Source organism: Procambarus clarkii, chromosome 51 (genome assembly GCF_040958095.1).
Source record: "Procambarus clarkii isolate CNS0578487 chromosome 51, FALCON_Pclarkii_2.0, whole genome shotgun sequence".
In the NCBI taxonomy this organism is placed as follows: Eukaryota; Metazoa; Arthropoda; class Malacostraca; order Decapoda; family Cambaridae; genus Procambarus; species Procambarus clarkii.
Window position 1 is genome coordinate 2,238,360 of NC_091200.1, and position 72,089 is coordinate 2,310,448.

Below are 72,089 nucleotides of genomic sequence, written 5' to 3' on the forward strand. Positions count from 1 at the left end.
TGTCCGCTCGGCCGACCGGCTCCCCAAATGTAAACATACAAATATTATGTAATCTCACAAACCCACTGTACCTTATTGTAAATTATTATTATTACTGAAGGCTTAGAACGTCATATCAGTGCCTCAGGCCGACCATTTTTGCGACTACTTCTAATACAACTTGACCACAAGTAAGCTGTAAGAAAGTGAAGAGCCTTGAGTGTGTCGTCTATGCTGATAGACGACAGAGCAGAGCTGCCTGCTCTGACTTAGGAAAGTTCTCAATATAAGTCATTTGATCTTTAACTCTAAGTAAATGTAGTAATAATCAGATTGAGAATAATACGACAAATTACATACGAGTACAACCTCCACTCTACCAAACAACCTACAGTATACGACCCTCCCTCAGCCAGTCATCCTACTGATTACGATCCCCATTCAGCCTACAGTATACTACTCATCAGCCAGTTATCGTACGGACTACAACCCACAGTGTTGCCAGGCGACCTGTTGCAACACAGGCCCGGCAGCGACCTGCGTGACTGACACGCATAATGGCAGGATTTAGAAAAAGAATGTGGAGAGGAGTCCTGCCCTCCCCTTCCCTTGGCAATGCCCCTTCCCCACCCCCTTGCCCTGATCCCCTCCCCTTGCTAGCCGTGTGCAGAGATAATGTGTTTTTTACCCTGATAGCGAGAGCCTTTCTGGGACGGCCTGCAAGTTTTTACTAATAGTTTTTTTTTGAGTAAAGGGGCGTTGAAGGAGATTTTGTATTGTTCGGTGAACTTAGAAAAGTTTAGATTTATGTTATTTGTAGGATTCCGAAGTGATTTTTAACGTCACAATATATCTATATATATATATATATATATATATATATATATATATATATATATATATATATATATATATATATATATATATATGTGCTTAAAGGTTATGGATCTCTTGAAAAACACAACAATGGGAAACATTGATGAATGTCACAGACGGGTTCGATCATTGTTGCAAGTCAAACACTTCTTCGAATTCCTCTGAAGTTGGACTAGTGCCCAAGACGCAACAGGCATTTCTCCTCTGAATCGCAACACTGAGGCGCTGGAACAAGAAACTTTTTGCTCTCTGGTCTTTTGTAGCGCTGATCAATTTGTCCCCCAATTCCTTCAGGAACTTCAATGCACATTTTCCCCACGAACCGAGGGTCTCCGAGCCGATCGGAACAAAGCTGTAGCAGTGTGCTAGACCTCTGTATTTAATAATTTTCTGCGATTCCCTGAAAGAAGCAGCACCACCGCTTTCACGTGTGCTGTAGTGGAGGTAGGTACTGGCCAGTGTGGCAGCGCACGTGTAGTCCCATACCACTTGCTTACCATCCTTCCAAGGTAGCAAGGTGACCCTATCAGGGCGCTTCTGAAGGTCGTTAGGTCTGGATAAGTGTGGTTCTCTTTGTGCCGGGCAGCGGGCTGTGGCGAGGCTCCTCTTGATGATGTCGTTGACTTCTTCATGTCTTGCAATTTTACCCTGTGATTTACGACATACCAGACCATGACGACCATATTGGTCTGCCATCGCAGTTCCGCAGATGCACCTATGTTCGGTGAGGATGGGGGCGGCAAGGCGAAGGGCAACTCCAATGCGGAGAGCGTCATGACTGAGGCGAGTTCCCAGGGCTGCATTGGGCACAGCAAATAAAAAATCCCCGGCGTGGGGTGCTGTTACCGCTAGGAGGCGGGCTTTGTTTTCAGCATCAGCGTTGTCAATCATTGCTGTGACAGTCTTTTCCATTATGGGGCTATCCCAGTGGGCCTGCTTGTGGTCTTTTGGGACTTGTGGTCGGGGTTGAGGGTGTACAATGGTGTCCCATTGTCTGGCTGCTTCGATGAACGTTTGATCATGAGTTCCCGCTGTCTCTCTCATACGCTCTGGTAGGATCTGCCCTACCAATTCGTTGGCTGCTGTACATGAGGATAAGAATGCTGGAAGTGCTACCTCAGTTGCCTTTCGTATGCCTATCCCTCCAAATCTCACTGGTAGTGTTGCTTGGTCCCACTGACTGTCATCTAAATCTAGGTTGAGCGCCTTCCTGAATATTGACCTGAGGAGCTCATCATATTGATTTAGAAGTGGGTTGCCAAAAGTTGGTGCACACCTTAAGAAGTATGTTAGCCTGGGCAAGGTAAGGCACTTTGTGAGAAGGTAGAGGGCATCGTGGGAGTCCAAGTCCCCAATTCTCTCTTCCATCCTCTTTAGGTCTCTAAACTTTTCGTCAAGGACTGCAGCAATGGCATTGTGGCCCAGAGGTGCTCCGAGTAGTGTGCTGTCGGTAGGTTTAACGACTGAGGCTTCTGGTAGAACTGATTTCACTGCTCTAATGATTACTTCACTAGATGCAATAATTTCGCACTTGGAGGGGCTAAGAACGAGACCCATGGACTCCCCCCGTGTCTTCACGAGCTGTAAGTCTTCTAGCAGGGAATCTTGTGTGCCTGCCAGAGTGCCATCATCCAGGAACCAGATGTTGAGCTCGCTGGACAGTCTGGTTGTAATTTCTCGAACCGCTATGCAAAAGAGGAACGGTGCAAGTGGGTCACCCTGTTGAATTCCCTCTGCTGAGGTGACTTCATGTTTGCCAAACAGGAGGGTTGAGTCTTTGCTGTAGCCTGCTGACACAAACGGGAGAATGCTTGGGCAATGTTCCTGGACTGCAGTGAGGATTGCTTCCCTTTTGACCGAGTTGAAAGCGTTTTTAAAATCTAATTTTACTACTGCCTGGTCTTCAGTAAGAGAGCTAATGTAGGCTCGTGCAGCATGAGCCGCTGCTTCACAGCCTTGGGGGACTCCAAACCCCAGCTGGTTGGGTTGCAGCATGGTGGCTGCTTCCGTTCGGATACTTCTGACAGCAGCCCTTGCAACTAGGCGGCGAAGGGTATTACCAACGGCAATGGGTCTGATCCCTCCCCCCTTCTTTTTGAGGGCACATAGGGATGCACCAAAGAAGAATGGTTTGATTTCATCAGGGATTAACCCGGCGAGGCAGTTGTTTACAAACGTTGTGATTTCTGTCAGGAGCGCTTCTGCAGCTGGGCCAAGAACAGGGTTCACCATTTCCTTCACATGTTGAGGTCTTACCCCTGTGTAGCCTCCAGAGGAGCCCGGGGGAAATGAAACGATAGCTTTATAAACCTCTGACTCCCGGAGGACGAGAGGTTCCTGGTTAGGGGCGAGCCTGACCTGTGGGGGAGGTCCACCTACGGCCCTGAGGGGGTGTTTTTCTCTCAGTGCTTGGGTTGTGGTGTCATCCCTGGGCAAAATTTTGTCCTCACTTGTGATCAACCTGAGTGCCCCGACTGTATTGCCCTCTTCAATTTTCTTGCTGACTTGGGTACCTAATTTTCTGTTGTCGCTGATTGTCGTACTTGGTCTGCCTCGGCGGTGTTTGGTGTGTTTGGGGAGGCGGACTAGGTTGTCAGCCCTCGGAAATTCCCTAATTGCTTTATTGACGGATGAGGCCAGTGTCTTGCCTCCTCTGTCTGGTACACCTAAGCATGCATTGCCAAAAAGTAACAGATTGTGCCAGGCTTTGATGGTATCAGGTGCATCAAGGTTATTTGACCCTCTGTTGACTTTTGCGATGATATATATATATATATATATATATATATATATATATATTTGATATATATATATTGATATATATATGATATATATATATATATATATATTTTGCGATGATATATATATATATATATATATATATATATATATATATATATATATATATATATATATATATATATATATATATATATGACAGTGTCAGACCACGAAGGAAGAATTGAAAAAGGAATTTCCATAAGTACTTTCGTATATAATAATACATCTTCAGAAGAAATTATTTACAAGTTCTGTTGTTGTTGTTTAAGATTCAACTACCGGAAACAAAAAGTTTCAAGTAGCACGGGCTATGGTGAGCCCGTAGTGGACTTACCTGGCACAGGAGCGGGGCTGTAATTCTGGGGCCCCGCTCCTGGCACGGGAGCGGGGCCCTAATTTATAAGTTCGCAGATTTGGACATATATAGGTAAGAGAGAGAGAGAGAGAGAGAGAGAGAGAGAGAGAGAGAGAGAGAGAGAGAGAGAGAGAGAGAGAGAGAGAGAGAGAGAGAGAGAGAGAGAGAGGTGAAGTGAGGTACAATGACAAATATATGAATGGGATTGGGGTGGATATAAGTAGGAGCTGCATCATATAGGCCAATAGGCCCATACGTGGATAATAATAACATAAGATAGTGGATATTAACAAGTATTAGTGAGACAAATGTGTATCAGTGATCCTACGCAAATTGCCCTTTAACTGATCAATCAAAAATGGATCTAAATTATGCGAAACACTGCAAATGTCTCCCAAATTGATTGGGAGTTGATTTTTTCAATAACGAATTGAAAAAGCACTTTCAATATGAACATAATTGAATCTGCTTTAATACAGATTAAAAAATCATGTAATATGAACATAGCGGTGGTTTGTATGATATATATATATATATATATATATATATATATATATATATATATATATATATATATATATATATATATATATATATATATATATATAATATATATTAACAGGAGTTTGATGAAAAACGTGAGTGACCTTTCACTTGCTCTAATGCCCTTGGGAGGTGGGAATATTTGGGGGGGTGGGTTAAATACCCCGAAATTTTCATCTCCTTTAAGGGTCTAAAAATATATATTTTTATAACATAATAACACACATTTTTTAACATAATAGGAACACAGCTGTGATCCAATTTGCCAATCGTTATCCGGCAAGAAGTTTACATTCACTTTCCTAACAATCAACCAAATATTTACATGTAAACGATGGTTACGGTTAGGCCTCGTGCAACTGTCCATGGTAATTGTGATTGTATAGTGAGTGTCATACGAGAAGAAAGGGGGTGGGGGGAGGGGATCGACTCCATGTCTGTCCTAAAGTTGGCCGGCTCCTATTTTGATAACCAACAACGCCTCTGAAGTCTAAAATGTGGAGTTGATTGTCCATAGAATGTTTTCGAACCGCGTTCTCGGGTTATCGAGGTTAATGCAACGTCGGTAAGACAGTTGGGGCTAGCCTTACCAAACTTTGCAGGGTGACTGGTCAGTGTTTGGGGATGGTCATAGGTGGGTTGGGGGGGTCGAAACTTTTGCCCCATCTTTTGCATGAAATAGCTCTCTATGCACTAGACAAATCTCACTACGATTCACTACCTAATCACCTTCCTTACTCTTCAAAACTTCTCTGCTTTTCACTATTGTAATCCTCTGGATTACACAGTCTTCATCACAATAACCATCTTCACTACACACTGTCTTCATTACTGCAATTATCTTCACTTGAAGGGTAGGGAAGGTGGTGAAGGATAGGGAAGGTGGTGAAGGATAGGGAAGGTGGTGAAGGGTAGGGAAGGTGGTGAAGGGTAGGGAAGGTGGTGAAGGGTAGGGAAGGTGGTGAAGGGTAGGGAAGGTGATGAAGGGTAGGGAAGGTGGTGAAGGGTAGGGAAGGTGATGAAGGGTAGGGAAGGTGATGAAGGGTAGGGAAGGGGGTGAAGGGTAGGGAAGGTGGTGAAGAGTAGGGAAGGTGGTGATGGGTAGGGAAGAGGGTGAAGGGTAGGGAAGGTGGTGAAGGGTAGGGAAGGTGGTGAAGGGTAGGGTAGGTGGTGAAGGGTAGGGAAGGTGGTGAAGGGCAGGGAAGGTGGTGAAGGGTAGGGAAGGTGGTGAAGGGTAGGGAAGGTGGTGAAAGGTAGGGAAGGTGGTGAAAGGTAGGGAAGGTGGTGAAGGGTAGGGAAGGTGGTGAAGGGTAGGGAAGGTGGTGAAGGGTAGGAAAGGGGGTGAAGGGTAGGGAAGGTTTTGAAGGGTAGGGAAGGTGGTGAAGGGTAGGGAAGGTGGTGAAGGGTAGGGAAGGTGGTGAAGGGTAGGGAAGGTGGTGAAGGGTAGGGTAGGTGGTGAAGGGTAGGGAAGGTGGTGAAAGGTAGGGAAGGTGGTGAAGGGTAGGGAAGGTGGTGAAGGGTAGGGAAGGTGGTGAAAGGTAGGGAAGGTGGTGAAAGGTAGGGAAGGTGGTGAAGGGTAGGGAAGGTGGTGAAGGGTAGGGAAGGTGGTGAAGGGTAGGGTAGGTGGTGAAGGGTAGGGAAGGTGGTGAAGGGCAGGGAAGGTGGTAAAGGGTAGGGAAGGTGGTGAAGGGTAGGGAAGGTGGTGAAGGGCAGGGAAGGTGGTGAAGGGTAGGGAAGGTGGTGAAGGGTAGGGAAGGTGGTGAAGGGTAGGGTAGGTGGTGAAGGGTAGGGAAGGTGGTGAAGGGTAGGGAAGGTGGTGAAGGGTAGGGAAGGTGGTGAAGGGTAGGGAAGGTTTTGAAGGGTAGGGAAGGTGGTGAAGGGTAGGGAAGGTGGTGAAGGGTAGGGAAGGTGGTGAAGGGCAGGGTTGCCAAAGAAGGATAACGCTGTGTAACAAATACATTTTTTGTTTCAGAATAGTATAAGTATTATTTCCAAATAGCACATTCCTCCAAAGTTCAAAAAATGGTTGTTATTCCACACAGACTTTGCTATTTGTGACCAGCGAAGTTATTATTTTAATTTACCCATTTCCTGAATAATCCAGCGAGAGAGAGATTTAATTCTGAGTAAACCAGGATTAACTTTTAGAATTTTCCAATAATATAAATGGCCCATCAGTACGGCTGGGAGGTCACTGCAGCTTTAAAAATGGTAGCATTCCTGATGGATCTGATTGGTTGCTGATTGGTTGGTTGTCTTTGCCTTTGGGACAGCAGAGGGCATCAAAGCCCACTACCGCAGACATGACTGGCCACAGCTGACACAGTTCTCTGTGGGGGACGAAGAACATTAAATGGAACCCACTGATGGACCTCCTGGAATGTGTTGATGTCACCGCTCCACATTAAATTGGGTCTTACGAAATAATTTGTCACAGCTTCTAATAGGGAGTCGACGGCCTTTATACGGACCTTCAGGACATCTTTCCTAAGCTGAGTCCGAAGTTCAAATCGGCGTCTCTTTCAGACCACAGATAAAGATCCAGGAGGGGAAGGCATTCCAGAAGAAGCTCACCAGGAAGGAGAGAGTGGAATGGAACAGCTTTGTCGCAAATTCGTCCCCTTTTGCTCATTGGAAATAGGTACATTTCAAAATATGACCGTCCTGGGTCACTATCCTGGGTTACTATCCTGGTCACTATTCTGGTCACTGTCCTCGTCACTATCATGGTCACTGTCCTCGTCACTATCCTGGTCACTGTCCTCGTCACTATCCTGGTTACTGTCCTCGTCACTATCATGGTCACTGTCCTCGTCACTATCCTGGTCACTGTCCTCGTCACTATCCTGGTCACTGTCCTCGTCACTATCATGGTCACTGTCCTCGTCACTATCCTGGTCACTGTCCTCGTCACAAAAGCAAATTCTTAGAGGAATAATAACCATTTTCTAAACTTTTTAGGGGGCAGTAAGTAATTAACTTACAAATTAGTAAAAACATTTAATACCCAGGAACCAAAATCGTGTTGCATTTTGTAATGAAGGTGAAGGAGAGGGAAGGAGGCGGAGATGATGGTGATGGTTGTACAAGGTGTACCCGGCGGTGCCCGGGTACTCAAGATGGTAACAGTGATGGTGATGATGAAACTCTCTCCTAAACTCTCATATATATGTATATATATATATATATATATATATATATATATATATATATATATATATATATATATATATATATATATATATATATATATATGAATTTTCAAACTTCCAGTATCATTTTTGGATGAATTTACTTTGTTCAAAGCTTAGTCTGACTGCTATTATTAATTCCAATGGTTAAGTCTGAAAAGAAAGAAATATCAATGGAGCTGTGAAAGCCTGCATATATATTTTTTGGGGGGGACACCATTATATATGTTAGGCTTATATAGAGGTCCCACCAAGGTCAAATTACTGACCCTCCCCAAGATGCAATCCCACAATAAGCTGACTAACTCCTGGATACACATTTACTGCTAGGTGAACAGAGACATTAGGTGATAGAAAAGGCCGGCCAACCATTTCTGTCCTGCCGGGGAGGAGGCTGTACCTCTCACCTCAATCACTGCGACGTGGTTGGTATTCTCTAAATTAGTTTACGAGCTCCAGACGTAGCTCGTAGTCGTAGCACAGTCGCCCACACTGACCCTCTTGGATAGAGAATGAGCTCGTAGATCTCTTAGGAGATCGCAAAATGCTTCGTAAATACGGGACACGCCGCCATGATGGAGGCAAGAGGTGGCGGTCTCGACAAGTGACTCACAAGTGCACGGTGAATCCTGCTCCAAACTTTATAAAGCGACCGAGGACGTTGAGTTTAAAAGTTAAAGAAACAAGTGGAGTCGATGGCATTCACTTCTTGCGGCTCCCAGCTGACCTGTGTCTGGGGCCAGCTGACCTGTGTCTGGGACCAGCTGACTTGTGTCTGGGACCAGCTGACCTGTGTCTGGGACCAGTTGACTTGTGTCTGGGGCCAGCTGACCTGTGTCTGGGACCAGCTGACCTGTGTCTGGGGCCAGCTGACCTGTGTCTGGGACCAGCTGACCTGTGTCTGGGGCCAGCTGACCTGTGTCTGGGGCCAGCTGACCTGTGTCTGGGACCAGCTGACCTGTGTCTGGGGCCAGCTGACCTGTGTCTGGGGCCAGCTGACCTGTGTCTGGGGCCAGCTGACCTGTGTCTGGGACCAGCTGACCTGTGTCTGGACCAGTTGACTTGTGTCGGGATCATCTGGTTCCTGTCTAGACCATCCGGCGTGTGTCTAGGCCAGCCACCCAGCCTATGTCTGGACCATCCGGCCTGTGCCTGGACCAACAGCTGAATCATCCGGTGATGAATTAAAATTTTGGTACATTAAAAAAATATAAAAACATCATCTTCATTTTCTTCTCAATATCTGAGAAACTATACTTCCGTCGCTTTGTGTTCGTTTATGACGAATATTTAAATATAAGTTAATTGTATTAAATGGTAAATTTATCCATTATTTAGTTATCCAATGTATGTCTCTTCTCTCTGTGTCGCTCTGTGTCTCTCTCTCATTGTCTCTCTCTGTGTCTCTCTCTCATTGTCTCTCTGTGTGTCTCTCTGTGTCTCTCTCTGTGTCTCTGTGTGTCTCTCTGCGTCTCGCTGTGTCTCTATGTGTCTCTATGTGTCTCTCTGTGTCTCACTGTGTCTTACCGTGGAGTACGGTGGAGTGCAGATGAACATTTGAAGGCACAGAATGAGGTGAACATGAAGGTCAGCCAGTAAGGATCTAAGCTGGTATGTCTGGCTTTTAAAAGTTAAGTATTATGAGTGGATTTTGTTTTTTTATTTTTGCATGATCTATGCAAAAATATGTTACAATTTAGCAGGAAAGTAAAATCCGATTCTTGCTAGAATGCAAATGCTAAATAATTCGTCGTGGTGGTTGCTTTGGTACCGTGACAGGTGACAGTCTTTTAATTAATGCCAATCCTGATCTTTCCACGTTGAGCACGTACCCGACAGCAATCACTTTTGTACCACAGATACAAAATTGGATGAGGCTAGCCACTAGCGTCTGGCCTCTAGCCTCGGACAGGTAGATATTTCATTTTATAGATGTAAATATATAAATTCTCATTTTTAGTGAATCACGCGTTGGTAAAAATATAAAGATACACGAAGAGAGAGACCTGGAACCATCTGGAACCATCCTGGACCGTATCAACACGGGACCTGATAATGGTCCACGATACAGTATTCATAATGTCTAGATTAATACTTTATTGGACATAATAAAGTTTGATTACAAAAAAATGTCCTCTACTGAGCCTCTGTGTGAGTGCTTAGTCTCAGTGTCTCTCTACTTAATTCTTAACCCCCTCCCTCTCTCTCTCTCCTCTATTCGTATCCTCTTCTTCCTCTCCACCTCCTTTCCTCTCCTCATCCTCCTCTCCTCTCTACCTCCTCTCTCAGCTGTATTATATTTTCCTTCCCCGATATCCAGGATGTATTCGGCTCATGTCAGCTCCATCGATCTGGTGGTTCTTTAACTCCTGGTCGCTGGAGGGAGGGAGGGAGGGAGGGACGGTGTGTGTGGGAGAGATGGAGGGAGGGCTGGTGTGTGTGGGAGAGATGGAGGGAGGGATGGTGTGTGTGGGAGAGATGGAGGGAGGGGTGATGTGTGTGGGAGGGTGTGTGTTGTATGAGAGAGAGGATGGGATGAAGGATAAGAGTGAGGGAGAGAATGAGATAGGAGAGAGGGAGTGAGGAGTGATGAAGAGAGAGAGGAAGGGAAGGATAAGGTAATGATGAACAGAGAAAGGGAGGGAGGGAGGGAAAGGGAGGGAAGAGTGACGACAGCTCCCTGTCACCCCCCCCCCCCAGCTCACCGTCACTCCTACGTTTTAAAATTACCGACGCTATCGCTGCAGGCGCCAAGGAACGGATGAATATACTATATTTACGTCTGTGTTGTGTCAACTAGGTCAACTAGATAGGTCGGCTTGTGGGGTCGGTCGGCTGGGGTCGGTCGGCTGGGGTCGGCTGGTGGGGTCGGCTGGTGGGGTCGGCTGGTGGTGTCGGCCGGCGGAGTCGGCTGGCGGAGCTGGAAAGGCTGGCAGTGGAAGTCCAAATACAATTAAGAAGACAATCAACATCACTTCGCAGAGTGTATGGTGTAAATCAGGGCGTCTTGATCATGGCTGGGGAGCCTCCCCTCCCTGTAATTAGGGACGGCAAGTGTGGGAGGGGAGAGATATGGGACGGATGAGTGACGGATGGAGGACTGGCCGATCGGGATAGGTAGGTGATTAGTGGGGGGAGGGGAGCGATTAGGCGATTATTTAGACTACTTCAAGACCTAAGTGACCCCCTCAGAGAGGAGAAAAGCCGGTACGACTACACTACTAGCAAGAGTCACGAGCACAAGGACCTGAGACAGGACAGAGGGCAGCTCGCTCCCCTAACCACTTGGACCACCGGGGCTCGAACGTCATCCTGCACGAAGCGAGACCGTCGCTGAACCGACTAGTCCAAGTATACTTTAGTCCCTGAACATATCTCCCAGTGCACATACTCCGAGCTGAGAGATATACTTCAGGAATTTGGGAAGCGCCACGACTCGCTGAATGAAGACAAACGTTTTGGGAATGTAAAAGTTGTTGAGTTATTGAACGTTCAGCTGGCAAAGTTGTTGCCACACTGGCAACTATATATATATATATATATATATATATATATATATATATATATATATATATATATATATATATATATATATATATATATATTGGTGTATACTGGCAGCAGGTTTTCTTTCAAACATGTTTCATTGAATATGACCGCATATTCTGTATTTATTATTTTCTGGTTTAGGGCTTCTATCCCTCTAACTATTTTCTTAGCATCAGGGCTTAATTGAAATAGGAGTTCTCCAAAACTCATTTTCGTACTTTTAAGGTGAAGAAAAGAAGTGATTTACTATAGAGTGTATTACACTTATTTGTATAATTTGCACGACGTTTCGAACCTCCATGGTTCATTCTCAAGTGAACAGATCTTACAATACTAGTTGATTTTATACCCGCATTAGGTCAGGTGATAATACAATGAAGGTGAAAACATGGGGGGATACATAAGGGATAAACATAGGGGCTGCAGAAGGCTTATTGGCCCATACGAGGCATCTCCTATCTAAACACAAAGATTAATCCAGTGTAATTGGCCTGTTATGTTGGACATTGTCTTCTGTGTTGGCATCGATATGTTCTTGTCTTGTCCTTACTCTCATGGTGGGTAGAGTAAATAGTTCCGTGATTTGGGTGTTCATGGTAGGTCGCTCTATTCTTATGTGAATTGCCTCAAGAATTTGTAATCTTCTTGAATCTTGGGTTTTGTCTATTATGCAAGTATTCTTGTTCAACATTTCTCTTGTTAGAGTAATGTCATGGGCTTGTCTCATGTGATTCCTAGGGGCACCAGATTGAAGATGGCATGTCAAACGCCTCGTCAGCTTGGTCGACGTCATACCTATGTACTTACATTGAAGGTTACATCCTTCGTGGGGGCAAGTGTACATGTATACAACGCTTGACTGCTGTAGAGGGTTCTCCGTCGGCTTCGGGCTGTTTTTGATAAGGAGTTCGGAAGTCTTCTTGGTTTTGTAGAATATTATCAGGTTTATGTTTTGGTTAGGAGTAGTGCTTTTTACTCCTTTACGGATTATTTCTTTCATTATTCTTTCCTCTTTTATATGTTCACTGTGCATGGTTGATTTGTAATATAATTTTATTGGGGGTGTTGTGGTTTCTGTTCTAGGTTCTGAATTATACCAACGGTCCAAGTGTCTTCTTATAGCAGCGTTTATTTCCGCGCTGCTATATCCGTTGTTCACCAATACCTGAGTTACTCTTTCAAACTCTCTACTCACGTTGCTCCATTCAGAGCAGTGGGTAAGCGCTCGACGAATATAAGCATTGAGAACACTGGCTTTGTATCTTTGGGGGCACTCACTTCTACCGTTCAGGCATAATCCTATGTTGGTGGGCTTGGTATATACGTTGGTACTTAAAGAGGTTCCTGTTTTTGTTATTAGTACATCCAAGAATGGCAGACTGTTATTTTCACTATTTTCATGTGTAAATCGGAGTACTGACTCTCTCTCTAGGTGTCTTTTTAGGTCAATTAGTTCATCTGAGTCTTTTACTATTACGAATATGTCATCTACATAACGGCAGTATACAGTTGGTTTTTGTCTGCTACTGAAGACCCTATCTTCGATGGTTCCCATATAAAAATTAGCAAATAAAACTCCTAAGGGGGAGCCCATTGCTACTCCGTCTATTTGTAAATACATGTCTCCTTGTGGACTGATGAAAGGGGCTTCCTTTGTACATGCTTCGAGAAGACTTTTCAAGTGTGGCTCAGGTATGTCTAATTTGGGGGTGCTCTCGTCTCTGTATACTCTGTCCAGTATCATTCCTATGGTTGTGTCGACTGGGACGTTGGTAAAAAGGGATTCAACGTCCAGGGAAGCGATGATTCCATCGGGCTGGGTAGATTTGATCAATTCTAGGAAATCTGCTGATGATTGTAGACTAAACTTACTTGGAGTGTATGGAGTTAGGAGTTCATTGAGTTTCTTTGCCAGGTGATAAGTTGGGGTTGGTATTTGGCTGATTATAGGGCGTATATATATATATATATATATATATATATATATATATATATATATATATATATATATATATATATATATATATATATATATATATATATATATATATGAGAATGTTGATATGTCTGTTTCACGCCACAATACCTGAACACTGACCTCAACAGCGACATCAACAACATGTAAACACGGAGACTGGTGTGGGTGTCTGTGGAGCCAAGAAGCAGGAGGTCGCAAGGCTGATAATTACACACACACCAGATGTCGCGTTGGTGAACACTTAGTAATTATTAATTTCCGCGTCCGGTGTCGGGGTCCTTCTGGGAATGGCCCCCCGGAGCACGGTTGAGCATCATTACCGAGACATTAACGGCGCCAAATTACCGATTGCAGCGGCAATAGCGTGTTCCCGGCCAACCGAATCCTTGTTATTGCAGTCTAAAAGAGCGGAATGCAGCCACCAATAATTGGGGGTATTACAACCAAGGTCGATCGTCCGTAAACGAGGCGCAGAAAAGCTTGCTTAGGATTTCCACTACTACAGAGGGTTTGGTCATCGGCAGGAAAAGGGTGCTTTGCTAACCTCCGAGAAGGACTTCATCGACGATGATGCTTCTGGGGGAAGGTGTTTGAGGTCTTTCAGCGACGAGGATGTCTCTGAGGGCAACCCGGCCTTAGAATAAGTCCATTCCATCCAGCGGTCGACCGCAAAGACGCATTCATCAATTTAAACAAACTGTTTATTCAAAATAGGAATTTTCTCAAATATAAATTATTATGTGTTATATGTATATTAGCATAATGTGTATATTTAGGCATCGGTTAGGTTAGGGGTTTAGGTTCTGATGGCGATTATTTGTATTTGTAGTACGTGGGTGAAGTATTTATAGAGTTGTGGTTCGAACAAAGGTCGTCAGTGAAGCAATTGCTCCGGAAGTGTTCAGACGTCATCAATTGTGAGTCGTGTGTAAACCGTTTTGCATTCATAAACAGGGGGTTTGGCGGGTCTCTGGAATGGACTATGGCCTTTGTTTATGAGGACGGGCTGAGTAAATGCTGAGCACAAAAGTGAAGTGAAACTCGACTCAGTCAAAACTGTTTCGAGAAGCAACAGCCTCAAGCTGTCGCCAGCTCTGCCTCCAACTGTGGTCAGGTCTTGCCAAGAGTGACCTCCAACTGTTGACAAAAATTTACAATGATTTTGTAAATTTTCTCTCACCTCTCACTCACCTACTCCCACCCTCCCTCTCACCACCCACTCGTCTCGTCGGCCCGGTCACTTTACCTCCACGAGTCCCGGTGTGAGTGTTCACAGGGCTCTCCTCCCCTGCCCCTCTCCCCCCCATGGCTTTCTTTCATTCTCCCCTACGAGAATTTGTTTCAGCCTTCCTTTTTGTCTGTCTGTGTTTCCGTGCGTTACTCCGTGGCCGAGTTACAGACTTATACCTGCCTGAGTGCGTCTGTATACGTGCCTCTCTACCTGTATACGGGGGAATACAATGTTCTTTAAACGCTCTCACAAACACAGGCACACACTGAGCGTGAGGCCCTCTGTGTTTGGCTAAAAATAAAAACGACTACGTTTCGTACAGCAATGTTGTGACAACTGTGTTTAGAATGACTTCTACCCCACATCTCTGTGCTTTGTGTGTTTGCCTGAGAGAGAGAGAGAGAGAGAGAGAGAGAGAGAGAGAGAGAGAGAGAGAGAGAGAGAGAGAGAGAGAGAGAGAGAGAGAGAGAGAGAGAGAGAGAGAGAGCGTTCCTCTGGTATTAATTGACAAAGACAAGACCTCTAGCGTTGGAGAAGTAAAGGGCGAACACCGTCCCTTATCTATTTGAGTCGTCTACTGAGAGGTGGTCGTCTGTAGAGGAATACAAAAGAGGAAGACGTAAGAGGGATACATTAGAGGGATACATAAGCTCCTCAGTGAAGTATTAACGATTCAACGCCTCCTCCTCCTTCTTAGGTGTAAATGATTCAACATTTCTTATATATTAATTACTGAAGGTCTCTACCTGGATTAAAGCCCTGGCTTATCATTTCTGTTGAACAACAAAAATGTTGCGTTATCTCGTGGCACAACGATAGCAACCATTCATCTCACCTCCGCTATCATCATAATCACCAACATGAATGGGAGGGTGGGATTGATTTACTGATAGGGTGGGGGATGGATGAGCGGGAAGGATTGATCGGCAAGTGATATATATATATATATATATATATATATATATATATATATATATATATATATATATATATATATATATATATATATATATATATATGCGAACAAGCCTGAATGGTCCCCAGGACAATATGCAACTGAAAACTCACACCCCAGAAGTGACTCGAACCCATACTCCCAGGAGCAGCGCAACTGGTATGTACAAGACGCCTTAATCCACTTGACCATCACGACCGGACATAATGAGGTGATAGCCGAGGCTATTTGAACCACCCCACCGCCGGCACTCGGATAGTAATCTTGGGCATAGCATTTTACCAAATCACCTCATGTGATTTGTGAGTGTTATATATATATATATATATATATATATATATATATATATATATATATATATATATATATATATATATATATATGTGTGTGTATGTGTGTGTGTGTATGTGTGTGTGTGTATGTGTGTGTGTGTATGTGTGTGTGTGTATGTGTGTGTGTGTATGTGTGTGTGTGTATGTGTGTGTGTGTATGTGTGTGTGTGTATGTGTGTGTGTGTGTGTGTGTGTGTGTGTGTGTGTGTGTGTGTGTGTGTGTGTGTGTGTGTGTGTGTGTGTGTGTGTGCGTGCGTGAAAGCTGCAGGAACACGCAAGCCATAGATAACTAAGAACTCTAAATGACCCGGCCAGGATTCCAACCACCGCTTTCTGAAGCCCATAAGCAATAGGATCGCCCCATTGCTGACCAAGAAGCTGCGACAGCACATGACACTGCCCGACTTAGAGCTGTAGCAGCTCCCCATGCAGGTAACTTCCTATTAGTAACCCCAATGTCAGCAACCGGCACCCGTCTCACACCGCAGGCTGTGAGACGAATTGCTGTGGCTCTCCGCCTCGCTGCCCCAATCCACACCGAATACAACTCCGAAGAGCCTGTCGGTCGCACAGACGGGATCACGGTGAACCCCTGGAAGAATGGTAGACAGTTGGTGTGGGACTCCACTTGCGTTTCAACTTTAGCCAATACCTATGTTGACTTCAGTGCTGCACAGGCAGGAGGTGCTGCCAATCACTAGGAAGCAGCCAAGTCACGTAAATACAGAGACCTTGATCACCACTACAATTTTGTCCCCATTGCCTCAGAGACACTTGGTGCCTGGGGTAAAAGTGCTGCCAGTTTTTTTTAAGGAGCTGGGGTCCAAGCTAATTGAAACACCTAGGGACCCTAGACCCGCCAGTTTTCTCTTTCAGCGCCTTAGTGTGGTGATCCAGAGAGGAAATGGTCACTGCATCTATGGTTCCTGACCGCCATCTGAGGAGCTGGAGGAGCTCTACAACCTGTGACAACCTGCAGGATCCGTGGTAGGTCAAGTTGAACTCCCGGTTGCAATTCTTTTACCATGTCGTAGCTCAGTCGATTAAGGCGCGTCTGGGATCCTCTCGGACGTAGGTTCGAACCCTCATCATGGCCCTTGTGGATTTGTTCATTTGTTTGCATAATTTTACCAACAGTGAGGCCACACCAACTCTTCAAATTCTGTACAACTGATTTTAATACTGAATCACTGTCTTGGCGTCAGACCTCGGCACTAAAGAGCACCTTAGTTGTGTTCTCCGAGCCTGGCGTGACACCCAAGACACCAGCTGCCACCATACTGATTGATTGATTAAGATTAAGCCAACCAGGAGGTGGCACGGGCATGAGTAGCCCGTAAGTCACCATACCCATAACTCGGGTATATGATACCACCACACCACCCTCTTCTCTCTCTCACAGAACCTTCTCACAGCTGCTGTGAGATATTTGCACTCAAAACTAGTTCTCTCTCACGCTGCTCACATGCTGGTTTGGACCTTCAGAGAGCAAGAGAGAAAGCTGATAGCTGACAAAGTGTAAAAAAAAAGGCATTATCTAAGAAATTATATTCAGTAACACAAGCATGAGTTCCATCACCACCATTATCAGAAATACCATCACCATGATAACCGTCATCACCACCACCACCACCACTCCTACCATGATAGCCACTAATCATCACCACCACCATCTAATATGTTAACTACCATAATCACCACAACTATCATACTCACCACCAGCATCACCATGACCACCACAACTACCATAATCATCACAACAACTACCATACTCACCACCACCACAGACCAGGTACAGAGCAAGGGGCACCACCTGCATCCCGCCGCACCACAGATGACCAACCACCACCGACGGCTCCGAGAGCTCAACAAGAGACCTCCCTCCACCATGACATACCGAGGGACAAAGTGCTCTGGGGGGGATATTATGTCGGTCAAGTCGCTACAGCTTAGGGCCGAGACTCTCTGTCCTCCCGTCATACCCCCCGTCGGCGAGGACAGTATAACCGTCTGTCACCCAAGCCGGCTGTCTTCCGGGTGTTTCGCGGCCCCTGGCTGCCATCTGGGAAGGAACGTTGATGTGACGGTGGGTCTTTACCGAACTATTTTATGCTGCGTGTCTGGGTAGTGTGGCGCGAGGCTGTATATATATATATATATATTTATATATACTGAAGGTGTTGTATTATATGTGTGTGGCAGAAGTATTGTATACAGCTTATCTTGTTCTGGTTCATATTGTCTAGAAAAATAGCGGGGGGTGGTGTGGTGAGTGTGGTGATGGTGGTGATGGTTCTGGTGATGGTGGTGGATGTGGTGGTGATGGTTCTGGTGGTGGGTATCGCGGAGGAGGTAGTGGATGTTGTACTTACTTATCAGTAACTACGTTTGACTGAAATCTAGTTTGAATTATTCTGACCTTCGAATTCCTTGTCGAATCTGGCCTTAAAGTTGTGGATGATGGCGGCTTTTAATTTCTTCTTTCAGTCCATTCTACTAATTAACCCCCAGTGCATGGTCATCTTCTCCTACTTTGTCGATTGCCTCCTCAGTATCTTTTATGTTGTGATCATATTCCCTATTTTTGTCTCGAATCTAGAATAGTGGGATTTTGTTCGCTTAACCTATCCTCGTAGCTAAACCCTCTTAGTTCTCGCACTAATCTTGTTGCAAACCTCTGCACTTTCCGCGTTTTTTGTGTTTTGCAAGATGCAGATTCCAGAAAGGTGCTGTGTATTCTGGTATTGGTGTAACATAGGCTGTATAGATTGTCTTGAAAGAGTGGTTTGGTGATAGTCGTGGTGGTGTGGTGTGTGTGATGGTGATGGGGGTGGTGGTGGTGGTGGTGGTGGTGTAGATAGTGGGTGCGGTGTGTGAGGTGGTGGTGCTGGAGGGTGTGGTGTGTGGGGTGGTGGTGTGTGTGGGGGTGGTGGTGTGTGTGGTGGTGGTGGGTGTGGTGTGTGGGGTGGTGGTGTGTGTGGTGGTGGTGTGTGTGGTGGAGTGGGTGGTGGTGGTGGTGATGGTTGTGGTGTGTGGTGGTGGTAGTGGTGGTGGTGGTGGTGATTGAGAGTAGCGGGTGTGACAGGAGAGGTGAGTGATGCGTCAGGCAGGAGGCGGGCTGCAGCTCCCCGAGAGGAAGGGCGAGTCCCCGGACATGGAAACCGGGATTGCACGTCATCCCCTCAACGACTCCAAGTACCACGGGGGAAATTGGCAAGTTGGCCGCCTCCGTCTGCTGCTGTTGCTTGGCTCAGACGCGGACCCTTCCTGCAAGACGCCTTGAGCACGGGCTCCAGTCCCACAGTTCCTTCCTGCATGATGCCCCAACACGGCTCTTTACTGGTATTGGCTGGACTGCCAATAACACATCTCTGTTCAACAGGAAGACCTTATTGACTGCCAGCACATCTCTGCACAGCAGGAACACCCTACTGACTGGCAGCACATCTCTGCACAGCAGGAACACCCTACTGACTGGCAGCACATCTCTGCACAGCAGGAACACCCTACTGACTGGCAGCACATCTCTGCACAGCAGGAACACCCTACTGACTGGCAGCACATCTCTGCACAACAGGAACACCCTACTGACTGGCAGCACATATCTGCACAGCAGGAACACCCTACTGACTGGCAGCACATCTCTGCACAGCAGGAACACCCTACTGACTGGCAGCACATCTCTGCACAGCAGGAACACCCTACTGACTGGCAGCACATCTCTGCACAGCAGGAACACCCTACTGACTGGCAGCACATCTCTGCACAACAGGAACACCCTACTGACTGGCAGCACATCTCTGCACAGCAGGAACACCCTACTGACTGGCAGCACATCTCTGCACAGCAGGAACACCCTACTGACTGGCAGCACATCTCTGCACAGCAGGAACACCCTACGCACCTCTACTTTGACGATCTCCTTGTTCGTGTTTGTTTACTTGCTTAGACGCCCTGCTTAGTTCTCCCTTGAGGTCTTCCAATCTCATTATTCAGTCCCATGTTGGACATGTAAACACGAGTCTTCTCAAGGTCAACCTATCCACTTTCTTTCTAATTGGCACTCTATTTTTTTCCGGTCCTTTGTTTATCCGTTTCTCTGCCTGGCTCTTTGTCATCCTAGCTCTCTCTCTTTCTCTGCCTAGCCTTCGATATCCAAATGGTCTCCTCTCCTCTCCTCTCCTCTCCTCTCCTCTCCTCTCCTCTCCTCTCCTCTCCTCTCCTCTTTTCTCACTGTCCTTTCGTTGCCTGTAGATATGTTTCATTTTCTGTCCTCTTTTTTGTGTGACCTTGTCTCTCCTTGTTGGCCTCTCTCACTGTTTCTGCCTGGCACTATCTTTCTCTGCCTGGTATATATGTATATGTATGTATATATGTATATGTATGTGTATGTATATATGTATATGTATATATGTGTACATGTATGTATGAGTATGTGTACATGTATATATAACATTAGTAATTGTGTGACTAGCGTCAAAAGATTGTTATTTGCTTAGCTAAACGAACTAGAGGGTTCAGTTCCTGAACCGATTATGTGTCTCTGTAACCCTTTACACCACCGCCCACGGGATGGGTATGGGGTGCATAATAAAGAAAGTAATTGAATTGCCTGGTACTATCTCTCCCTGCCTGGTCCCTCACAAGTCTTGTCCTCATCTACCTGCATGGTACCCGCGGTTATGGGATGGGTATTCTCCTCCACGGCCGGTCCCTTCCTATTAAATTTTCGAAAGTCCCTTTCTCCCATTTGCTTTCCACCTGCCCTTCTGTCCTGTTCCTTCCCTCTCTCTCTCTTCTCTCTCTCTCTCTTCTCTATCTCCTGTTCTTTCCTCTTCCCTCACGGTATCTTAAGGCAGTTCTCACCCCGTAGAGTATTTTCATTACTTCGCTTGCTGGCGCTGGTGAGGTGCGGGCGTCCCATCAGGGCACTCGGCGAGGTTGCCCGCTACCTGGAGCGTCTCTCCACTGCTTCTGCAGGATCATGGGTCAGTCACTACTAGCGTAGTTATGGTGCCCTTGTTCTCTCTCTCTCTCTCTCTCTCTCTCTCTCTCTCTCTCTCTCTCTCTCTCTCTCTCTCTCTCTCTCTCTCTCTCTCTCTCTCTCTCTTTCTCTCTCTTTCTCTCTCTTATCTCACACCAACACATACACACACACACACATATGGAAGACGGTATGGAAGATGGCTAATATGGTCCCATTATACAAAAAGGGTAACAGACAAGAGGCACTGAACTACAGGCCAGTGTCCTTGACTTGAATACCATGCAAGGTGATGAAGAAGATTGTGAGAAAAAATCCTGGTAACACATCTGGAGAGAAGAGACTTCGTGACAAATCGCCAACATGGGTTCAGGGAGGGTAAATTCTTGCCTTACTGGCTTAATAGAATTCTACGATCAGGTGACACAGATTAAGCAAGAAAGAGAGGGCTGGGCGGACTGCATTTTCTTGGACTGTCGGAAAGCCTTTGACACAGTACCCCATAAAAGGCTGGTACGTAAGCTAGAGAGACAGGCAGGAGTAACTGGTAGGGCGCTCCAGTGGATAAGGGAGTACCTAAGCAATAGGAAGCAGAGAGTTACAGTGAGGGGTGAGACCTCAGAATGGCGGGAAGTCACCAGTGGAGTCCAACAGGGCTCTGTACTCGGACCTATCCTGTTTCTGATATACGTAAACGATCTCCCGGAGGATATAGACTCATTCCTCTCAATGTTTGCTGACGACGCCAAAATTATGAGAAGGATTAAGACAGAGGAGGATTGCTTAAGGTTTCAAGAAGACCTAGACAAACTGAAGGAATGGTCGAACAAATGGTTGTTGAAGTTTAATTCAAGCAAATGTAATGTAATGAAGATAGGTGTAGGAAGCAGGAGACCAGATACAAGGTATCATTTGGGAGATTAAATTCTCCAAGAGTCAGAGAGAGAGAGAGAAAGACTTGGGGTTAATATCACGCCAGACCTGTCCCCTGAAGCCCATATCAAGAGGATAACATTAGCGGCATATGCCAGGTTGGCCAACATACGAACAGCATTTAGAAACTTGTGTAAGGAATCATTCAGAACTTTGTATACCACATATATTAGACCAATCCTGGAGTATGCAGCTCCAGCATGGAGTACATATCTAGTCAAGCATAAGACTAAACTGGAGAAGGTTCAAAGGTTTGCCACCAGACTAGTACCCGAGCTGAGAGGTATGAGCTACGAGGAGAGACTACGGGAGTTGAACCTCACATCGCTGGAAGACAGAAGAGTTAGGGAGGACATGATCACCACATACAGGATTCTCAAAGGAATTGATAGGGTAGATAAGGACATGCTATTTAACACAAGGGGCACACGCACTAGGGGACACAGGTGGAAACTGAGTGCCAAAATGAGCCACAGAGATATTAGAAAGAACTTTTTTAGTGTCAGAGTGGTTAACAAATGGAATGCATTAGGGAGTGATGTGGTGGAGGCTGACTCCATACACAGTTTCATGTGTATATATTATAGAGCCCAATAGGCTCAAGAACCTGTACACCTGATGATTGACAGTTGAGAGGCGAGACCAAAGAGCCAGAGCTCAATCCCCTCAAGCACAAATAGGTGAGTACACACACACACACACACACACACACACACACACACACACACACACACACACACACACACACACACACACACACACACACACACATAGAGGGCCTGTGGCTGAGTGGTCAGCGATCGGGATTCGTAGTTCTAGGGATAGGGGATCGCCACACTAAGGCGCTGAAAGAGAAAACTGGCGGCTCTAGGGTCCCTAGTTGTTTCAATTAGCTTGGACCCTCAGCTCCTTCAAAAAACTGGCAGCACTTTTACCCGGTGTGGGTGTGTATGTGAAAAAAAATAAGATTGACAGTTGAGAGGCGGGCAGAGCTCATCCCCCGCAATCACAACTAGGTGATTACGGGGGATCATCATCCAAGCTCTGTATTACAAACCAGTTTCATTGTCACCCGCAGCAGTCGGTCTGAAGAAACGCACAAACAGACTACTCTTACAGCATTTAGGAAAATGTGTCTTGTCTCTAAACGTAAACATTACCTGTTTACCAACGACAAAAAGGTGATTAGGAGAGTCAGAAGAGGAGAATACTGCGAGAGCTCAGAGGGAGACTAGTGCGCACCGCAGCGTTGATCAGAGTGGTAGCTGCTGGAGTTCAACCAAGGCAAATGCGTATTTCACATAATCACTTTAAAATTCAATATCAATGCCACATTACATATGCTAAATACTTTATTACATTGTGGAGGATAGATTGTCAACTTCAATCTGTTCAACGGAGTTTTTCAGACTTGACGCGTTCTTGCCTTCTTTTGATAATTACTTGGCGGGATAATGACTGCAATCTGTCGCCAGACGCCCACATCAGTGTCTTCAGCAGCATACGGAAGCTTAGCTGATGTAACCACTGTTTTACTATGCAGGCGAGGAGTCACAATAACGAGGTTGAAGTATGTTGACCAGACCAAACCCTAGAAGGTGAAGATATGACGATGTTTCGGTCCGTCCTGGACCATTCTCAAGTCGATTGTGAGAAAGGTCCAGGACGGACCGAAACGTCGTCGTCCCTTCACCTTCTAGTGTGTGGTCTGGTCAACACTGTTTTACTAATCTGAACAACGAGACGTTTAGAATTTCGCATACCCATTATGTCAGACCAACTCCGGAATATGAGTCATCATCTCGTTAAACACAATAGGAAAATGGAAAAAAGTTGAGAAGCATGTCTTAGACCTGAGAGATATCAGTAACGAGAGACTAATTAAGCCTCACGCCACTGGAAAAGAGGAAAAAATAGGAGAGATATAATAACCACAAAAAATACCCAAGGGAATATACAAGCCAGAAAAGCCCAATGAATATACCATGAACAGTATAAGGAGCAAACAAATGAAAATTAAATATCCAAATATACCACAGACACATTAGATATAAAGTTTTCAGTGTCAGTATTGTCATCAAATGGAATCCGGCGAGAAGGTAGACTGCACCACACACAGCTTTACATGTAAATATTGTAAAGACCAAGAGATTCTAGAACCTAATCGCCAGTTATTCAAAGATTGCGAGGCTGGACCCAAGAGCCATAGCTCACCCCTCACAAACACAAAAGGTGAGCACAGTTAGTTGAATACCAAGATGCATTCATCGCTCCTTCGTGCGAATCTTCTGTTCATGTGTTCAACCGGGAACAAGGAACATGACACGCTATCATGCGTGACACATTACATGTAGGAATGTATGTGTCATGACACGCTGTCATGCATGACACATTACATGTAGTCATGTATGTATCATGTCACGTTGTCATGCGTAGACTAAGACTAGCCTATAACCTCACCTTGTTGTCATAGACAGTGTTTAACAGCCTTATGACTAGACTGGTGACCTAGAGAGAAATAGAAACAAATAAACAGGACGAAAACATATATTCGACCAAGAAACTGAACAAATACACCAAACATTCTGCCCGAATATTGCTGTGTTTTGTGTTCCATTACGTTGGTGTTGGAAGCTTCCCTGCACAAGCATGGCTCACTGCCTCTGTGCATCGTAGCGTTCCCAGCAAGACTTTCCTCTAGAATTGCATCCTGCGCCGCTGTCGTGGCCGAGGAGGGCGGCAGGACGCAGAAGGCGTTGAGCGCCTTCAGCTGCTACAACGGAAGAGGAGCTGTCGCTAGCCCGGAAACGAAGAAAAGTACGAGTCTCGCTCTTCCTTTACAGGAATGTACCATTACAGGGGTCGGACCGGGCCTAGATGTGTGGGGTGGTGTCCTTCCCTTTAATGGCTGCTCACAGGAAGGAAGGGAGGGACAGAGGAGGGAGGGAGAGGGACAGACAAACGCATCAGAGACAGCACCAGCCCACCAGAGACAGCACCAGCCCACCAGAGACAGCACCAGCCCACCAGAGACAGCACCAACCCACCAGAGACAGCACCAGCCCACCAGAGACAGTACCAACCCACCAGAGACAGCACCAGCCCACCAGAGACAGTACCAACCCACCAGAGACAGCACCAGCCCACCAGAGACAGCACCAGCCCACCAGAGACAGCACCAGCCCACCAGAGACAGCACCAGCCCACCAGAGACAGCACCAGTCCACTAGAGACAGCACCAGCCCACCAGAGACAGCACCGGCCCACCAGAGACAGCACCAGCCCACCAGAGACAGCACCAGCCCACCAGAGACAGCACCAGCCCACCAGAGACAGTACCAGTCCACCAGAGACAGCACCAGCCCACCAGAGACAGCACCAGCCCACCAGAGACAGCACCAGCCCACCAGAGACAGCACCAGCCCACCAGAGACAGCACCAGCCCACCAGAGACAGTACCAGTCCACCAGAGACAGCACCAGCCCACCAGAGACAGCACCAGCCCACCAGAGACAGTACCAACCCACCAGAGACAGCACCAGCCCACCAGAGACAGTACCAACCCACCAGAGACAGCACCAGCCCACCAGAGACAGCACCAGCCCACCAGAGACAGCACCAGCCCACCAGAGACAGTACCAACCCACCAGAGACAGCACCAGCCCACCAGAGACAGCACCAGCCCACCAGAGACAGCACCAACCCACCAGAGACAGCACCAGCCCACCAGAGACAGCACCAGCCCACCAGAGACAGCACCAGCCCACCAGAGACAGCACCAGCCCACCAGAGACAGCACCAACCAACCAGAGACAGCACCAGCCCACCAGAGACAGCACCAGCCCACCAGAGACAGCACCAGCCCACCAGAGACAGCACCAGCCCACCAGAGACAGCACCAACCAACCACAGAGCCCTCTCAAAACCTACTCATCTCACTCCCTTCGTTACTAATACCGCTGTGTGGAGCACCCGTTACTAGGGGCTCACGCCACCTTACCAGTGGTGAACACCGGGGCAAATGGTGGCCATGATCACCTTGTGTTGGAAGCTGTGGGGATGACGTCTGCAAGAATAGCGAGATTGATTGTGGTGATGATGGTGGCTATTCGTGCAGTGACGCCCGCCCGTTAATGACGTCTCGTGGCTGTGGTTAGGAGTGATGGCTGAGAAGACATGGATAAGGATTTTGACTATAAAGCTGGGATGGGTGTGTCGGCGAGGGCTTTTTTTTTACGGGCTATTCATGCCCGTGCCACCTCTTGGGTGGCTTAATCTTCATCATATTCATCATCATCGTCGACGAGGCGCACAACAGCAATGGTCAGCACTGTTAATAACTATAAGTTAAGGTAAAGAGTGTTTAAACTTATGAGAGAGAGAGAGAGAGAGAGAGAGAGAGAGAGAGAGAGAGAGAGAGAGAGAGAGAGAGAGAGAGAGAGAGAGAGAGAGAGAGAGAGAGAGAGAGAGACAGAGAGACAGAGGGATTAGTCACTTGGATTAGCGACTGTGCCATGGGATTAGTCTCTCGTGATAGCTGTGATGGCTGTAGTAAATCCTCCAGCCATTGCCTTGTTACAACCCCACGTCCAATGGCACAGTACCCATTAACACCCACAAGAATTCATACATGTAAGAACGACCAATAACCCGCCACTCACTACACCTCTGGGCCGTCACACTGCAACATCATGAACAACCTAAATAATGAATTCAGGATTTTGTGAAGAATTTATTGCAATATTCTATATTCATTCTTATATTTTTTTGCATTTGAAAGATTATCAGATCCATAATGCAGGTGGGACGTCTCGAGCGACGCTCCGAGCTACACCTCCTGGGGCCAAATTCACGAAAGTGTTTGCCTAATTAGGCAAACACTTACGAACTTGTACATCTTTTCTCAATCTTTGGCGGCATTGTTTACAATTATTAAACAGTTAATGAGCTCCGAAGCACCAGGAGGCTGTTTATATTAATAACAACAGTTGAATGGGAAGTTTTCATGCTTGTAAACTGTTTAATAAATGTAACCAAAGCCGTCAAAGGTTGAGGAAAGATGTACACGTTCGTAAGTGCTTGCGTAAGTGCTTTCGTGAATCTGGCCCCTGCTACTTAAACTTTTAAGATCATTACTCAAGTGCTTTCTTCTCATAATCACCTTACCTAATTACCAATTTGAAATAGTCGTAATCAAATATTCCCTCCGACTGAACATTAATAGTCGCCACAAAAGCGACATGAATTACCAGCAACAGAGACCGACCAACGAAGGACAAGATAACGAGGATAGCGAGTACCAACGCGATGATGCTGGAGTCGTTAACGTGCAGAGATGACTGGCTGTGGCGGTAAGGCCGGCACGACAATACGACTGGTCACGACAACGTCCGTAAAAGCGCCGTTAGTGCTGATTGGGTTATGACGCGTCAACGACAGGCTAACGAAGCGTAAATGTAACAACGACAATTTAAGGAGATGTAAATCAAAACTGAGCTTAGAGATTATAGCAGGATGCATTCGTAACGTGAGTTACAGCTACGTACAAAATGCGACCTGTTAGTCAGAAGGACGGGTTGCTCAGTCGATTAAGACAGTGTCTGGGATGCTTCCGGACGCAGGTTCGAATCCTCGTCACGGTTCTTGTGGATTTGTTCGTTTGTTGCCGGGTAGCTGCGTTATACCCAAACCTTCCTTTTCTCCCTCACTCTCCCTCCGCACCATTGGACAGTCCCGCGGCGTCTGGTGCGTATATTCTACGCCATTAATATTTCCTCATGAATATGTAATAATCTCTCACTTGCTCCGGGTGCGCCACAGAGTCGTCAGTTCACCGGCCTTGAGGCGAAATTAATTAATCAGCTTAACCAGTTCGGGCTGAATTGCGACGCGATAAATATTGCGTCAATAGGGGAGTGGGGGAGTCTGGGGGGGGGGGGGTGTTGAGATAAGCTTAAGGCAAGAAACTTTGCTGGGGACGGTAACTGGGGGAGTCAATACAGTATGAAGGATTTGTTACTGGAAACTTTATTTGCGTATGACGAACAATATTCAACAAGCGATGAGTCACAATAACGTGGCTAAAGTATGTTGGCCAGACCATTCACAATCGACTTGAGAATGGTCCAGGACGGACCGAAACGTCGTCGTCCCTTCACCTTCTAGTGTGTGGTCTGGTCAACAATATTCAACAATTCAGCGGAATGGTCCGAGGATGGCGTAAAAATTTACTTCAATCCGTGTGCGTATGGGGGCCTCCGGCCTCTCCCATAAAACTACATTAACAATGCCTTGAGATACATGTACAACTCTCTCAAGCTTCCCAATGTATCGTATACTACAACATTCATTTCTTACACTAATAAACATAATTTTTTTTTCTACTTATGATATTATTTCCAATGGATTCTTAGAGGAAATCAGAAAGCTGATGTGCTTTACTAAACGATACACCAGAATGTGGACGTCGTGGGCCTTCCTGATCGTAGAAGCCTGGTCTTCTGAGGAGGCCCTGATTCAGTAGTTAGCTCAAGACAGTAGAATTATTCCTCATTTGCATACGGACAGTACACTTGAGACTGGAGAGGTTAAGTTGAGAATATAATTAATTACTGTGATGAAATTTGATGCGAAAACTAGTCTTTAAAAAGACTTTTAAAAGTCTTTCACTAATCTAATGTAAGTCTCGGTGTTTGATATTCCAGACCCTCACAGCTGTGAGGGATGGTTGTGAGTGCCGGCTGCAAATATTAAATAATTCTTCGTAGACTATATGTAATGAAAACTAAACGGTATTTGAGATTCCAAAACCCTGATACTTGATCGTCACATCTCCAGGGAGACAAACAGAGGCGCACACACTGACTTCCCGTACATGACACACAGCGTGCTAATTGCTCAATGAGGGACATAATCAATATTAGTCATGTACTTACATCAAATGAAAGCGTAGCGAGGAGTACCATAAGTGGTGACCTCAATGGTGGGGGTTGTGGTGGTGGTGGTGGTCAATGGTTGTGGTGGTGGTGGTCTATGGTTGTGGTGGTCTATGGTTGTGGTGGTCTATGGTTGTGGTGGTGGTGGTCTATGGTTGTGGTGGTGGTGGTCTATGGTTGTGGTGGTGGTGGTCTATGGTTGTGGTGGTCTATGGTTGTGGTGGTGGTGGTGGTCAATGGTTGTGGTGGTGGTGGTCTATGGTTGTGGTGGTCTATGGTTGTGGTGGTGGTGGTCTATGGTTGTGGTGGTGATGGTGTTGATCTATGGTTGTGGTGGTGGTGATCTATGGTTGTGGTAGTGTTGGTCTATGGTTGTGGAGGGTTTGATACTGAGGTTGCGTGTGTGTTACAATGTATTGTTGTTGTTGTTGTTATAATGCAACATCAGAGCTTGCAATGTGTTTGTTGTGAAATACAACGGTTGCATCAGTGGCAGCAATGCCACTATATGGCTTCTGACTTCGTAAATCCTTGCATCATGTACAGGAAAAGTATTTTCCCGCTTTGACGAGCGACCGCTCATGCTTCCCCTTCCTCGGGGGGACCGCGCCACTCAACACAATTTAGAGAGTTGCTATTGAATCTCACACTACCGTTCCAGATTGTGGGCTGGGCAGATGGTTGAGGAAGGGTTACACTTGTGCCAATATACAATATACTTCTGCGCTGTTTCCTACTGACACCAACAGTTTACTTGCTCTGGCAGCCCACCAACTTGGACAGGTAGACCGCAGCTCTGACCTCCTCCCGGAGAAGAGGTAAGACCATTCAACCGTCTGGATTCAGTCTCACTGATAGCAAATTTTCAAGATAAGAATTGTTGCTTAACTGGGCTGTATTTCATATCCGACCTGTCCTCTTAAAAAGAACGTCGCTTTTGGCCGTTTCCCCGTATGGCCGAATTTGGACGTAATTTGAAAATGAAAAAAAAATTAAAATAAATTTTGGATTTTTTTTTCAACAACAGTAAGTTAAGGGTCCTCTGATAGGTTAGGTGGGCAGGAAATTCTCATAAAGTTTCAAAACGTTATGAAAAACGTTAATTTAAAGTGTCCTCTCATAACCTCTGCGCGTACGCCGGACGACTCAAATAGAAAACGGAACAGAACGTCCCTTTTGTGAGTCGATTTAATTTCAAATTACGTCCAAATTTGGCCATAGCGCGCATACGAGCCAAAAGTGACGTTATTTTTAAGAGGACGGGTTGGTCTAACAGCCTTAGGGTGGTCTGGTTGACCAGACCACCAATCCTCTAGACCTGGTTAAGAGATAGTACATCGTAAAGATGTCTCGAAGCACTTGGAAGACGTTTAACACATTCGAAGAGCAAGCGATTTAGCATTAGACAGGAGTCCTGAGCCGGGAAGGATTGTCTAGGCACCAATCCTTAACTGTTCACCTCTATACACCCAGCAGTAACTGGGTACCTGGTTGTTAACCGGGTGGCGGTTCGTGTTTAGGGGAAAACTAGTGGGTATAAGGCTTATACCACCAGCTATGGGAAAGGGGGACGTTCTCAGCCTGCTAACAGGAGTCATCAGTCCATGTGCCCACTTGTGTGAAAAATGAAAAATCTGCAGTGGTTCGTATTTATATTATAAAATTAAAGAATAAAAAATGATTCAAACTTTTACATTTTTAGTGATTTTGGAGAAATTATTACATTTAATTCGGCTGTTCTAAGATTTTAACATTATAGAAAAATAGTGAAAAATCGTTGCAATCTTGACTAGACCACTTGCAAGGTTTAATATCCAGTCTCAGTGTCCTTCTATACTTCTCTTATGATTTTGTAATTATGTAATTTATCCCATGTATTATATATGCGCTTGTAATGTTAACGATTGGCTCTTCATGTTAACCTTTGTTAACCTCAATAAATAGTTGACCTCACTTTCATTATGACATTTAACCATTTATATCACAACGCTCCATAAATTAAGGTGTAATATGCAGGATTAAATTCATTTTAGCTACGGCGCGATAAAAACTTTGGCTCTGAATTCCGATCTAACATTTAATTTCTCCAAACTTTAATCAACTCGCTTGGGAAACTTCACTAAAATCCAGTACCTCTTTTGGGATATTTTATTCACACACACACGCACTCACGCACACGCACATACGCACACACACACACACACACACACACACACACACACACACACACACACACACACACACACACACACACACAGCAGGAGACCAGATACAAGGTATCATTTGGAAGATGAAATACTTCAAGAGTCAAAGAGAGAGAAAGACCTGGAGGTTGATATCACACCAGACCTGTCCTCTGAAGCTCATATCACGAGGATAACATCAGCGGCATATGCCAGGTTGGCTAACATAAGAACGACCTTTAGAAACTTGTGTAAGGAATCTTTCAGAACGTTATATACCACATATGTCAGACCAATCCTGGAGTATGCGGCTCCAGCATGGAGTCCATATCTAGTCAAGCATAAGACTAAACTGGAAAAGGTTCAAAGGTTTGCCACCAGACTAGTACCCGAGCTGAGAAGTATGAGCTACGAGGAGAGACTACGGGAATTAAACCTCACTTCGTTGGAAGACAGAAGAGTTAGGGGGGGACATGATCATCACATTCAAGATTCTCAAGGGAATCGACAGGGTTGATAAAGACAGGCTATTTAACACAAGGGGAATACGCACTAGGGGACACAGGTGGAAACTGAGTGCCCAATTGAGCCATAGAGATATTAGAAAAAACTTTTTTAGTGTCAGAGTGGTTGACAAATGGAATGCATTAGGAAGTAATGTGGTGGAGGCTGACTCCATACACAGTTTCAAGTGTAGATATGATAGAGCCCAATAGGCTCAGGAACCTGTACACCTGTTGATTGACGGTTAAGAGGCGGGACCAAAGAGCCAGAGCTCAACCCCCGCAAGCACAAATAGGTGAGTACACACACAGACACACACATACACACACACACACACACACACACACACACACACACACACACACACACACACACACACATACACACACACACACACACACACACACACACACACACACACACACACACACATACACACACACACACACACACACACACACACACACAAACACACACACACACACACACACACACACACACACACATACACACACACACACACACACACACACACACACACACACACACACACACACACATACACACACACACACACACACACACACACACACACACACACACACATTCACATTACACTACACTGAAGGAGATGTGGAATCAGTAATGGATTTAAATGGTAATTGACAAAGTAGACACAGCAGCATTGTTCAGAGCTAAGAACAGAAGAACGAGGGGAAGATATATATGGAAACTAAACACAAACGAATCACAGAGATGTAAAATACGCTTTTAAATGTGTAATATGATTAAAACGTTGGAACCGGGTCATTGAAGTAATCAAAAAACGTTCGGAAGGCCACTTCATTTCATCCCATCTCACCCTTGGGATGAACACCTCATCCCAACTCCCCCTTGACTCCCTCAGCCTAACCTCCTCTTTGATCCCCACCCTCGTCCCTACTCCCCTTTCACCACTCAGTAGCCTAGCTAGACCCTTAAGGCACCTGTAAGTGTACCGTTGTCGTACCGCATCTCTTCCTGCTTTCAGTTCACATATACACCTTTATAAACATGTCAGACGGCCTAGGCTAACTTTTAGTTCAATTTAGACCGAGTTTGGATATCATTTTACTGTGTTATTTTTATATTTGTGAACTACAGTAGCTCGGTGATATTTCAAACATAGTGACGGGTTATATTGTAGCTTCGGGCAATATTTCCTTGCCCACAAGAGCAGAGCCAGCCCATTCGGATGTGGTTGTGTGATGTAATTGGCTAAGTTTTTGAATTGGCCCGCCAATCGGAGCGTGACTCCCGAGGGGGAGCTGCCAGGCAGTCATTAGCTATTGAGACCTCAGTGTACCTTGATGAAGGCGGATGTACTGAATGGCGTTCCATTATTGATGAAGATTTAACGTCATACGACGAGGCAGACTGAAAGAGCAGAGCCTAGGGATCGGCATTGCATTGAGAACGGCGGAGGTAGGATCTTCAAGTGACGAAGATCTGGATTTCCATGAGTTAGTGAGGAGCTAGGAGAGGTCTGCTGGTCGATGGGTCCAGCCACGATCTGAGGAATGCTAGTGCTCTGGGAACATCTTTTGACAACATCCAGGCTGTAATGAACTCGGATTGATAAGAGTGGTAAGGTAGTCATGCCCGTGACACCTTTTGGGTGGCTTAATCTACTTCAATCAATCTGTGTGCGTGTTCTTCATCAGTGGTGAGGTACTGTTGTTCTCATTAACAACCCCGAGGTTCTTAAACATCAAGTGAATAGTCCCGGTCGAGGAAGATCAGTTATGCAAGGTAAGGAGAACAGTGCCAGGCCTGTGAAGTTATGACACTACTGTGATATTATGACTGCAGTGACAACATTAGTGGTAGCCTGAGTCAATAGTAGAGTCCCTGTTCCTACAGCGAAGGGAGAAACATTAATGTGGCAGCCCGATAGTAGAAGAAAGTTTTAGTGGATAAAAACATATAACGTTTGCGGCTGTCTCATGCCAGTGAGGGCCACAAACTTTGGTATAGTATTTGCGGGACGTATCTCTATACCCGATTGTCTAGAATTGTAGCAGAATTTATGGACTGGTGCAAGAGTCAGAGAGAAGAGAGATCCCCAAGAAAATGTCACAGAATAATGAGAGAGCCAGGAGAAAGCCTGTGAGGTCACCCACAACATGACAGGGCAATTTTAGCGCCAAGAATGAGTGACCTATGCAAGCAAGGACACCCCCGGATAATGGTCATGACCCCATATGAGCAAGAGAGAGAGAGACCCCCCGAAGGACTCTTCTCACAGTGTCCCCAGAGTGAGGTGGGGGTCGAGTGCGGGAGTTCAACTGATGAACCTCCGCAACCAACAATTTCTCACTCGGCTGGCCTTGGGTCCTTACAGGGCGTCATCTTCCTCAGCGGGGCGCCAACAATTCTTCACAATGAGCTATTGCGTCCAGTGCAGACTCCACTTATCTCTCTCGCAATGCACAAAAATAAATGTGGGGCTGGATACCTCCCTAGTTCATACTGACTTCCTCAGGCAGCTCGGCCATAGCCTCATACTGAGAGTTGGGAGACCTGTGGCCTGGGTTAAAATTTTTAAGGGGTTTATATATATATATTTATATATATTTGTATTTGTATAGGTGTATTTGCGGCGAGGTGGTGGCTGACAGGTACGGTCACCATGGCCTACTCTGCCAAAGCACAGGGGGATGGCACTCGAGGCACAGTGAAGTTAACGACATCATCAAGAGGAGCCTCACCACAGCTGGATGCCCAGCTGAAAGAGAGCCCCGTTACCTAACGCCCCGTAACTCTGATGCTCTTATTGGTCGCCCGGATGGTATCACAGTGAACCCCTGGAAGAATGGCAAGCAGTTGGTATGGGACTACACGTGCGTATCAACCCTGGCTAACACCTACATTAACCTCAGTGTTGCACAACCAGGTGGCGCTGCCACCCACAGGGAAGCAGCCAAATCCCGTAAGTATAGAGAACTGGATCACCACTACAATTTTGTCCCCATTGCTTCTGAGACGCTCGGCGCCTGGGGTAAAAGTGCTACCAGTTTTTTGAAGGAACTGGGTTCTAGGCTCATTGAAACAACAAGGGACCCGAGAGCTGCAAGCTTTCTTTTCCAGCGCCTCAGTGTGGCGATACAGAGGGGAAATGCGCACTGCATCCAGGGTTCCTGCCTGCCATCTGAGGAGCTGGAGGAACTCGACAACCTATGACAACCATCTTTGTAACCCATATGTAACTCCTTTTTTGTAACAAAGTTCAAATAAAGTAAATATATATGTGTACATACAAAAGAATGGGGGTGGTAGGAGAAGATAATATTAGTGTTCAGTGAGAAACCACAAGGTCTCCTCTGAATACTTTTTATTTTCTTCTCCGAGGCTATGGGTCCCCACATTGGCACCAGAGGTGGTACCCTCACAAACTTTAAAAAAAAAAAAAAAAAAAAAAAAAAAATATATATATATATATATATATATATATATATATATATATATATATATATATATATATATATATATATATATATATATATATATATATATATTAAGATGAATAGGAAAACCAAGGATATACTGAACATCTTGTATCAGAATCTTTACTTAAAAAAACATAACGTTTCGAATACTTCTCGTATTCATCATCAGATCTAAAAGAAAAAACAGAAATCACAATCAAATAGCTGGTAAACAAAGAACTCATACTGAATATAATTGCCTATCAAAGAAAGGAAAATGCTTAAAAAACAAAACACTTAAGCGCACTTAAAGTGATCAATACAATAAAACTTATTAACTGTCACATATATTAAAAACTAATTTAAAATCCATTAAACTACAAGATGAAATTTATAACTACTAAAACAAACCATTCCATTAAACTTACGTGAAGTGATCAGAAGTGAAACTTGATACCTAAACACATAGATACTAAACACTATAACAAATATTTATATAATGACTACAAATCTGCAAAAAATGTATGTAAAATACAAACAGAATAAACGACTATTATTTAAAACATTAATTAACAAAACAGAATAAACATTATTTATCTAATAATGATAAAATGATATTCTCAATATCTTGCGGCCTCTGTTAAATAGCAACCTTTCAGCTGTTCAATTGTACACTGTATAGTGCACAGTAGGCCCTGTAATTTGATTTTTAGTTTATTTTGGTAGTTTAATTTTGTTTAGTTTACCATGTCTTTGCCCTTTCTTACTTATTTCAAGTCTTAACATTGTACATTAATATAATCTTTTATTTAGGATATATAATAAATTTTTTGGTATTTAATTTTATTTAATATTTGAGTTTTTTATAAGATTTTGGTTAGTACTTTATAATTGTCGTTTATTCTGTTTGTATTTTACATACATTTTTTGCAGATTTGTAGTCATTATATAAATATTTGTTATAGTGTTTAGTATCTATGTGTTTAGGTATCAAGTTTCACTTCTGATCACTTCACGTAAGTTTAATGGAATGGTTTGTTTTAGTAGTTATAAATTTCATCTTGTAGTTTAATGGATTTTAAATTAGTTTTTAATATATGTGACAGTTAATAAGTTTTATTGTATTGATCACTTTAAGTGCGCTTAAGTGTTTTGTTTTTTAAGCATTTTCCTTTCTTTGATAGGCAATTATATTCAGTATGAGTTCTTTGTTTACCAGCTATTTGATTGTGATTTCTGTTTTTTCTTTTAGATCTGATGATGAATACGAGAAGTATTCGAAACGTTATGTTTTTTAAAGTAAAGATTCTGATACAAGATGTTCAGTATATCCCTGGTTTTCCTATTCATCTTAAAATTAAGATTCCCGAAGGGAACATCGATCATAAATATATATATATATATATACATATATATATATATATATATATATATATATATATATATATATATATATATATATATATATATATATATATATATATATATATATAATCAGTGACCGTAAAAAGACGATGATAGCCGAGGCTATTTTGTGTTGCTCACGTGGCCCCACAAAGTGAGGTGATTTGATGAAATAACTGTGCCCAACATTACCATCAAAGTGCCGTCGGGACGGAGGTCAAATCTTATGCTCTCTTATGGAGAGCATAAGAATGGAAGTAACTGCAAAGGGCCTATTAGCCCATACTTCCTCTTGATGCTTCTATATTGGTACGGAGTCTTGAAGTGGGTAGAATGTAGTTGTGCATTAATTGGCTGTTGATTGCTGGTGTAAGCGTATGCGACTGGCAATGCTTTGGTCGTAGGTTCGAGCCCACCACACAGCCCTAGCGGATTTTCTCATTTCCTCCTCCTTTTCCTGCCTCGTACCCACTCAGAAAATTGATTAGTACGAAGCACTGTAACTGCTGAACAACTCTATGGGAAACACAATCAATATTTGAGACTTGGCTTCATGAAAATCACAATGGCTGGGAAATCTATTTTCACCCGTAATTCTTAAAGCATTTCATTTGGAGTGACACCGGTTAGACAATGACACTCCCCTACCATTATTGCCTACACTTATTGCCTCCTCTTTACCCGCTCCCTTTCCTTCCTCTCTTTCTTCCCCTTCTATCTCCCCTTTCTGTCTCTTCTCCCTCTCCTTCCTCCTCCTCCTCCCCCCTTCCCCCTACTATCTCCCCCTTCTCTTTTTCCTCTCTCCGATAACCCTCTTTCACTCCCCCCCTCTTCCTCTATTAAAATATATAATAGTGAAACAGCTGATAAACTCATAAAAAACTTTAGAAAACAAGACCCCAATTTCAGACTTCAGAGGAGTCCCTGGGAGTGGGAATATAAAACAATCCTTCTTATAGTGGAGCATGGGGGCGACCCCGACCCCATGACATTCCTTATTCTCAAGTCGATTGTGCTGGCACAATCATTGTGCATTGTGCAATGAAGTCATTGCACAATCGACTTGAGAATGGTCCAGGACGGACCGAAACGTCGTCGTCCCTTCACCTTCTAGAGTGTGGTCTGGTCAACATAATTTAGCCGCGTTATTGTGACTCATCGCCTGCATTCCTTATTCAATCACAAATCACATACAAAGTCAAGGCATTACTTTTAACAGTATATAAATTAGCAGTGTATATATATATATATATATATATATATATATATATATATATATATATATATATATATATATATATATATATATATATTATTTTTGTTGTCATATTTGGTTAAATATGACCGCATTGATGGCGTTTTTGATGTTATAGTTTAACATTTCTATGCTTCTATTTTCTTACTCTAAGGATTAAGAACAGCAACTGTTACCGAAATTCATATACACTTTGCATATGGTTTCTAGGGCCACCAGCTTGTAGATGGCAGGTCAGTCTTCTCGAAAGCTTTGTGGTGGTCATGCCAATGTATATATTTGGCATGACCAGACCGGAGGTGACATCCTTCACTGTTGCATGTAAACTGGTATACCACGTTTGCTTTATGGAGAGGATTGTATCGTTGATTGTGGTTGTTCTTAACTATTAAATCAGCAGTTGTTTATGTTTTGTATTAAATAATGAATTCCAATCTTCGGTCTGCGACTGTCGCTTTCACTCCAATTGAAATTATATTTTAAATGATTCTTTCTTCAGTTTTGTGTTGCGAACTCTTACTGGATTTGTAATAGAGTTTTACCAGAGGGATTGTTTGCTGTTGGTGTTCTCTGTTACACCATTTTTCTAAATATCTTCTGATATGGGTGTTGACTTCTCTATACGTGTACCCGTTGATTAGTAAAACGTGAAGGTTCCTGTCTAGTGCCTTGTGAATGTTACGCCAGTCAGAATACTGAGTCAGGGTTCTGCGTATAAATGCGTTTATTGCACTAGTCTTATATCTGTCCGGGCATTCGGGGCGATCATTCATACACACGCCAATGTTGGTGGATTTAGTATAAACTTGTGTGATGATGAAAGTGCTGGATGGTAGAGCGACGATCTCGCTTCATGCAGGTCGGCGTTCAATCCCCGACCGTCCAAGTGGTTGGGGACCATTCCTTTCCCCCCGTCCCATCCCAAATCCTTATCCTGATCCCTTCCCAGTGCAATATAGTTGTAATGGCTTGGCGCTTTCCCCTGATAATTCCCTCCCTTCCCTCTCACGAAGACATCAAGGAGAGGGAGTGTACCATCGATGCCTCGTTCATGCGTAAAATTAAGCACCGAGTCTCGGGTTAGCAGATCCTTTAATCGCCACATTTTCCTTGAGAAATGACTCGGAAACTTTGTTTTCATAAAAAAAATTACAAAATCTAATTCCGGACCTGTCATGCTCTCCAGTTTCCCCCCCTACATGTCAACAAACCCCTCTAAATTCTAATGGTGGTTTGAGTGGTCACACCAGCGTCAGAGGCCTCCAATGGGGGAGTAGGAGGTTGGGGGGGCAGGATGATATAGGGGAAAAATGAAAAATAGAGGGGATGATACATTCGTGGTGGGGAAAAGGAGGGAAGAATGGCGGGCATTTCTGAAACATTTGTGGCTCGGAATATTCCCCTGAGCGGCAATGCAATCACAAGAAAATTAATTTGTGTTCGTCTCGCCATCGATACATTGTCTGCGATGTAATTACCTTTTACCTGTAGCAGATGACCAGTATACCTTTGCGAGGCTACCTTTGTGCCTCTCCCCCATTCCATTAAATCAGCCAATATGAGAGTGGTGAGCAATTGTCTGGCGTACACGATGACTTGAAAATAATGCGCGTAGATTTTCCGTCCGGGTCCTGTGCACAAGCTGGGGTTCTGTGGAAATAGCAGAATAGCTATTTTTGCGGTGAGGGGCCGCACCTGCGCCGCTCTGGCCCACTTCTCTCTTGTCGACTACACACTCTCCCCATTCGCCTTGTTCTCTTGTTCTCTCTATCTTTGTTTCAGTACCTGTCGCAGTATATCTATCTATCAATAACGTCTATCGATGTATATATCTTTATCTAAAACAAATATGTGAAAACACTAATGGGAGCGCCTCAGTCGTTACACCGTCTCCTACTCCTTGCAAGGTACATACATCTTAATAAACGTTTAAGAGAACTTATTTACCAAAGTAACTTGGTAACCAAAGTTACTTCTATCGTTACCAAGCTTTTCTAATGAACGTGTAAGAAAATTTATTTACCAAAGTAACTTGGTAACCAAAGTTACTTTTATCGTTACCAATCTTTTCTAGTTACCAAAAGTTACCATGCTAACGCTTAGTTCAAGCTAGGTGGAAATAGGATTTACATTTGCTGTGATATTTTTGTGAACGTGAATTTCTAAGGGTAGCCTCGGGCTCTGGGTTTTGAAACATGGTGACGGATAAATGACTTCGCTTCAGGCAATATTTTCATGCCCACCATAAAAGGGGTCAGGCTAGAGGGGGGGGGGGGGCATGTACGTGTGTAACCTGATTGGTTTACTTTTTATATCGTCCTGCCAATCAGATCGTGACCAGAGGTTACGTAACTCCCACAGGGTGAGGTACGAGGCCGTTCATTGGCCCCTGGAGCCTCACTTTAACCTGAGAGCTTGAAAACGGTAGACGTTCTGAGAGGCATTCCTTAATCAATGAATATTTAATGCAATGAAACGAAGCCAAGTCAAGCTAGTGACTTGAAAAGAATAGTCAAGACGGCCCACGTGGTACAGCAATGACCGAGGCAACAATTTCAAGCAAAGAAGTTTACATCTGCAAGAGTTAGTGTGGCGTGAGGGAGTGCGAGACCTGCTTCATGACCCCCAACACATCTCACGGAATGACAGTGGTTCTTGGACCTCTTTTCTCTGCATCCAGACTGAATAGAACTTCCGTGAAGACGGGTGGGGAAATTGTTATTCTCACAAGCAAGCCTGAAGCTCTCGACTAACATCGAGCGAACAGCCCTGGTCAAGCGAGGATTTGCTGCAGAAGGTAAAGAGTGCAGGACCGAGACAATGTCAGTGTGATTGCAGTATTGGTAGTGGTAGCCTATGAATAGGGCCACTGTATTTCTCCAGTGAAGGGAGAAGCTTCTAAAGTCACAGCCTGACAGTTCGGTTTGAGGGGTCAGGATTAACCTGCAGTGAAAGTAGGAGAATGTTTTCGTGTATAGACATTTAATTATAGTGGCTGACGAGAGCGCCAAAGGTGGTGCAGGTTGGAGATGGCGCCAAGGAGAGGGAAGTCATCGGGAGAAAGCAACTCCACAACAACAACAACATTACGACTCTACAACACTGGGATTGGAACGGACGGGGAAAGTGAGTGATGATTGTGAGCGAGAAAGACACACTGGTCTTATATCTGTGATCAACTCATGTATCCGCAGAACTCCTACACATTGTTCTGACTGGCATAACATACATCCAGAATTGAACAGGAACCTTCAAGTATTGATAAACAACGTGTACACGAATAGAGAAGTCAAGACCCATATCAGAAGGCATTTAGACAAATGGGACAACAGAGAACAACAACAGAGGAGCCGGTCGGCCGAGCGGACAGCACGCTGGACTTGTGATCCTGTGGTCCTGGGTTCGATCCCAGGCGCCGGCGAGAAACAATGGGCAGAGTTTCTTTCACCCTATGCCCCTGTTACCTAGCAGTAAAATAGGTACCTGGGTGTTAGTCAGCTGTCACGGGCTGCTTCCTGGGGGTGGAGGCCTGGTCGAGGACCGGGCCGCGGGGACACTAAAAGCCCCGAAATCATCTCAAGATAACCTCAAGATAACAGCAACAGCAAACAATCCTTCCCGTAAAACTCTACTAAAAATCCACCATGAGCTCACAGTATAAGACAGATGAAAGAATACTCAAAAATATATTTTCAAACGGAGTGAAATTATCAGGAGAATTGCTCAATCAAGAGGGTGAGCAAATCGATGAACGCAGCAGAATGATCTTAGTATCTGATCAACATCTAATCAACTTCTATTATGGTATGTGATTAGGTAAAAAAAAAATGTTGTAGAAATTTTAATTATCTGGCGGCGGCATTAAATGTAGTTAAATTTGGCTGAAATTTTGTGTTGGATTATATGTGATTTGTAACATAATGAGACGGTATGATAATCAGTTTTCAAAATTATGTGTTTTTTTAGGCCGGTCTATTAGAATGGAGCAAATTTGTGTTTAATTGGTTTGCGGGGCCTCGTAGCCTGGTGGATAGCGCGCAGGACTCGTAATTCTGTGGCGCGGGTTCGATTCCCGCACGAGGCGGAAACAAATGGGCAAAGTTTCTTTCACCCTGAATGCCCCTGTTACCTAGCAGTAAAATAGGTACCTGGGTGTTAGTCAGCTGTCACGGGCTGCTTCCTGGGGGTGGAGGCCTGGTCGAGGACCGGGCCGCGGGGACACTTAAAAGCCCCGAAATCATCTCAAGATAACCTCAAGATAACCCTCTCATTGTGTTATAAGTTGTTAAAGAACAGAACACACAACATTTCATCATAATTAAACCATATTTAATGCTGCCACAACATGATTGAGAAACAAAAATAATTTACCACCTCCCCCCCTGGACCATCCCAGTGACCTGCCCTGGGCCATCCAGTGACCTGCCCTGGACCATCCAGTGACCTGCCCTGGACCATCCAGTGACCTGCCCTGGACCATCCAGTGACCAGCCTTGGACCATCCAGTGACCTGCCCTGGACCATCCAGTGACCTGCCCTGGACCATCCAGTGACCAGCCCTGGACCATCCAGTGACCTGCCCTGGACCATCCAGTGACCTGCCCTGGACCATCCAGTGACCAGCCCTGGACCATCCAGTGACCAGCCTTGGACCATCCCAGTGACCTGCCCTGGACCATCACAGTGACCTGCCCTGGACCATCCAGTGACCTGCCCTGGACCATCACAGTGACCACCTCTGGACCATCCAGTGACCTGCCCTGGACCATCCAGTGACTTGCCCTGGACCATCCAGTGACTTGCCTTGGACCATCCAGTGACCTGCCCTGGACCATCACAGTGACCTGCCCTGGACCATCCAGTGACCTGCCCTGGACCATCCAGTGACTTGCCCTGGACCATCCAGTGACTTGCCTTGGACCATCCAGTGACTTGCCCTGGACCATCCAGTGACTTGCCTTGGACCATCCAGTGACCTGCCCTGGACCATCCAGTGACTTGCCCTGGACCATCACAGTGACCTGCCCTGGACCATCCAGTGACCTGCCCTGGACCATCCAGTGACTTGCCCTGGACCATCCAGTGACCACCTCTGGACCATCCAGTGACCAGCCTTGGACCATCCAGTGACCTGCCCTGGACCATCCAGTGACCTGCCCTGGACCATCACAGTGACCACCTCTGGACCATCCAGTGACCTGCCCTGGACCATCACAGTGACCACCTCTGGACCATCCAGTGACCTGCCCTGGACCATCCAGTGACTTGCCCTGGACCATCCAGTGACCACCTCTGGACCATCCAGTGACCAGCCTTGGACCATCCAGTGACCTGCCCTGGACCATCCAGTGACTTGCCCTGGACCATCCAGTGACCACCTCTGGACCATCCAGTGACCAGCCTTGGACCATCCAGTGACCTGCCCTGGACCATCCAGTGACCTGCCCTGGACCATCACAGTGACCACCTCTGGACCATCCAGTGACCAGCCTTGGACCATCACAGTGACCACCTCTGGACCATCCAGTGACCAGCCTTGGACCATCACAGTGACCACCTCTGGACCATCCAGTGACCAGCCTTGGACCATCACAGTGACCACCTCTGGACCATCCAGTGACCAGCCTTGGACCATCACAGTGACCACCTCTGGACCATCCAGTGACCTGCCCTGGACCATCCAGTGACCTGCCCTGGACCATCACAGTGACCACCTCTGGACCATCCAGTGACCTGCCCTGGACCATCCCAGTGACCACCTCTGGACCATCCAGTGACCAGCCTTGGACCATCCCAGTGACCACCTCTGGACCATCCCAATGACCACCTCTGGACCATCCCAGTGACTACCTCTGGACCATCCCAGTGACTACCTCTGGACCATCCCAGTGATCACCTCTGGACCATCCCAGAGATCACCTCTGGACCATCCCAGTGACCACCTCTGGACCATCCCAGTGACCACCTCTGGACCATCCAGTGACCACCTCTGGACCATCCCAGTGACCACTAGAGCCGCCACTCTAGCACAAAACACCCTCCCTCTCTCCCTGGAGATATTTACAACAATTCGATGGCCTGACCACTTGGGCAGCTACTTAACTTTTCCTTGTCATTTATTTTTGCCCAAAAAATGCCCGAGCTTTCGACACGTGGGCGCGAGTATAAGACAATGTCCTTCCTCAGATTAGCATTATATTTATATTCCTATGTACTGAAGTGTTGAGCTTCAGCCCCAGGGCTCGGCCATTCGGACTATCTTCTAATTCAACGAGTCAACGAATATTTCATGCAATATATTATTTTAATTAATATTCTGAAGGATGTTATTCTGTGCATTTTCCCCTTCTAGTTCATTACCATTGTTCACTTGCCACACATTGAGGAAGTGTTTAGTTACTTCTGCAACTTTCATACCTGTGTGTGACCCGAGGCCTCCTCTGGCCATCCCTTACACAGCACTTATGTTCTCAACGTAAATGTTTATGTTCATTTACATTTATTTAAATGTTCTCAATATAAATTGATGTTGAGAACATATTTTTTATGTTCTAAACATAAATATTCTACTCCAGTTGATGATTTATTAAAAAAATATTAACCTTCATTTATTGTGTCGGGGGACAGGCAGCCAGAGTGTATTCATACATGTTAGGATTATGTTAATGTCTCTTCTCCTCTCCCTCCCCCCCCCAGGTCGAATTACTGACCCCGTCCAGCATGCAGCCTCACAACAAGCTCAATAACTCCTGGGTTCACAAAGTTCACCTAACTTACTGTTAGGTGAACTGGTGCATTAGGCGATAGGAAATTGCACCCAACCATTTCTGTCCCGCCCTGGATTCGAACCCGGAATTCTCGATTGTGATTTGAGAACGAATTCGACTGTACTACCGGGACCCGGGTATTTTTTTATGTCCGGATCATTTCCTCCCCTCTAGCTATTTATTTTTCATGCTACGTGAGGTTCAATAACCTTAGTCTGTACTCCTGGCTCAGCCCAGTCAATTCAGCCACTATTCAGCACTGTTTCCTGCCCGAAACGCTTTGCGTAATAGTGGCTTTAGGCATTGTATGTACTAACTCTATCTATTAACCCAACAAACTTTGTAAAATCTCTTTATGTATGTACCTTACCAAAATAAAAATTATTATTATTATTATTATTATTTGGTTTTCGATTTATGCATTTGGAGGAGTGGACCCGTTGCCGGAAATGAATATTCCTGCGCTGGTCGGACACTTGAAGAAGACTGCGATCGTAAACCATCCTTATCTTGATTCCAGAAGTCTGCCTGATACTCCACAACCTTCCGTCCATTGATGTAAATGTTTGTGTGCCTCGGGTGATAGGTTCGGTGTCATAAACCTGCTCTCAGGTCTCTTCCTCTCACTATCATTATGTATAGTTCCTTCAGCATCCATCCGCATGTTCACAACCTCATAAAATGGCATTTTTTTGAAGTTGAAGTCAATCAACTACTTGTTGGACACATTTAATCTATCTAGATATTCCTGAAGCTTTTTGTAATTATCACTTGTAGAGGTCAGCTTTGACCTCCACAAGTGTGGAGAAGAACATTTAAGTGTGGAGGTCACAAGTTGACCTCCACACTTTTCTGGTCAGCTTTGTGTCATCTGCGAACAGTGACACAATGAGTCTACATCATGTACAAATGTTAGGAAGATTATGGGACTTGAGGCTCCACTTGTCATACTCCTCCATTTTCAGTTTAATCCTTGGCCATTTGCATACTATTTCATTCTCGTGCGGTATTCTCCCTCACACTTCAGCCAAAAGTCTCTTCCCTCACACTTCAGTCTCCCTCACACTTCATAAGTACTCTTCAGTACTTATGACCTGGTGATTTGAGCAGTATCGTCAACGTTGGCATCTTCACGTTCCGGTCTTGTTCTCTCATTTATTTATTTATTTATTTATTTATTTATTTATATACAAGAAGGTACATTAGGATTGTAAGGATACATAGTATAGTAATTACAATCTTGTAAAGCCACTAGTACGCGCAGCGTTTCGGGCAGAATAGTTGTTGGTAGAGTGAATTATTCCGTTATTTGGGTATTTATGGCGGGTTGTTCGGCTTTGATATGAAAGGCTTCAAGAATTTGTAATCTTCCTACTTCCCGAGTTTTGTCTATTATGTAAGTAATTCTATTCAAAACAATTCGAGGCCCACGAGAAGGGCACTACTACCCATGTTCCAGACGGAAGTGAAAGGGGGGAACCACGTGTATTTCAGATGACGGTGAAGAACACCCGACACGGTCCAGGGCGGCGCCCCCAGACTTGGCCACTGTGGATGTTCCCGACCCCAAGGACCAGCCATAGGAACAACACGTGACGTTCACGTCAGAAACAAGACATTCAGCAGCACAACGTGTCCCGTACGTTCCAGATACGGGAACGTACTCTCGTACTCTCGGAATTGCTCGTTATTCCTAACGGATAACGAGCAATCTTTATTAAAGCGAACCTGATTATAAAGCTCCGAACGAGGACCAGCCGGTGTCTGCTCCGGTGAACAATGTTGTTATTATCGTGTCGACGGACATTACTTGACAAGATAATATTTTTATATATATTTTTAAGAAGATTTGATGAAGATAACATTTTTGAGGCGTGTGGAGCATCTTCGTAGTTTTTGAGACATTTCCCAAGTAAAGAATATTGTAATCACTAATAATAATAATAATCAACAGAAAATCAATTGGAGCGATGAGGGGGACTCGAACCCGGTTACTTGGTACTCCCAAGCTAGCGTCCTAGACCACCACGCCACGACATGGAGAAGCAAATGAGCCAGTTCGAATCCCTCCTTCACAGCTCCTGCAGCTTTCCTCGTTAATACATTCCGTTAATGTGAGTTCACTGTGCGATAATAATCACAATGATTAAAGAAGAATACAAATGCAATAAGTAATACCCAAAAACAAACAAACATATTTTCTACGATAAACACCAAACATTTTGACAAGACGGCCGCTAAGTGGCCAGGCAGGCCAGGTAGGCCAGGCAGGCCAGGTAGGCCAGGCAGGCCAGGTAGGCCAGGCAGGCCAGGCAGGCCAGGTAGGCCAGGCAGGCCAGGCAGGCCAGGCAGGTCAGGCAGGCCAGGTAGGCCAGGCAGGCCAGGCAGGTCAGGCAGGCCAGGTAGGCCAGGCAGGCCAGACAGGCCAGGCAGGCCAGGCAGGCCAGGCAGGCCAGGCAGACCAGGCAGGCCAGACAGACCAGGCAGGCCAGGCAGGCCAGGCAGGCCAGGCAGGCCAGATTGGCCAGGCAGGTCAGGCAGGCCAGGCAGGTCAGGCAGGCCAGGCAGGCCAGGCAGGCCAGGTAGGCCAGGCAGGTCAGGCAGGCCAGGCAGGTCAGGCAGGCCAGGCAGGTCAGGCAGGCCAGGCAGGTCAGGCAGGTCAGGCAGGCCAGGCAGGCCAGGCAGGCCAGGTAGGCCAGGCAGGTCAGGCAGGCCAGGCAGGTCAGGCAGGCCAGGCAGGTCAGGCAGGCCAGGTAGGCCAGACAGGCCAGGCAGGTCAGGCAGGCCAGGCAGGCCAGGCAGGCCAGACAGACCAGGCAGGCCAGGCAGGCCAGGCAGGCCAGGTAGGCCAGACAGGCCAGGCAGGCCAGACAGGCCAGGCAGGCCAGGCAGGCCAGGCAGGCCAGGCAGGCCAGGCAGGCCAGGCAGGCCAGGCAGGCCAGGCAGGCCAGGTAGGCCAGGCAGGCCAGGCAGGCCAGGCAGGCCAGACAGACCAGGCAGGCCAGGCAGGCCAGGCAGGCCAGGCAGGCCAGGCAGGCCAGGCAGGTCAGGCAAGCCAGGCAGGCCAGGCAGGCCAGACAGGCCAGGCAGGTCAGGCAGGCCAGGCAGGCCAGGCAGGTCAGGCAGGCCAGGCAGGCCAGGCAGGCCAGACAGACCAGGCAGGCCAGGCAGGCCAGGCAGGCCAGGTAGGCCAGACAGGCCAGGCAGGCCAGACAGGCCAGGCAGGCCAGGCAGGCCAGGCAGGCCAGGCAGGCCAGGCAGGCCAGGTAGGCCAGGCAGGCCAGGCAGGCCAGGCAGGCCAGACAGACCAGGCAGGCCAGGCAGGCCAGGCAGGCCAGGCAGGCCAGGCAGGCCAGACAGGCCAGGCAGGCCAGGCAGGCCAGGCAGGCCAGGCAGGCCAGACAGACCAGGCAGGCCAGGCAGGCCAGGCAGGCCAGGCAGGCCAGGCAGGTCAGGCAAGCCAGGCAGGCCAGGCAGGCCAGACAGGCCAGGCAGGTCAGGCAGGCCAGGCAGGTCAGGCAGGCCAGGCAGGCCAGGCAGGCCAGACAGACCAGGCAAGCCAGGCAGGCCAGGCAGGCCAGGTAGGCCAGACAGGCCAGGCAGGCCAGACAGGCCAGGCAGGCCAGGCAGGCCAGGCAGGCCAGACAGGCCAGGCAGGCCAGGCAGGCCAGGCAGGCCAGGCAGGCCAGGTAGGCCAGGCAGGCCAGGCAGGCCAGACAGACCAGGCAGGCCAGGCAGGCCAGGCAGGCCAGGCAGGTCAGGCAAGCCAGGCAGGCCAGGCAGGCCAGGCAGGTCAGGCAGGCCAGGCAGGCCAGGCAGGTCAGGCAGGCCAGGCAGGCCAGGCAGGCCAGACAGACCAGGCAGGCCAGGCAGGCCAGGCAGGTCAGGCAAGCCAGGCAGGCCAGGCAAGCCAGGCAGGCCAGGCAGGCCAGGCAGGTCAGGCAGGCCAGGCAGGCCAGGCAGGTCAGGCAGGCCAGGCAGGCCAGGCAGGCCAGACAGACCAGGCAGGCCAGGCAGGCCAGGCAGGTCAGGCAAGCCAGGCAGGCCAGGCAAGCCAGGCAGGCCAGGCAGGCCAGGCAGGCCAGGCAGGCTAGACAGGGAAAATCAGCAACAGTCAGCGAACCATATTCTCAAAAGGAAAAGAGGGGAGTATTAAGGGAGATTAGCGAGCGAGAGCTTCAGAACAGCGAGGTCACCTTAACAAGGTCGGAGCAAGCAGGTCACCGCTGTGGGAAGTGAGGGGGGGTTGGGGAGAGTGAGGGCGGACCCGACTCTCACCTCAGTCACGCTCACTTTTATTGCTCCGCAAGAACCAGTCTTGGCGCTTAACTTCCTCTCACCTCTTCCCGGTGTAATGACGGCGCTCCTGGAGGAGGTGCTGACGAGGAGAGTCGTGACTGGAAACCCACTTGCAAGGAATACTGTTTTTTTGTAATCATAGTGAGTAGAAGCCGGCATCACAGCCAGTGTTCTCACATCGTTAATTCGGGGCCATTGAGACGTTAACAGGTGAAAACCCTGCACGTATGAGTAATCCTCGTCACGGCCCTTGTGGATTTGTTTACGTATGAGTACCTTGTGGTACTCATCTATTGGGACCACGAGGATCTGCAAGATCAAAGCTCGATTTCGGGGGTCCCACCATTTCAACCGGAGTGACATACTCCACATTCTCGGTGACATCACCGACGACATGACATCTTTCGACATCTTAGATGATGGTAGCGACGTTTCCTCCAATTTCCTCCAATGAAGAGGCCATTCAGAAACTTATTGACTCTGCAATTCAGCCCTCAATTGCAAGAGGCCAGCCTCTTGCTACTTCCTCCAAGGCGTTTCCAGGCTGAAAGGACCATCTTTGTCCTACGCATCAGTTCTGGATAGCAGACGAGCCTATCACTTAGACTGTTGAGAGCGTCAACAACTTAAACCCAACCTTGACTGTTATTTCGGCCAAAGTCACCATTAAAGAAAATAACCAGCGGCCAAAACTCAAGTTGATGTTCGGGTCATCTGATCAAGCAACCCAAAACAAACAATGGCTTCAGGTGCTTGTGCGTATCACCAACATCAACTCCAATAACGAAGGGGAAGCACTTCCTGCTCAGTGTTCTGTGTTTTTTATATATGACATCTGTATACGGAAATGAACTCTTACTGTAAGGAAAATGCAGCATTTGCTTGGGCAATACCATTTCCGGAAATGCCTTGCACAGCATCAAGAACATGTACATTGCGGAGACGCTCATGTTGCGATTTCCCGAAATGTCCTGTCCAACAGACGGGACATTTTAGGAAATCACAAAAATGACGGAGGCCAGCCTCTCCTACCACTCACTTGACAACTGCGTTTACCATTCCGTCAGTTGCGTTCCCTGCCTTACGTTGAAACAGCCGTCACAGAACCAGTGGCTCAGTAGCCGCCCACCACAGACGAAGGAAAAGGTTAACTTGTACTCGCCATTGCTGACTTTCCGGGAAGAGTCACATCCCATTCGTCCAGACTATAAGTAGTCTATTAATTGCAAATAGTTTGTCAATAGTAACAGCCGCAGGAGATATAATTTCTCTAATCCTTGCTCATGCAACATCAACTCCACAATTCTCTGCCACTACACCTATTCAGCATGTGCGCAACTCTCCCTTCAACGGGTGAACAACTCTTCCTTCAACGGGTGGGTAAGTCTCCTATCGCTAGTCATTAAAGATCAGAGGCATGCCGATGGCCAATACAGGTTTTGAGGTTTTGACAAACATGGTCATACATTGATCTAAACGGTTCCCGTTTCACGTTGTGGCGCCCGTTGTCTCGTTCCTTCCTTCGCCGTTACCTCAATACCTGTGAGTGTGTGGTCTTGGGTCACCTCCTCTCCTACCACTATCAACTGGTAACAAGCCATCATGCGTACGTACATCTCTTGGTACACTCATATTCCTTCTTATACGGCTGGGGAGTAATTTTGATCACTGTCATTTTCATAATTTTCTGATGCTCCTCTTACGTTTACACATTTGTAAACATCTATAAATTTGTTCGTGCGTGCGTAAAGGGGAATGTAAAATTATAGGCTGCTCAGTAGAACTGACAGGAGTGTACGTAAAAATATGGCATGAAATGTTGTGTGTTTGCATCCCTCTGAATCCTGGTTAATTACCTGCGTCTTTTTTGTTTTTGTTTCAGCGAGCCTCATCCAACCAATATGTGTTTGTGTGGGAGCCATTTTTCTGCCGAGATTCACCAGAAAATGGCGAGTCTCGGTGTGTTTCTGGCATCTTCAGTTAACACATTTACACTCACAGGTATTGTTCAACTGAGGTTGTTTCCTGACGTTATTAAGGAGTAATTCCATACTAAACCTTTGAGTTATCTCTGCCCCCGGGCCATTACAGCCACATCAATGCTGATATTATTTCGTGCTTCTCATGTCGATATTCTTGTACTGGACTGTAGTAAACTTTTGGGATCTGAATTTCCTCTAAATCTGGCGTTACTGATGTGACTCTCAGAAGGTATCCATGAGAAACTCACCCCCCATTGGTCTCACTAGCTCAGCTTCCCTTCAACCGCCACCACAGTCGCAGCTCCTCCTCCAGCATGAACCAGTCTCAGCTCCTCTACAAACATAAACACAGTCTCGGCTCCTCCAGCACACACTAATTCTCAGCTCCTCCACCAACCATAAACCTAGGTCGCCTCCCCTTCTCCCCCTCTAGACCAGGGGGAGTTGAGAAAACAGTTGAGAAAACACGAGCTGCTGAACAACAGGCTAATGTTACTGTACCTAGAAGGATGAACAGAAATGAGATGACTGAACATTTAGAAAACAGTCCCGTAACGGTATACTGGGCTCACAGACGAGACATCATGTCTGGGGAGCCAATGGACCCTCCCTGGCAGTCTGACAGTGGTGTGACGCGTGACAGGAGCGTCTTGACAGGCGTCAGGCAAAAAAAGTACGGAGAATTAGAAATAAATCAGACGAGTACCGATTAAATGAGCTAAATTTATTAAGTCTTGGAAGCGGAAGAATAAGAAGCGATTTAAGCATTTATGATCATTACTTGTATTCTACATTGTTTAATATCACCTTAAACAACGGCTTTAATATTAATTTAAGTTTTCAGTCAAACTAAGCAAAATGCATTGTCTTTAATCGAGCAGTAAGCACATGGAGCAGCTTACCAAACTGTGTAATATAGTGTATCATTAAAATATAAAATTGACAATTATTTTCCCTTGAAGCCAAGCTTTACACTCTTTGTACCTCCAGAAACGTTTCATACACAGCCAAAGTTTGGGTCACAAGGTCTGTTGCTAATTGCATTTCTTTGAAATCTGTATAACGCTTTGAAGTATTCAAAATAAGGAACACATGGGTTAGAATTAGACGTATTGAGGGAACCTCAGTGCATTCTTTCATAAGAAAATGCAAAGCTCAGGGAAGGAGGCCATTGCATCAATTGCACTGATTTGTATGTAAAAAAACTGAGCTTAGACTCATCGCTAGATTCTGCAAGAACTTGGAAGTGAGCGCTTGAAAGGAAGTACGCAGTCTCAGCTTCCCCAGCAGCTCCCAGTCTCAGCTTCCCCAGCAGCTCCCAGTCTCAGCTTCCCCAGCAGCTCCCAGTCTCAGCTTCCCCAGCAGCTCCTAGTCTCAGCTTCCCCAGCAGCTCCCAGTCTCAGCTTCCCCAGCAGCTCCCAGTCTCAGCTTCCCCAGCAGCTCCCAGTCTCAGCTTCCCCAGCAGCTCCCAGTCTCAGCTTCCCCAGCAGCTCCCAGTCTCAGCTTCCCCAGCAGCTCCCAGTCTCAGCTTCCCCAGCAGCTCCCAGTCTCAGCTTCCCCAGCAGCTCCCAGTCTCAGCTTCCTCAGCAGCTCCCAGTCTCAGCTTCCCCAGCAGCTCCTAGTCTCAGCTTCCCCAGCAGCTCCCAGTCTCAGCTCCCAGTCTCAGCTTCCCCAGCAGCTCCCAGTCTCAGCTTCCCCAGCAGCTCCCAGTCTCAGCTCCCAGTCTCAGCTTCCCCAGCAGCTCCCAGTCTCAGCTTCCCCAGCAGCTCCCAGTCTCAGCTTCCCCAGCAGCTCCCAGTCTCAGCTTCCCCAGCAGCTCCCAGTCTCAGCTTCCCCAGCAGCTCCCAGTCTCAGCTTCCCCAGCAGCTCCCAGTCTCAGCTTCCTCAGCAGCTCCCAGTCTCAGCTTCCCCAGCAGCTCCCAGTCTCAGCTTCCCCAGCAGCTCCCAGTCTCAGCTTCCCCAGCAGCTCCCAGTCTCAGCTTCCTCAGCAGCTCCCAGTCTCAGCTTCCCCAGCAGCTCCCAGTCTCAGCTTCAAGAACCCACTCGCAGCCACCTTAGCTACTCCTAAAGCTTCCGCCACAATCTTGACACTTTCCGAATTAGTAGTTATTAATTGCCATAAAGCCTCCTTGGTGGTTAAGTTTCTCGTAAAAGGTGAAAGTTATGGGGTAAAGGAAATGTTGGCTCGCCATATTTACGTCCGCCATAACTTAGTCCTTCTTATCGTAGCTCTCCCTCACAACTGTAATGAAACTCTTTGGTTTGATTTTTTTTAGAAATTGCTGCAGAGGTATTCTGACTCCTGTTTGCTGGCTAAAATCTTTCTCTCCCTCTCTCTCTCTCTCTCTCTCTCTCTCTCTCTCTCTCTCTCTCTCTCTTTTTCCCCCTTAGCTCAACCTTAACTATTTTTCTTACTTATTTAATCCCCAAAACACGTTTCACTTATCGCTTTGCAACAAGGTTTCTGAATTCTGCTGGGGCGCACGTGCATGAACAGTGAAGGGAAAAACGGTGCCCAATCGTCCTCACTCTGCTCAGGGCTCGAACCTGTGTATCACATGCTAACTACTGCATCACACTAACACAATTCGGCTCTTCGGCTCTCGGCACACATTCAGTGAGTCAATAACCGTGTAAAACGTATCAAAATAATTTGTTGGGAAATCTACACGACAGTAAATAATTATATAGCAATAAAATTGCAATTGCAATTGAAGTAAGTTTATTAAGGAATAAATATGCACAAAGGGATGAGGTAGCTCAAGCTATTCTCGCCCCGTTCAGTACAACGTTTTCATATTATATATATATATATATATATATATATATATATATATATATATATATAATATGAAAACGTTTTCATATTATATATATATATATATATATATATATATATATATATATATATATATATATATATATATATATATATATATATATATATATATATATATATGTTGTTAAATATGACCGAAAAAAGTAAGATTAATAATTCTAACACGAATTTTCTCAATATTTCTTATGTTTCTTTTTACTGTCGATGGTAATTGAAAAACCAATTCTGCAAAATTCATTTTTATTTCTAGTCTGACGCGACGCTTAAACGCGTTTCGTAATAACTTATTACATTTTCAAAGACTTCCTTTTATAGGTTTCTGTATAGGACACAAACCTGTTCCTTTTATAGGTTTGCTACTAGTAAATACGATGCAAGCTCTGGATGTAATTTTTTATTATTAAAATAAAATATTCTGTGATTCTGTGATTTTCTGGGGAGCGGTTGACCACTGACACAACCACCTCCTCTCTTCCACTGAACTAATTCCCATGATGTAGTCTGCATAATTATTTGTTCTCCTCAGTAATGATCTGTTTACAAATCTTGTTTCTTATGGCCAGAAGTGCCACTCATCTCTCTCCTCCCTCTGTTATGTTTCTTATTATTTGATATTCTCTGCAGGAATATTGCATTTATGATCATTCCCGTTATTTTTGTTTCTAATATTGCTATTACATCAGGTTTGTGGCCTCAGTCCTTTATGTGAGTGCTGCTTTATTTGACATTTACTCAGCATTATTACCGGATTTTAAGGATCTGTTTGTTTTTGCCCTCGTTAAAGTCAGCTCCCTGCTAATGGGAGGAGCACTGATTGTAGCACTGGCAGGTTACTTGATGGTGGGGAATGGGGGAAGGGATTACTAGCTACCTGGATTATTAGTATTCTAGAATACTAGTATTCTACCAGGAATACTAGATGGATTTACCTATATACGTTTATATGCTCAAAAGCCCGTACTTCACCATATGACTTAAAAGTTTAAATAATAAAGTTTTGACACAAAGATTTAATATTTACAAAGATTACACGCAATCAACAGGAGCGCAGCAAGCAGCAAAAATATACGCAGTACTCAATATTAAAAATGTTAGCGCCGGCATACATCGGAAAAATTGTTGTGGTGTGGGAGGAAAAATTTAGCCACATTACATATTTATCTCGGGACATAAATTTGCGGGAAGGATGAGTGAAGCAGCGGGTCCCGGTGCCAGGTTTATGTTGTGTGGACTCTTCGGCCAGGGTTTATGGGATGCGTAAAGCAGACTTTATCACCTATTTTGTTACACCGGCCGCTGCCTCCTGCCTCCCCCCGGGGAACCGGTTCTCCACACGCCCGCCGGGAGACTCCCGCTCTCGCTAATTCCATAATGCACGCACACGCACGCATACGCACGCACGCAAATAGAGTGGTAGACGGTTGGAACAAGTTAAGTGAGAAGGTGGTGGAGGCCAAGACCGTCAGTAGTTTCAAAGCGTTATATGACAAAGAGTGCTGGGAAGACGGGACACCACGAGCGTAGCTCTCATCCGGTAACTACACTTAGGTAATTACACGCACGCGTGCGAATGAAAGGAAAGCAGTAGTGTTAAACCTACTGCTAATAATGAAGATTAATTAGGAATAATTATTAATCTATTTATATATTAGTTTATTTTGGGAAGCGTCGTTCTTGCAGACATTACCGAATATTAATAGGTGGGTTAGATAAATGAGTCTAGCCTAAATCTCTGTATTTCCTTGGGGTTTTCACTTTAATTACCACAACAATGCAAATTTTATGCTTTTAAAGACCCTAACATGTTTGACTAAGATAGAACTTAGCAGCCTCAGAAGCAAATATAAACTACAAAGGGATAAATACAGCAATACACGAGAAAAATTAATATATTTATATTTTTTTATATTATATATACAGTAATATATATTACCATGCGAGTGTGTTAATAGAGCTGTGTGTGTTAACCTCCTGTCAGTAGAGAAGACCACATTCCCATTGGTTGTCTGTTGATAGTGTGGTGTTAGCTGACGTTCCCATTGGTTGTCTGGTGATGGTGTGGTGTTAGCTAACATTTTCATTGGTGGTCTGGTGCAGTAGGTGTGAGTGACATCACAAAAAACGATCAATACTGGCTTAAGGGACATTGGACTCTCATGGTCCATGGCACTTGCGTGACGGGGACCATGGTACCTTCGTAAGGACCATGGCACCCACGTAACGAGGACCATGAATATATAATGAATGCCTGCTTTACCTTGCGCTCCTCTGAACAACAATTGCCAGAAAGTGTACACAGGCTGCAATTTGAAGTCCACTCATTTTATACACACTCTAAGGATTAGTTTGTCCAGTATAACTTACTGTAACAGTGACTCATATTGAAATATTTTTCAGTAGGTTACCGGTTTGTGACAAGTAATGAAAACGTGTTAGGCTCTGTGGAATGTGAAAGAGAGAGAAGGTGGTGTATAGTGACTTAAGGAGGCTACAACCTGTGCTAATTGCACTGAGCGTACTGCATAAACTACAGTGTACTGTTCTTCAGTCATGCACCATAGCACACTGCTACTAAGCCATGCACTAATATCATGTAATGTGTACTGTCATTATAGCATGTTCTAAAGAAAATCAGTATTAATCAGAGGATTCGAAGCTGCCCACTGGACACTGCCAAGCACTCGTCATAAGTAACGATATGCTTAAAAATAGTGTAACCTGGGAATTGACTGAACCCTTCTAGGTGACCTGAGGCTTCGTGTGAACCCTCTAGGTGATCTGAGGCTTCACTGAACCCTCTAGCTGACCTGAGGCTTTCACTGAACCCTCTAGCTGACCTGAGGCTTCACTTAACCCTCTAGGTCACCTGAGGCTTCCACTGAAACCTAGTCAGGGCTTTACTCATCGCCCGCCTGCACTCTGGCTGTGGTCAAGGAGTTCTACCCCCAACGCCTCTTCAAATGCACCAAGTACGGTATACTTAAACCATGTAATAGGTTCATCTCATTGCCCCTAAATAATGCACTTAAGTGTACATAAGTGTACTGAAGTGTGCCTGAACGTGTACTAAAAATCTAAGTATTAGATGGATGCGCCCTTGCAACCAGGAATTATTGCGATTCAATTCAGAAATAGAAAAATATCACTTCCAATTACAAGAACATCGCTCCTAATTAAAAATATTTTGTTCCTGATTACATAATTAAAAGTGTCTGAATCAGCCAGTGACGATAAGACAAGTGGATCAATCTTGATAATTAAGAGAATAATTCAAGAAGACGAATAATTCGGCAGCATCAATTAAGATGCACGCAGAAATAGGAAATGATGTTGGACAGGTCTATTTAAGATAACTAAATCCACTTGATCAGCCACAGAACGAAATCCCAAAATTTGGATTACTAATTTGGATTAATGAGGATAATAACCAAACTCATCAAACCTCATCAAACTCATCAAACCTCATCGAAGTCTCTATTCAGGAGAGTAAGAAACGAAAGGTTTTTACAAAATGTTTCTGTCATGAAAATCCATGAACCAGTTTCGGATTTGAAAAAAAAAATCCAAAAAATACTACTATGGAAAATGTGAATCGACCTGATTATTTTGCTCTTGCCCCTATAAAATCCAAGCTTTAGGTGTATACTAAACATGGTGGAAGTAAATAGTTACTTTTAAATTTCTGAGAGCATTAAAAAAGTTTAGCATGTTTAGCCGGAGGGGGATAAAAAAGTCCACGTAAAAAAATGCTCCGTTCAATGAAAATCTCTTATTTTTTTTTGGAGTCTGTTCACGCGAGCTCCGGTGGGGTAAAAAAAATAGTAGAGGGTTATGTTGTTTTACAGGGAATACCTCCACACACTCTATTTGTGTGTGGAGGTATTCCCTGTACCTATTTTGAACCTATTTGAATAGGTTCAACCCTATTTTGAATACACAATATGATGTGATAAATGCGTCATGGGGAGCCGGCCAACACTGTGACGAGCTTGGCCTCAGGCAAGTTGTGTGAGTCGAGCGTAAAATGTACAGACAAAATGTACAGACAAGGAATTTGACAGTTGGCTTAACGAGCACTTGGTCTTTATTTCTGAAGACGGTTTGTCACCCGTGGCGCCGGCACGAACTGGTCCTTGAAGCTATTCTCTTCCTCTGCAGTATTGATAGCATGTAGAGGGGCCGCTCCTCGGCGGCTCTCACGCTCTCTCGGGCTTAGCGCGTGAGCCGGTGTGACCCAGCACGCTCGTCGAGGTCCACCTCCTGCTCCAAGTGGTCGCTGATCCTCGCACAAAGCTTGTCTGATCCACTTGAACCTATTTGTCCAAGTGTCCCGCTGACGCTCAGGGCTTGCTTCATGTAGAATGCTACTGCATGCTAGATTTGCTCCTAACATTGAACAAGCTTTATCCATAATGCTCCTGCTTGACTAAGCTGCCACGGACACTTGCGCAAAACGTGTCAGCGACGGTTCTTTTTCTTCCAGGAGGACATTTTGGGTGATGATTGATAGCCGCTGTGCCAGAGTTGATTATTGATATCTCGGGGGTTGCAGATCCCAACCTTTACTAGGTAATGTATAGGTTATAATGTTGTATAGGTCTAATGTTAGGTCATACAACGCGCAGAGAGGATATGCTTACGGCATATTTACCACAGTAGGAATTAAACACCTCCCATCCGACACCATTACAGTGAAGCCAAGATTTTTCCTGACGTGCAAAGAAAAAATAAACCAAAAACAACAATTACTGTATTTTGAATTTTGAAATAACATTTTTCTTAGTGGCTATAATTGGACCGTGGGACAGTTTAAAGAGGGGGGGTAAACTGCCTTTGTTCGCTGTTGCATTTTCAAGAACGAGGTCCTTGGCAGGCTCGCTGCAATGGATTAATGTGTCGGCATTCACGGCGTCGCCTGAATGCCAGTGCCATTATCCCTGGCACAAATAAAATTCATCATGCAAAGTGCCTCTGTTATTACACGGTACAAAGCTTACGTTTTCCAGACACATTTTCGTCCCTCTAATTTATGTGTTTTTCTATAAATTCAGACCTTTTTGGTTAGGCTTTATTTTGGTGACCTATTTATTTTGTATGAAAATTCATCCTCGTGAACCGGAGCTTAAACAAAAAATTGTTGTCTTGTAAAACAAATTAAAAGTTGTTTCAGCCATTTGTCGTGTTTACCTCGTCAGTCCACAGTGAAGACTATCTTCAATCTTAAATGTTTCGTAATAATCTGTCTCAACAAACATAGAGAGTCTGGAACCTCTCACCCGTTCCAAACAACTTCTTTAATCCACATTAATCCTTCAGACACTCTTATGAGTTTAGATTCAGGATTTAGATTTTTATTCGTTCATTCCATCTTATCCCGAGAGTTGGTCTTGAAGAGCAAAATCGTGAAAAGTGTTATCGTGAACAAGGAATAGATTACTGCTTGTGTGGACTTTTTCTTGGACTTCTCAGCTATATTAACAAAGTCTTGATTTGGTTCTTTTTTCTGGTTCCAGCAACTATGTTGATTCACGTCATATGCGCCGGCGGTGGCGGTCCTCTGATACATCACAGTGATGTTCAGCACTGGTGACAGGGGGTCCCATTACATCACAGTGATGTTCAGCACTGGTGACAGGGGGGTCCTATTACACCACAGTGATGTTCAGCACTGGTGACAAGGGGTCCCATTACACCACAGTGATGTTCAGCACTGGTGACAGGGGGGTCCTATTACACCACAGTGATGTTCAGCACTGGTGACAGGGGGTCCCATTACACCACAGTGATGTTCAGCACTGGTGAAAGGGGGTCCCATTACACCACAGTGATGTTCAGCACTGGTGACAGGGGGTCCTATTACATCACAGTGATGTTCAGCACTGGTGAAAGGGGGTCCCATTACATCACAGTGATGTTCAGCACTGGTGACAGGGGGTCCTATTACACCACAGTGATGTTCAGCACTGGTGACAGGGGGTCCCATTACACCACAGTGATGTTCAGCACTAGGGAAACGAGTTCAATTACACACTAAACTGACATATAGATGTAACCTACAACTACAAAACTGCAGTCTTAACTTATGGATTAATCATTAAATTTAGAATAATTAAAATGGGAATATTCTGCAATTTCAAAGCCCCTTTCAATTCCACCTTTATTCGGCATCACTGGTGCTGAATGCCGTCCGCTGGCGTGATGGGGCACCTTCCGCTGCCGAAGCTCCACTAATACACCACAATAGACTTCCATCGCCACTTCCCGGAACAGAAATTTTGCAAAATCATATCCAATTGCGCAATCAATTCACCAGTTCTAAAAGTGTGTGTGTGTGTGTGTGTGTGTGTGTGTGTGTGTGTGTGTGTGTGTGTGTGTGTGTGTGTGTGTGTGTGTGTGTGTGTGTGTGTGCTAAACAAAACAAATATACAGATTGTTTGAAATAACTCTCTCACCCACCATCCTAGTCACATTCTGCTTGAGTCACCACCGTCCTCACATCTACACACAACACCTCAGGCTTTCCCATGATCGTGGCGACGTGAACGAAGAACGTGAATGAATATGTCCGGAACGTCTTACAGGTAACCCCGCACCAGGCCGCCCCAACCCCATCCCCCGTCCCTTCCATTCCATCATCTCCTCAGATGGGACAGCTTTCTCGTTCCCCGAGGCTCTCGCGGCAATATATGTGACACAGGGTAATGCAAGGATAAAGCTTGAGCATCCCCCCAGGGGTACAAGAAGGGTATTGAACAAGGACCCTCTCATCACACCTTATATAAGCTTCAGACTCCCAGGGAAAGAGAGAGACTGTCTCTCACGCCTCCAGCTCCTCAAGAATAAGAAACTTGTGGGGGTCATTTCCTCGCTGACGTCTCCTCTCATACTGCACATCGGTCGCCACAAATCTTTATATATAAGGTTTTTATGTAGCAGCGAATCATGTGGGTGATAGACACACACACACAGGAAGGGCGGGAGAGAAAGAGAGAGAGAGAGAGAGAGAGAGAGAGAGAGAGAGAGAGAGAGAGAGAGAGAGAGAGAGGGAGAGAGAGAGAGAGAGAGAGAGAGAGAGAGAGAGAGAGAGAGAGAGAGAGAGAGAGAACGAGAGAGAGAGAGAGAGAGAGAGAGAGAGAGAGAGAGAGAGAGAGAGAGAGAGAGAGAGACTCTCTGGAGGGGTGGGAGAGAGAACAGGTCCCATACACTGCTTGAGATACATAGTGAAGACAGCCCCGGAGACACTACCAGGCCCTGGGGATATATACTGAACACAGCCACAGGTTCAATATGTACTTTAATCACACATGTATCCACGACAAGATGTAAATTTTTAATTTATTTGTGTTTATCAAGATCCAAAATATTGCCATTACTTGATATTTTTATCTGCGCAGGCGGGTTCAGGAGTACAGGATTCTTGACATCTGTTAGCAGGCTTAAAACTTTTCCTTCCCACTGCTCATAGTAAGCCTTATTTTACTAATTTTCCCAGGCACACGACCCATCAATCGATTTACAACCAGGCCACGGTCACAGCTGGATGAACAGGGGTGAAAAGTTATAGATTTGGGCCCAGTCAAATTTGAGCCAGGAAGGTACAACGTGATTGCGTGAATCAAAAAGGTACAACATGATTGCATGCATCAGGAAGAAAGAACATGATTGCGTGCATCAGGAAGGTACAACATGATTGCGTGCATCAGGAAGGTACAACATGATTGCGTGCATCAGAAAGATACAACACGATTGCGTGCATCAGGAAGGTACAACGTGATTGCGTGCGTCAGGAAGGTACAACATGATTGCGTGCATCAGGAAGAAAGAACATGATTGCGTGCATCAGGAAGGTACAACATGATTGCGTGCATCAGGAAGGTACATGATTGCGTGCATCAGAAAGATACAACACGATTGCGTGCATCAGGAAGGTACAACGTGATTGCGTGCGTCAGGAAGGTACAACATGATTGCGTGCATCAGAAAGGCACAACGTGATTGCGTGAAACAAGAAGGCACAACATGATTGCGTGCATCAGGAATTTACAACGTGATTGCGTGAAACAAGAAGATACAACATGATTGCGTGCATCAGGAATTTACAACGTGATTGCGTGCATCAGGAAGGTACAACATGATTGCGTGAAACAAGAAGATACAACATGATTGCGTGCATCAGGAAGGTACAACATGATTGCGTGCATCAGGAAGATACAACATGATTGCGTGCATCAGGAAGGCACAAGATGATTGCGTGCATCAGGAAGGTACAACATGATTGCGTGAAACAAGAAGATACAACATGATTGCGTGCATCAGAAAGGCACAACATGATTGCGTGCATCAGGAAGGTACAACATGATTGCGTGCATCAGAAAAGTACAACATGATTGCGTGCATCAGGAAGGTACAACATGATTGCGTGTATGAGGAAGGTTCAGCGTAAGGGCGTATAAACAACACTGAAGCCATCAGTCAGTAGTCACAGGGCCGGGATTATAGCAGAAAGTTACGACTATCCGGGGAGCCATCAATTACCGCCCCCGTCCGCCCCTGCTGCGAGGCGGGGCAGTGCCTATTTTTCCCCACATAATTAAACGACTTCAAAGACTATAGGAATTATGTTGTTCATTGGAACTATCACGCAGGGGAGGGGGCTGGCCTCCACGTTGATAGCTGTGAATCGCTGCCAAATTGGAACAGAACTATTTTCCATCGCTGGCTTCCTATGAATGCGAAAACATAGATATTAGTTATTCTCAAAAGTGTCTAGTAACGAGCAATGGTTCCAGACAAAATCCCACATTTATAAATCGTGGGATTCAAGTCGAATGTTTAACAAGTGTATTATAATAAGGAATAACTAAATGCGGCGCCATTTAGATCAAAGGATTCGTGGGCTAGACACGAGGATGTTAAATTTTAATTTACTATTCGAGACGGAAAAAGTGGAGAGATTTGGTGTCCGATAGTTAAGTCTCCCTTCGTGTTTAAGCAACCCGTTCTCTTAATACCACGACGCATTTTGACGTATATTTTAGTTAAGACCAAAAGCTGTAGTGCAAGAAAATGGGAACGGTTCGCGAAATTGACATATGTCCCGTTTTATATTAGTGGGTTCTCTGGTAGGTTAGGATAAGGGGTACTATAGTACGACAGTTTCTTGACGTTGGGAAAGGTAAGGAGGACGAGCTGCTTCCCTACACGCCATACTGACAGGTCCAGGTGGGTCGTTATGTACCCAAGTCCACACACCTTAAGATTGGTATACAGTCGCATAATTATTTTCCTTTCTTTGGTTCTTACATCTTCATCCTTATTTCCTTCTCAGGCTTCCTCTATCCTTCTCTCGCTGAGACAGAAGCTCCTGTACCGTTACTCTACATTCTCATACACACCTTCTCACCCTTTTCATTCTCTCTTCCCATTTGCTCTCTCTCTCTCTCTCTCTCTCTCTCTCTCTCTCTCTCTCTCTCTCTCTTCTCCCTACTCTTCACCTTTCCCCAGCATCTTGCGTAGACTTCCTGCCTATATCCGTCCTTCACCCTACACGCTAAATATCTTCCCTCACCTGCTCTCCTTCCCTCACTAGCACACGTAGCTCGGGAGAGGTAAACAATAGCGTAATACCTCACCACTCACACTGCAGGTCCTCATCTTTCCAACCTCTTCATCATACTAACTCCCTCTCTCTCTCTCTCTCTCTCTCTCTCTCTCTCTCTCTCTCTCTCTCTCTCTCTCTCTCTCTCTCTCTCTCTCTCTCTCTCTCCTCCTTGCCCCTCACACTAGCCCCTCTCTCTCTCTCTCTCTCTCTCTCTCCCCTCCTTGCCCCTCACACTAGCCCCTCTCTCTCTCTCCTCCTTCCCCCTCACACTGACCTCTCTTAACTTCCTTCCCTCCTCACTCTGTTTCTGAGATGGGACAGTTTCTTGAAGATGTGAAATTTGGAATCTTCAAGATAATGCTCTAACAAATAGCTTTCTTGGAAATTTGCATGTCATGAATATTCGGTCATGGCAACAATACAGGACACTGGAGGAGCTATATATATATACCGGATATTTCCTTTTTAAACGAACTATCTGTCATGATAAATTTGAATAGTCATTTTCAATAATTCAGAGCAATTTGCCATTTATTTTTCTGCAAGTGGGTGAGATATAAATTACCATCCACACTTTCGTTAAACACGCCATTCACCTGGGCTGTAAGGGTCTCGAACCCTGGACGCCAGGTGTGTGAGGCTGGGTCTCACAGACATGGGTCAGTATTTCCTCTGGGCCTCAGTAGTAGTAGTCAGGGGAAATGTCGAAAATTCCAGTTTGGCAGATGCTGCTTCTGGAAACTTTTCTTATTAAGAAGACTACTCATAGCTCAGTCGATTGAGCTTCGGCCTCTCAGGCGTGGGGTCCAGGGTTCGAGTTTCCTACAGCCCAAGTGAATGGAATGGGTGAGATACTGAATTTATTGCGTGAGGTACTATGAGTGTGGTACTGAGGGAGGTACTGTGAGTGTGGTACTGAGGGAGGTACTGTGAGTGTGGTACTGAGGGAGGTACTGTGAGTGTGGTACTGAGGGAGGTACTGTAAGTGTGGTACTGAGGGAAGTACTGTGAGTGGTACTAAGTGAGAGTGCGACACTGGCAGTGAGAGTGCGACCCTGTGAGAGAGGGGGTAACGAGATGAGTGTGTGTCAGTATGAATGAGGACCAGACACTAACGAGTGTGATAGTGAGTCCTGACACCATACACCACTATGGCACAGTGCCCCACCACCCCACTCGTTAGCCACCATTCCTGCTCGGCCAGGGGTGACAAGCGCTGCTGACCTGGATGACGCGATATCATCAAATTAAATCTGCATGCCACCGAAGTCAGGTCCATGACTGGATTAGGTCCCATGCATGGCGGACTGTTGTCAGGTAATCTCTTATAATTTTGACGTTGGACGAACGTAATTAAAGCTCTTGCCTCTTGATTACCGCAAAATGTTTAGGCACGTGGGAAATCCAGAGGCTAAGGTTTGACCTTGGAGCATGAGAGGGCTGACCTTGGAGCGTGTGTGAGGTCTGACCTTGGAGCGTGAGAGGGCTGACCTTGGAGCGTGTGTGAGGTCTGACCTTGGAGCGTGAGAGGGCTGACCTTGGAGCGTGTGTGAGGTCTGACCTTGGAGCGTGAGAGGGCTGACCATGGAGCGTGTGTGGTTTGACCTTGGAGCGTGTGAGGGCTGACCTTGGAGCATGTGTGAGGGCTGACCTTGGAGCGTGTGAGGTCTGACCTTGGAGCGTGTGTGAGGTCTGACCTTGGAGCGTGTGTGAGGTCTGACCTTGGAGCGTGTGTGAGGTCTGACCTTGGAGCGTGTGTGAGGTTTGACCTTGGAGCGTGTGTGAGGTTTGACCTTGGAGCGTGTGTGAGGTCTGACCTTGGAGCGTGTGTGAGGTCTGACCTTGGAGCGTGTCAAATACTTACCTAACAGTACTAACCTATCAGCATGGGATGTGGGATTTAGTACCAATAGCCTGCTACCTTATAACTAGCAGGTCTAGCCTGCTAGCCATGTTGTACTCTGGGTTATAATTTAACTCCTGTAGAATTATAATTTACGTCGAATTTGGCCTTAAAGTTGTGAATGGAGGTGGCTTCCACAACCTCTTCTTTCAGTATTTGTTGACCACACATGGAGGGTACGAAGATTTTGTAATATTTGTAAGAAATCTGCGTTTCGAGTTTCCACTTGCATCCTCTCGTCCTATTTTCACTCATGTTAGAGTTTGTCTTTGTCCACATAGTCAATTCTCCTTAGTATTTATATGTTGCGATCATGTCTCCTCTACTTACTCTCTCCTGCTTGGTTGAGTGAAGTGTGATCTTACAGTGTGTTCAAGTCGCGAGGGAATATAGAGATCTCTTCCTTCCATACTTGTTTATGAGAACTAATATATGTACCTGTCTGTCGTCCTGTCTGTCTGTCTGTCTGTCTGTCCTCCTGTCTGTTTGTCTGTCTGCCTGTCTGTCTGTCTGTCTGTCTGTCTGTCTGTCTGTCTGTCTGTCTGTCTGTCTGTCTGTCTGTCTGTCCTCCTGTCTGTTTGTCTGTCTGCCTGTCTGTCTGTCCTCCTGTCTGTCTGTCTGTCTGTCTGTCTGTCTGTCTGTCTGTCTGTCTGTCTGTCTGTCTGTCTGTCTGTCCTCCTGTCTGTTTGTCTGTCTGCCTGTCCCTTTACCTCCGTCCACTCACCGGTGTCTCCATGCCTGTAACTTGCCTCACAACTTTAGTGTCCTCCCCCCCCCGCGCGCTCTTCCTCGCTGATGACACTATTCATTTGCTTATTATAGGGAGTCTTGTTAGTTTGTGTGGAGACGGAGGTGGTGGTGGTGAGCTTGGGGGGGGAGGGTGGTGGTGGTGATGGTGGTGAGCTGGTGGTGGTGGTGGTGGTGAGCTGGTGGTGGTGGTGGTGGATTGGGGGTGGTGGTGGTGAGCTGGGGGGGGGAGGGTGGTGGTGGTGGTGGTGGTGGTGAGCTGGTGGTGGTGGTGGTGGATTGGGGGTGGTGGTGGTGAGCTGGGGGGGGGAGGGTGGTGGTGGTGGTGGTGAGCTGGGGGGGGGAGGGTGGTGGTGGTGGTGGTGAGCTGGGGGGGGGGGGAGGGTGGTGGTGGTGGTGGTGGTGGTGGTGGTGGTGGTGGTGGTGGTGGTGGTGAGCTGGTGGTTGTGGTGGTGGTGAGCAAGTGGGGTGCCTCTGAGTAAGGTGGCACACGCATCAACACTCCAGACAACATTGATCATACCTGACAAACTTAATCGCGAATCCACCGGGTTCCCTGTCCCCGAGTTGTGTGACGGTTTCTGACGCGCTCAGATAGTGCTACACACACACGCGCGCACACACACACACACACACACACACACACACACACACACACACACACACACACACACACACACACACACACACATGATGATGTGTAAATGATCTCCCAGAGGGTATAGATTCGTTCCTCTCAATGTTTGCCGACGATGCAAAAATTATGAGGAGGATTGAAACAGAGGATGATAGTAGGAGGCTACAAGATGACCTGGATAGACTGAGTGAATGGTCCAACAAATGGCTGTTGAAGTTCAACCCGAGTAAATGCAAAGTAATGAAACTAGGCAGTGGAAACAGGAGGCCAGGCACAGGATACAGAATAGGAGATGAAGTACTTAATGAAACAGACAGAGAGAAAGATCTAGGAGTTGATATCACACCAAACCTGTCTCCTGAAGCCCACATAAAGAGAATAACGTCTGCGGCATATGCGAGGCTGGCTAACATCAGAACGGCGTTCAGGAACCTGTGTAAGGAATCATTCAGAATCTTGTACACCACATATGTAAGACCAATCCTGGAGTATGCGGCCCCAGCATGGAGCCCGTACCTTGTCAAGCACAAGACGAAGCTGGAAAAAGTCCAAAGGTATGCTACTAGACTAGTCCCAGAACTAAGAGGCATGAGTTATGAGGAAAGGCTGCGGGAAATGCACCTCACGACACTGGAAGACAGAAGAGTAAGGGGGGACATGATCACAACCTACAAAATCCTCAGGGGAATCGACCGGGTAAACAAGGATGAACTTTTCAACACTGGTGGGACGCGAACAAGGGGACACAGGTGGAAGCTGAGTACCCAAATGAGCCACAGAGACGTTAGAAAGAACTTTTTCAGTGTCAGAGTAGTTAGCAAATGGAATGCATTAGGAAGTGATGTGGTGGAGGCTGACTCCATTCACAGTTTCAAATGTAGATATGATAGAGCCCAATAGGCTCAGGAATCTGTACACCAGTTGATTGACGGTTGAGAGGCGGGACCAAAGAGCCAGAGCTCAACCCCCGCAAGCACAATTAGGTGAGTACAATTAGGTGAGTACACGGTGTGGAAAAAAAAAGTAGTTAGTAAACAGTTGATTGACAGTTGAGAGGCGGGCCGAAAGAGCAAAGCTCAACCCCCGTAAAAACACAACTAGTAAACACAACTAGTAAACACACACACCTTCCATACTCCTTCCCAGAGCAGGATACCTAAGCCAGCATCAGACCAACACCGCCAGCCCAACAGCATCACTTGAGAGGGTAATATATTCCTGAATAGAAAACGGAATGCGAGTCAAAATTGGATGACACATCGAACTCATCGCTGAAGCTCACAAACTTGATAACATCGGCGGCAAACGGTAACTTGGACAAATATAATAACAGCTTTCTAGACTCTAAACACGGAACAATACAGAACACTCCACAACGTACGTGAGACCACAATGGAAATACGAAGATGAATTAACAAAGCGAGAACTTAGATTGCTGGACAAATAGCCTTAAAACGAGGTTTTTAAACCATGTTTTCCCGCAATCCAGTTCAGCAAGATCACATATCCTCACGACTGTATTCTTGTGTCTAGTCTGAAACCGTCTGACAGCTACATCTATTAAACAACAATCAATGTCTGTCTGTTTATGGTTGGAGGTCAGACGATTGTGATTAGTTAGCCACAACTTTGCATGGTGAATAGTGATTGTATGGGGAGTGTAATAGGGTGGATGGAGTCGACGTCGTTGTGTCAACGTTGTCCGAACACGTTTTGTGCACTGAGAGATAGAGAACAGGAGGTAGAGAGAGGAGGCAGAGAAACACAGGCCACCACCGAATACCCTACAGACCATGACAGTGCCACAGACACCATGACAGTGCCACAGACACCATGACAGTGCCACAGACACCATGACAGTGCCACACACACACCATGACAGTGCCACACACACACCATGACAGTGCCACACACACACCATGACAGTGCCACAGACACCATGACAGTGCCACACACACACCATGACAGTGCCACACATACAATGACAGTGCCATACACACCGTGACAGTGCCACACACACCATGACAGTGCCACACACACCGTGACAGTGCCACACACAACATGACAGTGCCACACACAACATGACAGTGCCACACACACCGTGACAGTGCCACAGGCACCATGACAATGCCACACACACCATGACAGTGCCACAGACACCATGACAGTGCCACAGACACCATGACAGTGCCACACACACCATGACAGTGCCACAGGCACCATGACAGTGCCACACACACCATGACAGTGTCACAGACACCATGACAGTGCCACAGACACCATGACAGTGCCACACACCGTGACAGTGCCACACACACCATGACAGTGCCACACACACACCGTGACAGTGCCACACACACCATGACAGTGCCACACACACCATGACAGTACCACACATACAATGACAGTGCCACACACACACCATGACAGTGCCACACATACAATGACAGTGCCACACACACACCATGACAGTGCCACACACACCATGACAGTGCCACACACACACCATGACAGTGCCACACACACACCATGACAGTGCCAAAATCTTTACAACTCTACTATACTTATAGTGTCATAAATATAACCTCTCTCATACATTTCATCACAAAAAGTATTAATTGAAAAAACAATCAAATTACTTAATAATTTATATTAATTTGAAACGATACAAAATCATGACAGACGATGATGATCGGTTTCCGAGTCTTAATATAATTTCTTATATTAAGACAAGTCGATGAATTTGATCCAAACTTGATCAACTTATTATCTACTAAGTTGCTAAGTTGTTACGATTGGTTCCAGCGCCTCAAAAAGTAATGGCTCTTTTACTTAATACTTTACCTGCAGAAATATAAACTTTTCTTAAGGGGAAAAAAGTATTAAAATCAGTTAACACTTAACAACATTTAATACTTAACCATTTGCTAACACTTAACAAGACTTATATTTGCAAAGTATACCGTTGATATGCGTAGTATATCAGTACTTGTTATTCCTTACGACCCAGTTTAAGACATCTCGCGACGCAGTACCGGGGCTCGAACCCGTACCTTGAAGAACTCTTGAGGAGTCTAGAGGACATGATCACAACATATAAGTTACTCAACGGCATTGACGGACCGAAAAGGGACACACTGTTTGATGTGGATGGAGCAGGATAGGGTGGAGCAAAGGGTCAGACGATCCAGGACATGAAGGGAGTGCACTGGGGAAGGGAGTGGGTAGGTGTAGGGTACTGGGGAAGGATAAGGGGCAGGGGGAGGGTACTGGAGGGTACTGGAGGGTACTGGGGGGTACTGGAGGGTACTGGAGGGTACTGGGGGGTACTGAAGGGTACTGGGGTGGGAGGCAGTAGAAGCAATTTCACATTTGATTTCCAGTACGTCTGAAGATATAGACGTGTGTGTGTGTCGAGAAGCCATTGCTTCATGGTCTTATATCCATGGTACCGCCATCATCCTAAATCATCATCATCACCACCATCACCATCATCATCATCGTGAATTATTATAACCAATCATCCCGTCATCATCGCCACCATATCAAATCATCGTCACTAGCTAGTATTTTCCGACTGTACACGGCTCATTTATGTTCCTGGCGGCCTTAGGGGTGGGTGGGTGGGGGGTTGTCAATGGTGCCACACATCAAATGGACCATTGCCATATTCCTGTCGCCACGTCCAGTGCCAACAGTGCAGATGGCGTCGTTGACAGAGATAATGACCAAACTCCCCCCCCAAAGGGATAATCGCAGCTGTAGATCATGCAGGACACTGTTACTGGGATGTTTTGCAGCTTTCCTGTGGGCTCGAGGTGTCCTTTCACTGGGTCTAACACTGCATCAATCCTCTGCCAATGTTGTTGGAACAAAAAGCTCCAAGTAGCACGGGCTATGGTGAGCCCGTCGTCTTCTGCCAAGCTTAGTGATATATGCTTTGATATATATTTTTACCGTGAAGTCAGATACAACACGGCATTTATCTATATATAAAAAGGAATGTCTGTCCGAAGTTTTTGATCAGACGTTAGTTACCTTTACATAACTTTGCACAGTGATTACTGTGGGGTAGGTGCCCGACATGGGTGGATATGGCCGGGTGGTATTCTACGACGTGTAGCTCCTTTTGTTATTATATTTTATTATTGTAGCTCACCCTGTAGCTGCTTTTATCGTGGTTATTGTTCTGTAACCCATGTTAGATTACAGTTAATGTTAATACAGTTAACGCTTTATTAACAAAACGAAAACAGTTATAACGTGAGGGAGGTATATATATATATATATATATATATATATATATATATATATATATATATATATATATATATGTAGCAGCAGCGTCAGCAGCAGCTGTAAAGCAGCCAGGCAGGTAATGTGTCTGGGGGAACAGCTGTGAAGAACACCGCCAGTAGAACATTAGACAAACTTAGTGTTGCATCCGTGACAATCACCTGAATTAGCCCAATAAGATTCTACCAAATTTCTCTGTTTTAACAGAGAAATTGTTTTCTTAGAAATTCGTTTTCTGTCAGGAAGATTCCATAAATCTAAATACATTATTCCTTTTGTTTTTAATATAAGGAACATATGCCTTTTTTCAAAATTTTTGTAGAGAATTTTCACTGAACCTTTTTTCGAAGCATTTACTAAAATCTGATTCAGAATTGAAGCAGGAATTGCCTCTGAGCTCAGGAAAAGGCGAAGGTAAAGCCCAAGAGCAGCGCCAGCACGTCTTCGTAAGAGACAACGAGGAGAGGTTAGCATGAAGGTTGGAGTATTGACAAACGATAAGCACAAGAGCGACGGCAAATAACGTGGCTGGTTAATGTGTTTAGAGCTGCTCCGCCGCTGCTCCTCCAGCGGCTGTCTCTAGACGAGTTGTTGCAGCCAACCAGTCTGCTGTCTCTGGTTCGTCATGCAGTGGCAGCAACCTGTCTGCTTCCTTTCTATTCGAATACAAAGCAAATAAATCATGGTATACCAATGTGCCGGGCATACTCCACGCCACACACAGGGTGCCGGGCATACTCCACGCCACACACAGGGTGCCGGGCATACTCCACGCCACACACAGGGTGCCGGGCATACTCCACGCCACACAAAGGGTGCCGGGCACACTCCACGCCCCTCACAGGGTGTCGGGCATACTCCACGCCACACACAGGGTGCCGGGCATACTCCACGCCACACACAGGGTGCCGGGCATACTCCACGCCACACACAGGGTGCCGGGCACACTCCACGCCACACACATGATGCAGGACACTCTCCACGCCACACACAGGATGCAGGACACTCTCCACGCCACACACAGGATGCAGGACACTCTCCAGCCACACACAGGATGCAGGACACTCTCCACGCCACACACAGGATGCAGGACACTCTCCACGCCACACACAGGATGCAGGACACTCTCCACGCCACACACAGGGTGCAGGGCACACGTCCCAGCTATTGATTCCAGTCTTTCCAGCCATTCTTTGTCCTACACCTCCTACGCTAATTAAAAGTTTTGTGCATACATCTTGTTTATATGTAAATAGCCCCCGCAAGAAACTCCCCCCAAAAAAGACCCTGAAGCGACCTCATATTCCACATCTTACGGCGACCGCTGGAAGCTCCAGCACGTCGTTGCTTGACGCAGCTGTCACTTCACCCGCCAGACACGACGACCAACAGGAGCTGGTCTAATGCCTTCATTAATTAAGTATATCAAGGTTCTTAGCCCAGCCCGCGCACAGAGGGCTGGGATCGATCAGGGAGTGCCACCCCCTGGCCCCCCAGTATTGACACTCACGGGCCACTTCCGACAGCACGACACAGCCAATGGTGCTATTCTGGAAGGATAAACAACGTGTTATTCCCGTGTT

General features: G+C 45.9%; 1 protein-coding gene across 1 annotated transcript; it reads left to right on the forward strand.

Moving 5' to 3' along the window:
- Window positions 1–18,867: 18,867 nt before the first annotated feature.
- On the forward strand, window positions 18,868–52,541 carry LOC138351933 (uncharacterized). The gene is made up of 6 exons (XM_069304102.1): window positions 18,868–18,987; window positions 19,153–19,701; window positions 26,468–26,546; window positions 29,284–29,440; window positions 40,414–40,561; window positions 51,711–52,541. The coding sequence occupies exons 1-6, from the start codon at window positions 18,868–18,870 to the stop codon at window positions 52,539–52,541; spliced, it is 1,884 nt and encodes a 627-aa protein (XP_069160203.1).
- The last annotated feature ends 19,548 nt before the right edge of the window (window positions 52,542–72,089 follow it).

Coding starts and splice junctions, on each gene's coding strand:
- LOC138351933 (XM_069304102.1), top strand. CDS start 18,868: ATGCGTCAGGCAGGAGGCGGGCTGCAGCTCCCCGAGAGGAAGGGCGAG. Junction 26,547..29,283: donor GGGGCCAAATTCACGAAAGT/GTTTGCCTAATT, acceptor CTACCGTTCCAG/ATTGTGGGCTGGGCAGATGG. Junction 29,441..40,413: donor GACCTCCTCCCGGAGAAGAG/GTAAGACCATTC, acceptor TTTCGTGTATAG/ACATTTAATTATAGTGGCTG.